General features: G+C 36.3%; 1 protein-coding gene and 2 long non-coding RNA genes across 3 annotated transcripts; all 3 read right to left on the bottom strand.

Moving 5' to 3' along the window:
* Nucleotides 1–552: 552 nt before the first annotated feature.
* Nucleotides 553–1,408, bottom strand: LOC145138466 (uncharacterized). Its single transcript, XR_013721540.1, has 2 exons — nt 1,237–1,408; nt 553–941 (listed from the first exon to the last, which is right to left on the bottom strand). It is a non-coding gene; the product is annotated as an uncharacterized LOC145138466 (long non-coding RNA).
* A 10,059-nt stretch (nt 1,409–11,467) lies between these two features.
* On the bottom strand, nt 11,468–13,976 carry LOC145138550 (uncharacterized). The gene is made up of 3 exons (XR_013721590.1): nt 13,460–13,976; nt 12,365–12,422; nt 11,468–11,633 (listed from the first exon to the last, which is right to left on the bottom strand). It is a non-coding gene; the product is annotated as an uncharacterized LOC145138550 (long non-coding RNA).
* Nucleotides 13,977–39,951: 25,975 nt separating this feature from the next.
* Nucleotides 39,952–48,834, bottom strand: LOC145136933 (DNA glycosylase/AP lyase ROS1-like). The gene is made up of 20 exons (XM_079071046.1): nt 48,701–48,834; nt 47,137–48,224; nt 45,439–46,944; nt 45,010–45,360; nt 44,729–44,819; nt 43,687–44,452; nt 43,497–43,576; nt 43,149–43,233; nt 42,958–43,049; nt 42,805–42,873; nt 42,643–42,679; nt 42,487–42,569; nt 41,889–42,335; nt 41,753–41,789; nt 41,623–41,680; nt 41,377–41,516; nt 41,227–41,292; nt 41,022–41,136; nt 40,527–40,565; nt 39,952–40,446 (listed from the first exon to the last, which is right to left on the bottom strand). Exons 2-20 carry the CDS (start codon nt 48,029–48,031, stop codon nt 40,334–40,336), a joined length of 5,070 nt encoding a protein of 1,689 aa, XP_078927172.1. The 5' UTR covers nt 48,032–48,224; nt 48,701–48,834; the 3' UTR covers nt 39,952–40,333.
* Between the last annotated feature and the right edge of the window lie 23,255 nt (nt 48,835–72,089).

Here is a 72,089-nt window from a genome sequence, read left to right as displayed (position 1 = left end):
AGTGATGGTGGAGGAGACCGGCGGTGGTGGTAGTGGAGGAGATTGACGGTGGTGATGATGTTGCAGATACCGACGATTACCAAGTGGTGTGAGTATTTAGATGGTGGGACCATGGTCCCTTTTATTAATGTTTTTTAAATTTATTTTAATAATAAAAAATAATTAAAAATATCAAGAAGGGTAATGTCGTCATTTCAAGTCAACAATCGACTAAATCCGAAATTTCATGATCAATGATATATACTAAAATTAAATCTATATAACAGTTAATTAACATTCTATATATTATACTCTGGGTGTCAATTTTAAATGCACCCAAAAAAGTGTCGATTTTAAATGCACCCAAAAAAACTGCTATATTCGTTGTCAATATAAGCTTAAATTAAGTAAATTTATAAAGGAAAAAAACATCTAATTAGAATGTTTATATAACAATATTAATATGGTGGCATCTTTAAATAATTGAAAAACATAAAATAATAACAAGTGGAAAATAGAAAATTCAAAAAATCTTAGAAAATACCATATGTCCAAATGAAATAGAGAATGATGTGTCAAAAAGATTTTGATTTATTAGAACGGATTTCTCTTTATTAATACATTCATTAACATTGACTTGTTTGGTATTTTATTTATCAAACCACAAATAATTTATTAATACATCCATTAATATTGACTTGTTTGGTATTTTATTTATCAAACCACAAATAAACAAACGGTTGTTTGATTTGGTGCTGACCGGGGTTGTTTGATTTGGTGCTGACCGGGTCCGATCAGACCTTTTTGTCTGACTTGGGTTAGAGTGTTTGATATGTATCTGACCCACCATGTAGCTCTGACTCACTTCATGAAAATGGCTGACTCGTTCCACCCAAAAAAAATAGCTGACCCACTAAATGAAGAAAAAAAGACATCCTTTGCCCCCATTCTACCCATCAACACTGCAGACAAAAATCAAAATCAAAAGGTATCTCGCATAATTACGAACATGAGGAACACCAAATTTATGGAAAAACTGTGAATGCTTGGACCCATCTAAAGGAAAAATACAATTGTTGACATATCTAAAAATCGAAGAACACCATATTTCCGTCTTGAGATCCTGGACTCAGGTCGATGTAATCGAGAGTTTCAACAATTGGAGAAGTTTAGATTCTGGTCTTCCTTGATGATAATACATATCAAGAATCCCCAAATCTCGAAATAAAAAATATTTGGATCTTCCTCAAATCAAACCTGTAAGGTTGAAACTCAAATCCAAATTTGTTCTTTGTTTCAGTCGATGATATACACACCACGATGAGAGTATGGGTAGGAGAGGAAAGGATATAATGGTGTATATTATTGGCAGATGAGTTTTATGGTTGAGGTTCCCTTTAAAATAAGAAGAGAAAATATAGAGATAGAGATGTAGTTTAGGTGGGATGAGATTTGAAGTGCACGTGTTTTTCTTTTCTTTTATAATTAATTATTAATAAATAAATTTAAAAAATTGTAAGAGTGACAACTATAATAATTAATTGGTAAAAGATAAATGAGAAATTAATCAAAATAGAAATATAAAAATTAATATGATAAAATAATATTTCGTAAATTTAAAGGTAAAATGGTCATTTTTATCATTCAGCACAACCAGTCAGACATATAATCAAACAACATAGTTTTAGTCAGATATAAACTCAGTCAGCTTTAGACTCGGTCAGACTTCTGACTTAGTCAGATCTGACTCAATCAGTAACTATCAAACAGCCCCTTAACCTATAATGGGTTGATAGGCACTCATTTAAACAAAGAAAAAACTCCATATAAAAACTAGCTATACATTGTAGTCTGTACACTTTATCATAATATTTATACAATAGTGAGGAGTACCTTACATGAAGTTACATGAATCGGTCTTTTATGGTTTATTCTAATATGTCGTTTTATAGTCGTCTTTTTTTTTTAAAAAAAAAAAAATTGTCTATGTGATATTATTTTGTTTCAGTTTTAATCTCCGTCAAATATAAAATGAATATTACTGTTTTTGTTGAATATTATCAAGGCTGGCCCAATAGTTTTTTAAAGCCCACAATGAAACGATATGATATGTTAATAATGTCAGTTTTTAAGGCGTTACCAACTTCATACCGCTAGGAGACATAAATTTTAGGGTAAATTACACGAATAGTCTATGTGGTTTAGGGTTATTTGTGTGTTTGATCCTAACATATTTTTTTAATTCGAACCGTCCCTATTATTTGATTTTGTTGCGTCGTAGGTCCCTAAGTGTTGTAAAAAGACTATTATATCCTTATTCATTTCTTTTTTAATTTATGTTATCTATTAATAATTTTAATTTTTATAAAAAAAAAACAAAAGAAAAACACAATAATCTCACCCATCCCCAATCCCCCAGATGACGCCACCCTCCTGTACCAAGATGTCGTCACCGGAAATCGCAATCGCCGGACGTCTCTGCCATGACTTCTGATGAGATTTCCATCAAGAAAAAAGTTGCAGGTAGGCGAACTGATTTTTGAAGAGAACAAAGTTACAGGTGGGTATCCGAAAAGGGAGATATGATAGTTGCTTTTTCCGATGGTGCAAGAGACGTGGAGGTTGCAACCTACTCCATACACCATCTTTAACCTTTCACTGGTAACACATTAAGGTCACTAAGTTAGCCATAGTAGACCTTCAAACCCAGCATCTGATTTCTCTGTTCTCTGGCCAGCATCCCACTCATAAATCAAAATCAAAAAATTGAAACTCATAACAATCTAGATCAAATACAAAAATCAAACTTAAAATTAGAAATCATAGCAATCTAGAACAAACTCAAAAAATCGAACTCGTCATACTCATAGCAATCTAGATCAAATACAAAAATCGATCTCCATATCTTTGCTTAAATCACATAACTTTAAATCCAAAATTGAACTCCAAATTTCTTGATTAAATCGCTAAAAATCGAACTCCAAATTAGTTGCTTAGTCTTCCAAAAATCTAAAACCATGAGGAGCTTAATTTTCCATAGATCTGAAACCATGAGAAGCTTGAACCTTAAACCCAAATGTCGAACTTGCAGAAGATATCAGAAATACATAAAGGCGTTGGTGTTTCTGTCACCACCGTGAACGCGACATATTCGATCAGTGGTGGTCGTCGGATGTTACAGAAGCAACCACATAACCGACGGAAACACTAGAGAAAATGATGAAGCTGGAGGGAAAGAAGACAGTGGCATGTGAGGTGATGCCCTATGGATTCGGCCGGCATCGATGGACTTGCAGATGAGGTGGCAGAAGTACTCACTTCGACGTTTGATCGTCGAAGGAAGAACAAGCTGGGAAAGATGTTTGATCGCCGACAGTTGTGTTTCCCTACTACTCCAATGATTAGGGTTTAAGAATTTTTTTCTTATTTTTAGTTTTTTTATTTGAAAGATGATAAACAATTAATAGAAAATTTATATATATATATATATATATATATATATATATATATATATATATATATATATATTAAGGGAAAAATCGTCATTTAAGGTCTAAAGGAGACTCGACGTGAAACAACACTCTATTCATTGCTTGCGAATGTTGAGCACTAGGATTACTAGTGTATCTACTTAACTTGCCCACAACAAAAGCAATATCAGGCATGGTACTTGTCATGGCATACATCAAGCTACCAATAGCCTTAGAGTATTCCAATTGTGAAATGGGAACTCCATTATTTGGCATTAGTTTCACACTTGGATCCATAGGAGTACTCACATGAGAACAATCGGTAAAATTAAACTGTTTGAGAATTTTCTCAATATAATGACTTTGAGTCATTACCAAACATTTGTTCATCCTTTTAATTCTTATTCCAATAATTACATCAGCCTCTCCTAAATATTTCATGGAAAACTTAGATGATAACAATTTCTTTGTTTCATCTACTTGATTTTGGTCGGTACCAAAAATCAACATGTCAATACATATAAGCAAATGATCACTCCAGCTCTAGTAGCATCATCAAATCTAATATAAACACATTTGTCACATTGGTTTGTCTTGAAACTAGAAGACAAAATAATCCCATCAAACTTTTGATGCCATTGTTTAGGCGCTTGTTTTAGCCCATACAAAGATTTGACAAGTTTACAAACCATATGCTCTTTACCGGGCATAATGAAACCTTCTGGTTGTTTCATGTAAACTTCTCCGTCAATATCACCATTTAAAAAAGGCTATTTTCACATCCATTTGGTGACTAACCATATTGTGGATACTTGCCAAGGCAATCAACAATCTAATAGTAGAAATACGTGCAACCGGAGCATACGTATCAAAATAGTCAACACCGGGTTTTTGTCTAAAACCTTGAATGACTAACCGGACGTTGAATTTGTCAATAGTCTCATTAACATTTATTTTCTTTTTGAAAATCCATTTGCAACCAAATGGTTTAGAACCTGGAGGAAAATTAGACAACATCTATATGTTGTTCTCAAGGATTGATGACATTTCATCATCAATTGCTTCCTTCCAAAAGGCACTATCTCGAGACTCCATGGCCTCTTGATATGTATTAAGATCATCTTCAATGTTATAGCAATAAGAGTATTCAATATTAATTTCATCCCTTGAACCTTCCACCAAATATAGTTGGAAGTCGGATCCGAAATTTTTCGCAATTTGGCATCTTTTGCTTCTACGAAGCTCTTGTGGTTCTTGCACATTACCACCATCTTGACTTTCTGAACTTTTCACTTTGTTAGTACCAAAAGTCAGATCCTTCGGCCTTTGAATCCATGAAAAACGCATCTTATCAAAAATTGCATCTCGTGATTCGATAACGGGGTTAATCGAAACCGAATCATTAGGTTCTATTACATAAAACCTATATGCCTTGGAATGTTAAAGATATCCAATGAATATAAAATCAATTCCACGTTCTCCTAAATTTTTCTTTTTGGGCTCGGTGAGTTTTACAACTGCCCGACATTCCAAACCCGAAAATAACTCAGTGCGGCTTTTTCTTGAACCAAAGTTCATATGGGACGGTTTTGTTCCTTTTATTTGGAACCCTATTTAATAAATAGCAGGCCGTTGACATAGCCTCTCCCCATAATCCATCACTCAATCCCGAGTATGGCAACATCGAGTTTACCGTTTCCTTTAAAACTTGATTTTTACGCTCAACAATACCATTTTTTCGAGGTGTGTAAGGTGTTATGGTCTCATGAATGATACCCACTGATTGGAAGTATATGAGATCCATATATTCACCTCCCCTATCAGTCTTAAGACATTTAACCGGATTGCCCAATTACAATTCCACCTCAGTTTTGTATATTTTGAATTTGTCTAAGGCTTCATCCTTAGAATGTAACAAATACACATAGCAAAACCGAGTGCAGACATCAATGAAGGTGACTACATACTTTTTATTTCCTAAAGAAGGAGTGGAGTGAAAACCACACAGGTCACTGTGTACAAGTTCCAAAACAGTTGAATTTCTAGTGACACTAGGAAAGGGTTGTTTTGTCACTTTTGTAAGCATGCATGTTTTACATTTATCAGAAGTCATATCAAATGCTGGAATTAATCCATCTTTTGACATCTCATGCATCCTTATAAAGTTGACATGACCTAATTTTACATGCCAAAGCATAGATTTATCAACATTAGAAGCAGAAGATACAAATGCAGAATTTTGAACAGGTAATAATTTGTCAACAATATTCAAACGAAACATTCTATTATTTAAATATACAAAGCCAAAAAACATTCCACCCTTAGATAATGTAAACTTATCCGACTCAATAACTTGTTTAAAACCATTAGAATTCAAACAACTAGAACTAACAAGATTCTTGCGAATTTTGGGAACAAACAAAACATCAAAAAGCCTAATTGTCTTTCCATAAGTAAATTCAAGAAACACAACACCGACACCACAAATAGGAATAAAAGAATCATCTCCCATTTTCAGCACCAATCCATCTTCAAGCGGAGTTAATATTTCAAACATTCGTTTATCCCTACATACATGGTTCGTTTCCCCGGAGTCGATCCCCCAAGCAACATCATCATCCTATACATAGAATGATTCAGGAATGAGTGAAACATAATAAACATAATTCTTATTAGAATTATCAAAGTTAGTCAAAAATGGCCTTATTTAACTTGGGTCGAAGACCCGTTCACCTTTCCATTGGCTCATTTGTTTCCAACACCATTGTTTCCTAAGTTCACACGACAATCACGCTTGCAATGCCCAACCTGGTTACACCTCCAACAAACCAGATCCTTTTTCTTTTTGTTGGAGTTGTTTGGGACATATTTCTGCTTACGTTTGCCATGTCCTTTGTGGTTTTGATTTCTTGGTTTGTTGTCTACCATATTAAACGAGGGCTATCCAGATTCAACTTTCCCTTTGGGTTTATCATATTTTTCACTTTCCTTCACACGAAGAGATTCTTCGATACGAATATGACTAGCAAGTTGAACCAAAGACAGTTCCTCCTTTTGATGTTTTAAGTTATGTTTGAAATCTTTCCAGGATGGAGGAAGTTTATCAATGATGCTTGACACAACAATGGATTCATCCATATTCATACGGTGCAGTTTAAATTGACCATATATGTCAAGGAGTTCATTGTATTGTTCAGTGATAGACCTTGAATCGTCCATCTTAAAATTATTAAAATCACTGACCAGAAACTTCTTGTTAGAAGCGTCCTAAGTGATGTATTTCAATTCAAGGGTGTCCCACAACTCTTTGTCACACAAGGCTTCACTATGCATATCATATAGATCATCATACATACCGTTCGGAATGTGACCTTTGCAGATGTAGTCATTGTTGTCCCACTTCTGTCTCCTCCATATCTCTTCAATTGTCTCAGTAGCACCTTCCTCAACCTTCGGTGGTCTTGGAGTGGCCAGCACGTATGCTGCCTTCAGAGTAGTCAGCATGAAGTGCATCTTCTTCTTCCAACGCCTGAAGTCGACACCTTCAAACTTCTCCAACTTTGTAAACTTTGTGGTAATCTCGCGGATTGATTCTCCCATCTCCAGAACCAAGAAATATCAATTCGATTGTTGGAGGAATTAGGGTTTATGTTGGAGATCTGGATACCTCTTGGATCGTGTGAACACTTTCCGAACTGATATTTCTACCCTATGACTGGGTTGCAAGAAATTCAACCTAAGATAATCCAAGAGAACACTTACGAATCTAGGCACAGAAATCGTAAGCCAAACTGCTATAAGGATTTTATGTTCGTCTGAAGAAAGAGAGAGCTAATGGTTTTCGTGTGTCTCTTCTCAAAGAGAAGAGTCGTTTATATAATAAATGAGATTAGGGTTTGCCTCTTAGGGTTAGCCGTTATGGGTTGCTTTAGAAGCAAGTCGGGGAAATCCAAAATTTAATGAGGATTTAGGGTTACCAAAACTAACGAATTTCGTTAGTTTTACCATAATCACCCTCAGGAATTCGAATTTCCCACTATGTTCCCAGCCAGGGGATCTGACTTTTGGACCTCGCTAGGGGCGCTGCAACTTTGGAAACCCCGGACCCAGGGGCGTTGCCCCCAGACCCCCGACTTGTCGCCGAACCGGCTTCTAATCCGATCTTATACATGCGTGCACTCTGCATAAACTCGTCATATACTAGAGTACAAATTATGAAGCCCCTTAGCTCACATGTTACTACCAATTACATAAAATGACATGACGACACTAAAATCACCAACATTAACATTCAAAACACATTTACAAATAAACCGTAACAACTATAATCAACAAAATCTTATATTCAAGCAAACATTTAGAAAACATATATATATATATATATATATATAGAGAGAGAGAGAGCTAGGTTCATTTGTTTAAACTAATTATTGTGTTATTGTATGCAAAAATGTGGCCAATCATAATTTAATAGAAAAAACAATAATTAAATAAATCAATAAGGGTAACTAGGTAATTTGATAAATAACTTCCACAAATACTCCCTATAATTTTGCTAGTTACGTTGATTTTAACCTAATTCCCCCATTTTATAGACTGATCTGATGAATTCATCACCGGTGTAGGATCAATCATTCATCACCGGTTGAAGACTTCTTCACGCCGACCATCCAATCGGCTACTGACCACCACCATCATCTTTATTGTCGACGACCACCACCATCATCTTTATTGTCGACGACCACAACCATCCCCGTCCTTCCGTTTTTTTATTCCAGAACTGAGAAATAGAGATAGTGATTGATAAATAGCGAGATCGAGGTGTGAGGGATGTCCGACGATTGCAGACCCATTGCACCCGAATGACGTGCTCCGATGGTCGTTTAGATCGAAGAAGGACGTGGGGCGAAGCAGCGGGGCTGCTTTCGTCCTCTATGGCTTTGAAGTGCGAAGCAGGGAGGGTTAGATGAAGAAGTCAGAAAAGTTCTCGGTTAGAACAAGGAATCAAATGGGGGTCTCAGTAGTGTTTGCTCGACAATCCCGGTGTTTCCCCCTTGTTTTGGCAGTCCCGATCAACGACAGGTAAAAATACCAAAGCTTGATCATTTTCTTGCACTGTTAACCAACCTCAGGTCATGATTCTTTAGTCCAAATAAAACCCTAAATTTCCCTGTTTTTTTTTATTCATTCGCAATTTGATCTTGCAGACAGTTTCATCCCAAAAGAAAGTTGTTTCTTTGTACCCGTTTAACTTCTGTTTACTACTGCAAATTGGAAGTGGGTTTTTCTTGGATTCAAAATGATGATTCTTGGTGAAAATGTGAATACCCTTAAAGTTATAGATTCCTCGTTAAGGTTGTTTGTGGTTCTTCTAAGTCTTGGTTCTATGTGGTTGACTTTGACCAATCATCAAAATAACGAAATGTATGGCAAAATAGAGTTCAGTAATATCAAGGGTCTCAAGTAATTATCCATCTCTTTCACATGTTTCAAATGACACCCATCAAGATTTCTTGAAATATTTTGTTTATTTTATGAGATTTTGTGTTTTTTTGACAGATTCTTGGTCAACATTAGTGCAATTTATGATGGGTATGTTGTGGTTGCTGTTATTTCTTCATGGGTCAAGAACTTGATGAACAAAGCTTGGATCTTTTTTGTTTGCGATCAGGTTATATCTACTTTTAGTCTTTTATTTAAAATTTTGAATTACCCAATCGAGTTTGTCCAAGTGGTTAAAAGTTATCTAATAGAAGTAATAGAAGTTCTAGATCAATATATTATATTCATAAAAGGTAAAATCTCTAAAATTAAAGAGAAAGTTATCAATATATTTTATCCATTTCTAGATGCCCTTCTGATGTTCTAGAAGCATTAAATCGGTTTGTGTATTTTATACCATTCCAATTCTATCGGAATAGAATCACGAATTCAAATTCTATCGGAATGGAAACACGAATTCTAATTATGTTGGAATGGAATATGGATTTTTTTTCTCATTGATTATACATGTTCTACAATTTTTGGTTATTGGTTTTGGTGCAGTTAACAAGTCCGCATATTTTTCCAAAGGAATATAGTTTTTTATTTATCATTTGCTAATGCGTTATTGGATTCTAAACTACAATTGGATTTGTTTTCACAGAAGTTGATGCTTGAAGAAGTTGATGCTTGAAGAACGGACAACAAAATTAAAAGTGTTTCTTAGCAACATTATTCTTTTAGAATGAATTAGTGTATTTGTTAGATTTTGATGTTTTTTTTCCCGATTTGAAAGTTTTTTAGTTTTATTCTTTAACAATAAATGTAATTCTTAACAATTGTTACATGTATTCTATAAGAACTAATGTAATTTTTGTTTTAATTCTTCAATTGCTGGTTCGAGAATTTGTTATTCTACAAGAAATTTTTAAAGTCATGATCAAAAAATATGTTCAAGAATATTTTTATTATTTTATTGTTATAGAATATTGTTATTTTTTAATATACTCAATCATATTCTGCCAGAATGTCCGAATTAAAAACCTTATAATTAGTAAAAATCGGATTTTTAAAATTAATAGAATCTATGATCCCTTAAAATATGCAAATTTCATTTATTAAATATATATTAATTGACTAAAATACCCTTCTAGTTAAATTGGATGATATTTTTCAATTATATTTAATTCAATAATATGTATTAATCATTTTTTTAAAATAAGTAAAATGATTGGCCCACATTTATGCATACAATAACACAATAATTACTTTGAATAGAATAACTTAAGCTTTTATATATATATATATATATATATATATATATATATATATATATATATATATATATATATATGTGTGTGTGTGTGTGTGTGTGTGTGTGTGTGTGTGTGTGTGTGTGTGTGTGTGTGTGCAATCCATGAATTGAATGGATTTTCAAGCAATAGAATCCTCATTCATAAAAAAAAACGTAAACAAGCTCGAGTATGTTATCTCAACAACGATGCTTGCCACTACATGACCGGTGAAAAATCAAAGTTTCAGAAACTAGACGAAAACGTGACAAGACACACTCGGTGGAGATGGGTCGAAAATTGACATTAAATACAAAAGTTCGATCATGCTTTATTACAAAAATGGATGGTCAACGATGTATATTATATGTTGGCCTTAAAAATAATATCATAGGTATTAGGCACTAACGAAACATGGGAATCACATTGACCTATACAGTGATATTTTACATGTAATCATTTTTCTCTTTAAAAAAAGATTTCCTCTAACTGAGATTATAATACATTTTTTAGTACATGACGACCAATGTGTCTTTTATCAACCAAAGAAGATCACACGTCTGGTTGTGTCATGCAAGATATCGGCATGCCAAATTTTAGGACGTGAAAGATTTGGTGGAGAAAAAATGATTTTGAATTTTTTTAAAAGGTTACATACCTAAAACAAAACAGTTATATAATATAAGTGAGCCAATCATTTACTTTGCAGTCGAAAAAAGTGAAACAGTACACCAATTTTTTGACTCATAAAAAAGGAAGCTATAGATAAGTTGATACATGTTTTCTTATTATGAAAAGATGGACTTGTTGGTTATTTTGATAACCAAGACATAAAACGCGGAAACATAATTTTAGATCTTGAATCTCGAATCTATCAAAATAAAACTTTAAACCTGAAAGAACGATTAAATACATGTTTCATTATGATCTTCAGATCTGAAGAACTGGGTTGGATTTCCAGTTTATCTCAGGAACTCTCTCAGGAACTCTCTCTAAAATCCATATGCAACCCCTAAATGATTTACATGTGTATTTCATGTGTATTCATTTTCTCCTCATCACATGTATATATAGATGGAGATATACCGTAATGTGAGAGATGGAAGGAATATAGAAGATCTTGATTCAAACCAGGAACTCAACCCACAAAAGGTAAGTGCATATCCTATAAATCAGTCCATCAACAATTTATATTCTTACCATATTAACCATATTTAATGATAACATATTGTAACATCCCAAAAATTCAAGTCAATTTAAAACTTTTTAAAACATTTAAAACCATTAAATTATTACAATTTGTTTTCAAATAGTTTAATCATCAGAGTATCCTCAGAATCAAATCATAAAATCATGAGATATGAGGAGCTGTACGATCACGCCTTCGCCTTCCCGCGATCCTCTGAAATACCTGAAAACATAATCAACAACTGTAAGCCCGAAGCTTAGTGAGTTTCCCCAAGATACCAACGCCATACAAATAAAGCCATATCATATAACAAATACATAACAACATGCATACTGAGCCATCAACCTGACTGGACCGCCTCACAGGCCTTCAGTCTATCTAGACCGCTCGCCGGGCCTTCGGTCTGACTGAATCCCCTTGCAGGGCCTTCAATTTATCCGGACCGCCCTGGGTATGTTGGCCTACGGCACAAAGCAGGACCGCCTCAACCCAACCCCCAACCAAACAAACATGTGCACATAAATATCATACGCTAGCTCATTTCATATAACAGTCAAACCGATCTAACAGATCACCAATCATAGCAACATCCCAATAATCGGGATACAGACCTAACCGGTCACTAACATAGCATCATCCTATAACCAGGACAATCATGTACACATAGATATCATATAACACTAGCATGTATATATATAACAGTCAAACCGATCTAACAGATCACCAATCATAGCAACAATCCTATAACCAGTATATCGACCTAACATGTCACTAACATAGCATCATCCTATATACCAGGATACCGACCCAACCGGGTCACTAAAGCATAGCATATCACCACCCTAACTACCAGGATGTAAATCAGTAAGCATAACATGCAATAATCCGAATACAATCCATAAAGGGCCGGCCTTGGTGCCTTAGACCCTGTTGATATAGTGAGGAGAACTCACCTGGCACTGCTGAAGTCCCGCCGATAAAACTCCAGATGCTGGTTGACAGATTCCCGAACTGTCAACATCAAACAACACCCAATTAATAATTGGGTTCCAACCCCAAAGTCCAACTCACACACCAAAGGCCCAATAGTCAAGCAATGGGCCAAAGCCCAACATATGGCCCAATTTTCCAAATTGGGCCCATACCCTCATATGGGCCTTACTTTAAGCTCATCAACATATTCTAGTCCATATGATTATTCTAGGATGACGCATTAATAATCCAATTACCAAACCCCAATAGATAGGCCCAACAATAAACCCAAGTCCAAGTAAAATTAGGGTTTTCACATGAAATGACGATTAGGGTTAAGTGTTTCTCACTTAATCCATTAGTCCATCATTCTAAATAAGTCATATGATGTGATTGGGCTTAATCACACAATTCCATTCCAATGGCCCAAAAGTGGGTCCCAATAAGTCAAAGCCCATAAATCCAATATTAGGGTTTTCTAAACCCTAATTAGGGTTTTCAACCCCATCTTAGCCCAATAGGCCCAATTGATATGTCTTTTGATCAATTAAGGTTCATTAGACTCATTAAGGTTTCACCAGGCCCATTAGTCATCTGTTTGGGCTTTTAGGTCCATTAAGCTTCATTGGGCCCATTAGGGTTTATTAAGCCCATTAAGCCTCATTGGGCACATTAGGGTTTCTTAGTCCCTTGACCAAGCATCCAAACGAGTCAAAAGACCATCTAAGCACACCGGCACCCCACACGGCGGCCGGTGGAGGCAGGTGGCGGCAGCCACCACCTCACGGTGGTGGTTATGGATTTTCTATTATTATTCCGGGCACCTTTTACAATTTACAACTCAATCCAAATAAAACACACACACATACTAATAATACACACACACACTAATAACACACACACACACAACCACCCTTGTGGTGGCAGAAGAGCAATATCCGGCCGACAACCACCATGGTTGGCTGCCATGGTGGCTCCAAACGTTTTCCGGCCACAAAACCCCGTACCCGACCTTGACTGGATCATTCCCGAAGGTACACACACACAAACCCCGAAACAGATTCACCACCACCCACCTAGTGGTTCACGGTGACAACAGCCACAGCTCTAATGGCGGCAGGTGACGTTGGCAGTAGCTTCACGGAGGAACAGCCGCATGGCGGCGACAGCAACGACGAATCCAACAGCCGCAATCGCGACCGGTCCTCCCACCACCACAGCATCGATCTTCTTCTTCAGCCACCATGGAAACGGCGACATTTGATGGCAGCGTCGGTTTGGTGATTCCCAGCTTCACAACGGATCGGAGGGGCGGTGGTCCGGTGACTTCGTTGCAACAGAAGAACGGGTAGAAGGGGTTACGACCCCGACTTTGCGAACAGCGGCGGCAGTCGGCGACTCTTCATCTTCTGTTGCGGTGGTTTAGCATCCATCGGAAAACGACCACAGCGGCTATGGTTCTCGGTTCTCCCGTGATTCCCCCGTCGGTCTTCGGTATTTCCGGTCGTGGTGGGTGTCGTCGGTGCTCCTGGTTGATCGGAACAACAGGGTGAGGAATGGAGGTGGCGGCTGACAATGGAAAAGAAGGAAGTGGTGGCTGCAAAGGGTTTGTTAGGGTTAGGGTTACGCTTCCTTTAATACCCGACTCCATCTCAACAGTTTGCCATAATGACAACAATAGCCCCTCCCCATAACATTTCCTTTCAAACTTAATCCAATATTTACCATTTAAACCCTGCCCCCTGAAAACCTTTACTAATTAAGTCCATAGTTTACCAAACAACCCCTTACTTGACAATTCTTTTCAACTAAGTCCAGAATTTACTCTTTAGCCCCTAACTTCTAAAATTCTTCTCTAATCAACTCCGATTTACTAAACGGTCCTCAACCTTCAAACTTCTATACAATTTAATCCGAAAATTTCATTTTACCCCCAACTTCTATAATTATGACTTTTAACTCCTCGAAACCAACACCTCGCTATAATCATTGATTTTAGGGCTATTAAACATTCATTAATTATTTATTTCTTTAATAAATAAACGTGGTGGTACAACTCTCCCCCACTTAAATTAGATTTCGTCCTCGAAATCATTCCTTACCATTCCTTACACGCCAAACAACTTGAACTACTTGGCTACAATATCGAGCAAAACTCTCTCCTTTCCAAGGCAACCGTAACCAACCCTAACAGGGTTTTAAAACCTGAAAATGGACGAATTCCCCGCATTAGGATCACATTACCCAAGCCGAAATCTGTAGTCTCGAGATAGTCTGGCACCCTGACAGGCCTCTCATACCAAATCATTATTGTTGAGCCCAATCCACTTGTCTCTCATCTAACTATTCAACTTCTGATACATGGGGGTTCCATCATCTAGATACTTCTCATACACCTGAAGACCCAATTCTCAATACCGCCCTGAACATGGAAACTGTCTGAACACTGCTTTGCCTGAAGCAGTATACTGCCACATGGCTGCATTTCCAAAATCTACCGAGACCTCCCTGGTCTCAATTCATTCACCAATTATCTGACATACCGGGTTCCGGCCCGGTCGTAAAGCTAAAGGAATCCCACATAGTTGCCTACCACGACTTCCGAACGAAATCCTTCCCTGTAACTAGTCGCCACTAGTTATCATGCCACTGCGACTCTAACATCCTCCTGATCCAACCGATCGGATCCATGCGTTGAATCCCGTCGTTACCAAATCCACGGCTAAAAGCGAGTGCTACATGACCAATGGTATCCTTACATCATAAGCAACCTTAAGCATTCCATTGCTTCCTTGGTCTCATATCTGTAGTGGCGTGCCTACAGTCTTATCACTGGCTTAACCAGGTCTAATCCCTCTGGAGAAACCCATAAACCAATCTGTGGATTTCCATATCCTCACTGCTACGCCCGAACTGGTGATTACTACTACCCCTTCTGCGTCCTTGCAATGCGCTCATACTATCTACCAACCTAGCGAATGTTGCGGCTACACCCACAGACTTACATCACTCTAGCATTATTTTCTAACCTTGTGAATGTTACGTCTACCCTCGCAATCTTACAACACTTTCCATACTACCTGATCGCTAGTGAATGCTACGGCTACCCCCGCAGTCTTACAACACTTTCCATACCACCTGGTCGCCAGTGAATGCTACGGCTACCCCCGCAGTCTTACAACACTTTCCATACTGGTCGAACAACACTCGACCTAACACACAACTGAACTTATTTCATGGTTAAAATCCCAACCTGATTTCCCAAATTCTGCTATCAAGCACCAAGAAGACACGATTCACATGCTGGGGAGTTTTACCGAACTCCCCAACTCACACAACTCTTAAACCAAACAACCACTTGGGTTGTCTTCTTTCCTGACAACGATGCGAAACTTATCCAAATTTCAAAACCGATCCTTCTTCTGCATTCCGGGACGATTCTCCCCCACTTAGATTCAACTAAGTCTTCATAATACATGAAAATTGGAGAATTCCCAATCGTCCTCACTTTCCAACGATCGATCCGATGACAACCAACTCTTTCCAACTAGTACTCCTTTACTAGCCAATCCCAAAGGATCACATGCTTTTAATAACTAGATAAACACTTCCTGAATCCCAGTAAAATCGACAATCCCTAATGTTTGAATGATCCCACACTCAAATCTTGAAGACCAAAAGACAGATACTCCCACTAATACCTCGGCAACGAGCTACTTCCTTTGGCGCTTTCATCCGCCAATCAATAACGGTTACTAAAACCACTAAATTCTAACAATGCTGAATAACCATCCTGTGGGACCCTGTCCGCAGACCTCCCATATAATACCCTTCTTTCCAAAATGCCCCAACAAATCTCTCGCTCTCGGCTCTAGAAATCATATCATTCACGGTCTCGCACCCTGACTCACTCACCAGCTCGATCATCCACAGCTGAACTACAGTAGCTAAAACAACCTCTGCCCTAAACCGGGCTACAACTGCTCCCAAGACATAGTCTCCAATCCCGAAGGTGCAATGAATCGCACAATCGATCCTTACCTTCCGATGCAAGAGATCCAAGGTGAATCGGATCTCACAAGATACTTATGCCATATCAACACATCCGCGCTCACCAACGCCGAAATACTGTCGCCAACCCCTACGACTAGCTGACCCCGAGCTGGAATACAACCTGATCCTGGGGTCACAAGCCTGCTCAATCCTTCGGGCTCGTAAACTGAAAGGGCATAATCCTTACCCTATAAAACGATATTCCAATCCACCAATTAATCATTCTACTTCCAACTGCGAAACCCCAGCTGAACATAGTCATCACTCATTTCCGGAGTCCCCGCGACTCTCATTCCGGCCTCGAGCAAACCCCCGAGCCTAAAATCTAGAAACTCATGTACTGCCCTCTCCTGCTCAACCCGCGGAAATATAACGAATACCGAATATCTCCCTGGTCCCAAGTAACTGTAGCCCTCTGCTCATCAGAATATGTCCCAGTAACGAGTCCCGGTACTGGAAAGCTCGACCAGCTCCTCCTCCTGTCGTCGTTACAGCTGCTAAAGCTGCTGCGACAGCCGTCTCAGCAATGGTTGCGTAGCGCTCGTCGAAATACTCAACCATGGCGGTCTAAATAGACCCAAACATCTCCGGTAATTGTCCCTGGACAAAACTCGATCACCTCCTCCCGGATGATCTCACTGACACGGTCCTCTGACAATGTTGGCCTATCCTGGCTGCCAGCTCCCGATCCTAACCTGGATCCGGTCAAGACGTCTCGTAGCCACCATTCTGGTAAGACACCAGAAAGATCTCTGATAACCCATATAATGACAAAGAGCCAATTCCCAACCAAACCCTAGGGGTTGTGACTTCCTTGCTACGCGTATGGGTCCTGTGCTTTCAGTAGTACGGGCCCATACTACCTTCCACACCTACCCATATTTGTCTCAAGTATCATCACAACGCCCTAACAATATACGTAAACATAACGAGCGCTCAATCCTCACTCCTAGAGGAATGCTAAATATCACATAACTGGCCTCCCGGCCTCACACAACCCACCCATCCATGAAACTTCCACCAACCCTGCAGCACTAGTGTATGCTAGCCATACATAACGCTGGACCCCATAGACTTTCGAATATCCAATCCTACCCTAAGCTCCCAATCAAACAAGAACAGAACATAAGGCCAAATCAAACATTCTCAGGCTATAAGATCTTAATTATGTACGGTCGTGATGCATACACTAAGCAACTACAGTAATGATGTCAATTTCATATAAGGAAAACCCCTAGGCTATCAGGCATCATATAATCAGGCAATTCTATCATGCAATTCCTGAAGATCCCTAGTCTAGTACTAGCATGCTGTTCTAACATATTACATAATAAAATATTGTATGGTATTTTGGGGTCACTTACTGGCTCCGGCTGATCGTACACTTCGCATCCTCCTTTACTTATTTTGAAAACCATTTAAATTTATTTTGAAAATATTTCCTTGATTTGAGACTGGATTCACACGAGTGTTCCTCCAATTCACTCAAACCAAGGCTCTGATACCAACTTGTAACATCCCAAAAATTCAAGCCAATTTAAAACTTTTTAAAACGTTTAAAACCATTAAGTTATTACAGTTTGTTTTCAAATAGTTTAATCATCAGAGTATCCCCAGAATCAAATCATAAAATCATGAGATATGAGGAGTTGTACGATCACGCCTTCGCCTTCTCGCGATCCTCTGAAGTACCTGAAACATAATCAACAACTGTAAGCCCGAAGCTTAGTGAGTTTCCTCAAGATACCAACGCCATACAAATAAAGCCATATCATATAACAAATACATAACAGCATGCATACTGAGCCTTCAACCTGACTGGACCGCCTCGCAGGCCTTCAGTCTATCTGGACCGCTCGTCGAGCCTTCTGTCTGACTGAATCCCCTTGCAGGGCCTTCAGTTTATCCGGACCGCCCTGGGTATGTTGGCCTACGGCACAAGCAGGACCGCCTCAACCCAACCCCCAACCAAACAAACATGTGCACATAAATATCATACACTAGCTCATTTCATATAACAGTCAAACCGATCTAACAGATCACCAATCATAGCAACATCCCAATAACCGGGATACAGACCTAACCAGTCAATAACATAGCATCATCCTATAACCAGGACAATCATGTACACATAGATATCATATAACACTAGCATGTATATATATAACAGTCAAACCGATCTAACAGATCACCAATCATCGCAACAATCCTATAACCAGGATATCGACCTAACAGGTCACTAACAGAGCATCATCCTATATACCAGGATACCGACCCAACCGGGTCACTAAAGCATAGCATATCACCACCCTAACTACCAGGATGTAAATCAGTAAGCATAACATGCAATAATCCGAATACAATCCATAAAGGGTCGGCCTTGGTGCCTTAGACCCTGTTGATATAGTGAGGAGAACTCACCTGACACTGCTGAAGTCCCGCCGATAAAACTCCAGCTGTTGGTTGACAGATTCCCGAACTGTCAACATCAAACAACACCCAATTAATAATTGGGTTCCAAGCCCAAAGTTCAACTCACACACTAAAGGCCCAATAGTCAAGTAATGGGCCAAAGCCCAACATATGGCCTAATTTTCCAAATTAGGCCCACACCCTCATATGGGCCTTACCCTAAGCCCATCAACATATTCTAGTCCATATGATCATTCTTGGATGGCCCATTAATAATCCAATTACCAAACCCCAATAGAAAGGCCCAATAATAAACCCAAGTGAAATTAGGGTTTTCACATGAAATGACGATTAGGGTTAAGTGTTTCTCACTTAATCCATTAAAGACTTAATCTATTAGTCCATCATTCTAAATAAGTCATATGGTGTGATTGGGCTTAATCACACAATTCCATTCCAATGGCCCAAAAGTGGGTCCCAATAAGTCCAAGCCCATAGATCTAATATTAGGGTTTTCTAAACCCTAATTAGGGTTTCCAACCCCATCTTAGCCCAATAGGCCCAATTGATATGTCTTTTGATCAATTAAGGTTCATTAGACTCATTAAGGTTTCACTAGGCCCATTAGTCATATGTTTGGGCTTTTAGGTCCATTAAGCTTCATTGGGCCCATTAGGGTTTATTAAGCCCACTAAGCCTCATTGGGCCCATTAGGGTTTCTTAGTCCCTTGACTTCTAAAATCCTTCTCAAATCATCTCCGTAATTTACTAAACGGTCCTCAACCTTCAAACTTCTATACAATTTAATCCGAAAATTTCATTTTACCCCCAACTTCTATAATTGTGACTTTTAACTCCTCGAAACCAACACCTCGCTATAATCATTGATTTTAGGGCTATTAAACATTCATTAATTTATTTATTTCTTTAATAAATAAACGGGGTGTTACACATATACATATTTATGAAGTGGTCCCATAATTATCAAACAATCTCCCACTGACCACGAATATATAAATGTATATATATAACTGTATAAGCGCTTTAATGAATGTTATCATAGTATTGATATCCTTAAACAATCTCGTCCATTACTCATAATAGTATAGGATCAAAGCGGTCTTCATTACAAGTTACATAACTAAATCCATCAATGGTCGCATATACATGTATAATTAAATGACATAGATTAAACATGAATGTGTGGTTTTGAAATAAAAATAGATTTCCTATGTATTCCTCATTAGCTTGAAGTGAGATGAAACTTCAAATAAGTGAAACTAATAATGGAATTAACTGAATCCTTAGTCTGTACAGAAAAACATAATTGTTCTTAAATAAAACATAAAACACCAACAAAACTCCCACTAAAATAAATTATCACACAACGTGTTTAGTATGCTCATTAAAGACCTTGGAAAGTAATCCCTTCATGAGCGGATCCACGATATGGAGTTTGTCTATATGTGCTTTACAAATATTTTTCCATTTGCATTATTTTGTTAACAACCAGAAAATTAATGTCAATATGCTTTGACTTAGTAGAACTTCTGATGTTGTTAGTAGTCTTTCAATACTAAGAACATTTTTTGGTCCCTTAAAATGTCCCTTTAGGAATGGACTTGGTATTTTTTGTGTTGGCTCACAAAAAATGTCATTAGTTGATTATGTTTATGCACATATAATTTTATGCATGTTTGTGTTGTTTATTTTATGCAATTATTATGTGTGCTTGATAAATTAGTTTTTCACATGCTAAAATAATTTTGGAAAAAATAAACATCACATGGAGTTTGGTTTTCAAAATTTAAAATGTGGGCATAAGATGTAACAAGTTATAGTTTTAGAATAAAATATGGTTTTATAAAAACATTAATAACGTCAAATTTTGAAATACTTAAATATAAGTTTTAAAATGGTGATTTCTATAACTTATACAAACTCCAAATATATAAGTAATAAAATGAAGTTTTATTAAAGATATAAAAAGGTTCAAATGCACTCAAACTTAATACCGATTATTATAATTTAATCGCGTTAAAATTGTATAAAAACTAGCTTTTTATATAAAACCTTTAAAAGTGATTTTCTTTTGAAAAATTGGTATCATGGTTTATTATATGCATGTAATAACCATGATATCATATGTTTTTAAAACTATAATTATAAAACATATAACGACCTTTTTTACAAACCTCGAATCTATGCAATTCGTTTTGAAGAGCACTCACACGTCTCTTGTATGCACTAGTGGGATAAATGATACCTAACCGCTTAGTGTCATCTTTTGATGGTCATGGTGTCTTCGCGATTTCTATAACCAAGTTATAGGCCGATTACACATGTTTTTCAAATTGGACGATTTGATCGGAAATCTTTTGTGATAAAGGATACCTAAGCAAGAGAATTTTAAGGCTTATATGAGATCAAATATGTCTAATTAAATTTGTTATTAGCGATCCCATAAATCTATGAATTATATAATAAGATATAATTGATAATCGATATCTATCGGGTTGAATTCAAATGGATGGGATAAATGATACCTAACAATTTATTTGTTATGCAACTTGGATCCTAGACTTTGATAATTAATGTTTTTGGAAACTAAAAGGGTATTAATTATTAAAGAGTTTAAATATTGAAAATACTAATTGAATTTTGTTAAAATCTTGTAGTTAAATAATCCATTATCATTACCATGAAATTATCATTTTCTTTAATGACTTAGTGAAAAAATAACTTTCACTAGATACAACTTCAATGAATGAGTTCATGTATTAAGAGACAATCTCGTGAGAGATATGAAGTTGTATACTCTTAAAGGTACTAGTCCTAAACTATTTGCTTCGAGCAGTAAGCCTGAATATGATACCTAGTAAAGACATCACTTTGATGCTAAAGATGTTTCTAACATAAAACTAGGAATAGTACAAGGCCCAAAATAGTCGCCTTGTGTGATCTAGGAGGCCCATGTTTTATGGACTGGACATTTTTAAGCCCAAGAAATTCAATAAGGCCCACACAGATGGATCTTGTTTCTTTTGTGGAGAAACCGGACACTGGAAGAGGATCTGCTCCTCTTATCTGGAAAAAAAGTCTGAAAGAGACTAGTATTTCAGGTATCTACTAGATAGAACTCATACTTTTCATATAACACTTAGGCACTTGGTACTTGGTACTTAAATGTTAATATAATATTTGTAATTGGCTTGCAGATATTTATAGAAGAGTAACCAGCTGAGCACAATCAAGTTAGAACTACATTCTCGGAGTTTAGTTTATTAATTATGTTGGGAACATAATGTACTTGTAATATGAAACAATATTTGTTTTGGAAAAATGCATGTTTTAATTTAGCTTGTCTAAATATATGTCTCAACTATCTTAATTTATGAATGATTGGCTATTTACGTAAATCGTTTTTCATAACGATCACCTTCATATTCGGAAATGATTAAAATTCTTTTTATGAGACTAGATCTCTTAATAAGAATTATAAAGCAAATATCAATGTTTTATAAATAACAAGTTCTATATGCAAAATACTTTTTACTTAAGCTTGTTTTAAATCAAACTCATCTTTGACATTGTTATCTTTATTATATAAATGACATTCACATATTCCAACTTCAAGAAATGGATATTTGAAGACAAATAATGTAGTTTATTTGACGTATGTAAATATTATTTTTATATAAAAGATTCCTAATGTTATTTTCACTAAGTAATAGAGAAAATAATTATTAAGGAACGATACACTATGATGTATGACTTCCTTTCTAATGAATGTCTAAGATTTAGCACAAGATACCAACTCAACTTTATTAATAACTATAGTAATTTTAATTATATTTTACATGGTAAAACATAATTGTGAAACCTTTGTTTAAGTTTTCAAATATAAAGTTGAAATATATGCCGGTAAGAACTATCTAAGGCCTTAATGATAATAAATGATGAATTAAATCTTACTTGGTATGATTTACTTTCTAATCAGTAGAAATGTCATCCTTTTACTTTCTTGGGATAACACATAGAACACTATCAATTGTAACTTGAGTACAAACACCAACTAACTAGTAGATATAACATTTTCTTCATAAGATTTTGTATGGAAAGGATCCATCCCTATATTACTTAAATGTTTTATGTATTTATAGCCTATGTTGGACTAAAGCTTTTAAACCCAAAATCTACTAAATACATATTTGTATATAATACTCTAAATGTGGCTTAGATTATTATAAGCAAACCCACCAAGAATAAAATTTTCTTATTCCTCTGATAGTTGAGTTAGCAGAAAGCAAGCTTCTAATGAGAAAGAAAGTGGGAGGTACATGGAACTTGAAGCATCTCAAGAACCATAATCTGATGTGGTTACATTTGGCACTAGATTTAACAAGGATTGTTAAACTTGAATAATAGTTATTCACAAACACAAATTGTTCGCATTAGTGGTAGAAATCATATATAACTTGAGAAATATGGAATCTCTCACATATGAGCTTTTCTTGATGATTTCTGGAAAATCCATCAAATACCAATACGCTATGTTAGATCTCAAATCCGATTAATGACTTAGAGTCATGAACATGAGATGTAATTCATGTATGATAATCAAGTATGGTCTTGATTAAACCTCCTTTCTATAGCAAGGCTAGAAGGAATAAATGATTCTTCTAGATAGAATACATTACATGGATAACCATACATATTTAAAGCAAGACTTGTTATAAAGGGATTTTCTTATACCCATGTCATTGACTATGGTCTTTATCATACTCATGACATTGACTTTGATCAAACATTTTTCACAAGTAGCTATGATTAGATAAACAAAGATATTGTTTACTATATATTCATATTCTCAATATGAGATATATAAAATAGATTTCAAGAAAGACTACTTTTCTTAATAGAAATCTACTAAAATATATCTATATAGATTAGCCTGGAGGTTTTCTTAATCCATGTTATCCTAACAAAATGTGTAGAGCTTGATATTCACTTGTGGATATAAAGCAAACATCTTAATGTTGCAATCATCATTTGTAACACCCCGGATCCCAGGTATAAGTTTTAAAGCATTATATACACATTCATGGACCTACTCAACAAGTTGGTTGCCCCCAACTCGTCGTGTAGAGGCGGGATGACCCGCATGGATTATTGGATCTACTCGACAAGTCAGAGGACCTGGACTCGACGAGTAGGAGCTGGGAAATGAAACACTAATTTTTAGGGTTTACACCCTATTTAAAGGACCTTAAGTCCTTTCCTCCAGTCCCTTATCACCCTCTTGATGGCTAGAAGAAACCCCAATCGCTATTAACCTTGTTCTTGAGTGTTATGAGGCTTAAAGAGTGATTTGTGGTGCATTTTGTGAAGAAGGTGTGGAGTATAAGAAGCTTGGAGCAGAGAGGAGCTTTTGGATCTGACTTTACTGCTTCTTGACATCATTTTGAAGGTAACAAGTTGTTACCTTGGCTTATCTTTAGCTAGATCTCTTAATGTTTAGGTTTAGGGTCATCTTTGGCACATTTGGGAGTCATTTCGGGTATTGGGGCAAGATCTGAAGTTGCGACTTCAGATTTGGACTCCCCTTGGTCCCTTTAGCCATAAAGTTATGAGATTTGGCAAGCTTGGGTCCTTCCCTTTGAGTTAATCTTTCCCTTAGTCTAGTTTTGGCATTTAGGACCATGCATGTACGTAAAGTTTGCAACTTTACGTGGAAAACATGCCCTAGGAGGTTGGATCTGCAATATGGAGCTTTGGGGTGGCTTAAAAACATTTGTATAAGAAATGGATTGCATGAACTCGACGATTCATATAGACGACTCGGCGAGTCCGAGGAAGATTGGTCGTGGTTGGTTTCTACATAAACTCGGCGAGTCAGTAAGAGGACTCGACGAGTCAGTAAGGGTTTCCTCGACTTATGGATACGCATGGACTCGACGAGTTGGTTGGAAACTCGGCAAATTAGTAAGGGTTTTATGACTTTCTGAGTTCTTAAGGAACTCGACGAGTTACTATCTGCACTCGACGGGTTGGGTCAACATGGACTATTGACTTTGACCGTTGACTTTGACTTTGACCAAGGGTTGACCAGTTAGACTTTTGAGGGTATTTTGGTAAATTGGGATTCTGATGGACTTATTCCTATGGTGGTTATAGGTGGTGGGGTTCGTGATAGTGATTCAGGAGTTGATCTTATAGCTACAGTTCGACACTTGTGAGGTGAGTTCTCCTCACTATATCAACAGGGTCTAAGGCACCAATGTCGGCCCTTATCGGATTTGCATATGGGTTTAATACATGATATGATTATTGATTTACATCCTGGTAGTTAGGATGGTGATATGCTTAGTGACCTGGTAGGTCGGTATCCTGGTTTATAGGATGGTTGCTATGTTAGTGATCTGTTAGATCGATATCATGGTTTATTGGATGGTCGCTATGTTAGTGATCGGTTAGATCTGTATCCTGGTTATAGGATGGTTGCCATGTTAGTGATCTGTTAGATCCGTATGATTATTTGTACTTGCATGCTAGCATATGATATTTATGTGCACATGTTTGTTGGTTTGGGGGATTGGGTTGAGGCAAATCCTGCTTTGTGCTGTAGGCCAAGATACCCAGGGCAGACCGGATAGACTGCAGACCCGGGAGGGCATATAGTCAGTTCGAAGGCCCGACGAGCGGTCCGGATAGGCTAAAGGCTCTGAGAGGCGATCCAGACATACCGAAGGCTCAGAGAGCGGTCCAGATAGACCGATGGCCTGTGAGGCGATCAAGTTAGACTAATGGCTCATTATGCATGCTGTGTTTGTTTATATGTTATGATTATGATCGTATGTTGTTGGTATTTTGGGGGTAACTCACTAAGCCTTCGAGCTTACATTTATCGATTATTGTTTCAGGTACTTCTGATGATCGCGGGAAGGCGAAGGCGTGATCGTTCACCTCCTTATGTTTTATGATTTGATTCTGGGAAAATCTGACATTGAACTATTTTGAAAACAAGTTTTGTAATAATCATTGGTTTTTAAATGTTTTAAAAAGTTCAAATTTGGCATGATTTTTATGGATGTTACATCATTTTAATGTAAAACCACAAGGTATGCTTTTATATCAAAATGAATAGAACATGTGTGTTTACTAAGAATTAGTGGGAGCATAGTGACATTCCTAATCTTGTATGAGTGAGACATACTAAATCATGAGAAATTACATTCTGACCATGACATGCCTTTTCACCTTGACTCAGAATTTATTTCTAAAATGAAAGACTTATGAAGAACAAAATACATTAGTGGAATGTAAAATCCATAGAGATAGATAAAATGAATGTTAAAAGTTTTATATCCTTATGAATATATTGACGATATCTTGTAAGAGATCAAGATAGAAGATTCCCTTGGAGGAACCTTAACATTGTCACATGGCACTAATTTTGATCCAGCCTCAAAAGGACCTAGCTCATAGGGTTGAACTAATTGAAATGATTTATATTCGATTTTCTTGGCAAATGAATCCATAATTTATGTCATATTATGCATAAGACCTATTATATGATCATGCAATTAGCATATAATAATACATCAATTGAAAACATGGTTAAGGTACCAGATGACTACATACACATTCTAAGAGTACTTTGGAGGAACTAAGAGAATGTATATGAGACATATAGTTTAAAATAAAAATCTTCATGTAAAGAGATACATAAGATTCTGATTCTAAACAAATGTATATAATTATGAATTATAACTAGATTATGACTTCATTGTGGGATGAAGAGTAAGTTTAGTTGGAATGAGGTCCAACCAAAACAAAATGACACAATATACTACAAAAAAAGAATACACTACTTTAGAAGTTGAAATCTAATATGATTGGATGAATGAGTTCATTGAAAATCTATGTTGATCTCTGCCATTCAAGGATCACATAGAAATCTTTGTGGCTTAGAGAGTATACTTAGTCGAGCTAAGAGACTCTATATCATGAAAGAACGCCAATCATATACTCCAAGATATTTAACTATAATTAGAGTAAAGTCAAATATGGAGATGATAGTATTCGCAGAATTCACACAAATTAAGTTTAGTCGAACACATTAATAAAGTCATTCTTTTGAGCTAAGTATGAATGGTCACACTTCAGTTGTGAGACTTTATTATTCTATAAATGGGATTTTGATTTGGATTTATTATTTGGATATTGGAACATTGTAATGACAACTAGTATATAATGTTTTAATATACTGGGATATGATCATAACGTCAATACTTGTTGTGTTCTATATTAACATGTTTAATCCATTAATAATCTCATTATTCTAAAGGTTCATAGTCGATTATAATTGTGGGAGCAATTATAAAGTAAGACTAATATGAATTGGATTGGTTGAATTTCACCGGATGAAGGTAGGCAATGGGTTGTAACCAAGTTTCATAGGTACTTGTCAGATAACTAGTATTGAACTGACCCGCATCAAGATCATCTCATGGATCGTTATCATGAATGATACTTGATTAAAAGGTATTATCTTTGTATCCTTAACACCTGGGATACATAGTAGGACTTAAGTGTAAGGAGTATTGTGCTTAGATATGTTCAAATGCTGGTCCTTAACCGGTGTGACATCCCCAAATTCACGGTCATTTTAAAAATTTTATTTATGCTTATTTAAAAACCAGAGTATCCATTTTAAAAAGTAGTATTGCGGAATTTGTTCCCAGAAAAACATGATAATAATATTATCAAAGCATTTATGAAGAAATGTATTTTGTTTATATTAAAACTTTGGGATGTCATTTTCAATACAGGAACATACGTATAAATAGACATTACATTCGTTTACACTAATGATTTACATCTCCTTTCATCTCTCAGTGTAATGTAGCTTCAAATCGACACATGTGATATAAATAAACTGAGTGGGTCAGGTTGGGAAACCTGGTGAGTACATAGGGTTTTCAACCCACAATAATATAGATAATTTGTTTCATCACATAATTCATGTCAAACAATTAACCCGATTACCCATCCCCATTTTCTTCATTTAATCTTCCCTAAAGATTTATCCTTAGGCTCATTTCTTTACATCACATTTCCTTATATGTTTGTTCCTAAGGACTTTCCTAAGAATCATCACCTACATCGCATAGATAATACTGATTCGGGGATTACTCCCCCAATACGTGTCCAGTAAGGGTTAGGGTATCATCACATGAATACATAGTTACAACATCGCCTGAATTCGTAATTCAAAGTAAGGGTTAGAGTATCATCGCATGAATACATAGTTACGACATCGCCTGAAGTCGTAATTCATCACCTACAGGTTATGAGCCTGCTGGTGTTTCCACATGACTGTCTAGAATAGTTCGTGGTCGCCATCTATACTCTGGTAGATGACTATATCGCTACATCGCAACATCGCAGGTCAAGATTATGACATCTCCTCACATCTCACATCACCTATTTATCATCGCATATCTATCATCACCTAGTTATCATCACCTTTCTCTTATCACCTTTCTCTTATCACCTTTCTCTCATCACCCATCGCTACCTAATATATATTTATAAGTATAAAAATACATATACATTTTAAATCACGTAAACATGTATAAATCGTTCATTTAGCAAAGATATTAGGAACACAGATAATATGCACACATAACACGTAATTTATATTAAATACTTCATATCTATGTGTAAGATGAAAGTAACTATGCACTCATTTGTTAAAGTGATGATTCCAAACTCGGGCAGCGCTTCACTTCTAACAATTCTATTTTCCTTCGGCGAAACCTAGTATCATTACCGCTAGATTTTAGTCTAATATTTATAGCGACTATTTACGAGCGGCATTGTTTTATAAGTGTTAAACAATACTTTTCAACAACTATGTACAGACAGGGCCCAGACATGAAACACCGGAGGGCAAGACCATTTTGGCATTATAGCACTTTTGAAATCCAACAACCCTATGTGGCCCTTCAAACCAGATTCCTCGTACCGCGAGTAGTTAAAAGATATTATAATAACACTTTGTATATTATATTTTATAATATATTTATTGTTTATAAGTTCATAGTAACGATATTGAACTTAAACATAAGCTACACTTAAAGTAGGGTAAGCATAACTCACTTACCGGGAGGTTTGGCTAGGAACCAGGCTCTGCGGGGGAAGAACTTCCGATCCAAAAGCTCTTCTTCTCGGAGCCTTCTGGCGCTCCGAGACTCGCCTCTAACACTTTGAAAGTGTTAGGGAAAAGGGACGAGGGGTTTGGGAGTATTGAGAGAGAAAGGATAAGAAAGGTGTGAAGAAAATGAGAGAATTGTGCCTCTATTTATAGGCTGTCTGGAGGCGATTCACGTCGTGACCTTGCGTAGGCACCAAGGTGAAGCCTGGTGCTGACACGTGGCACCAGACACACATAAAACAGTCGATTTTAAAAAAAAATTTATAAATTTCGCATACGAGCTCCATTTTTTACGTTCTTATATCCAAGTGTAGGTATTGACAAGATCTACACCTTTCCTTTTGATCCAATTGGCTAATTCTCAACCGATTCTAAATTTAACAGTATGAGAATATTACATTGTTAACGACCGTGTAAAATTCATAACTTCTATATACGGATTCCGTTTTCGACTGTCTTTTTATCGTTGAACTCCTATTAATGAGATCTTCAATTCTCATTTAGATCACGTTGGCTAAAAATTGACCAATCTAAAATTCGATTTCTGGGTTGTGCACTGTTATGCTAAATCTTAGAAAAATCAGAACTTCTTCATACGAAGTCATATTTGGACGTTCTTTTTATGTACGTTCTCGGTTTAACGTACACTACGACTTTCGTTTAGATCTCTAAGGCTAAAAAGTAATTTATCAAAAATTCACTTTTTATGTTATGCGGTGCCGTGCCGGTTTAGCCGTAAAACTTCGACAGGTCATTACTTCTTCGTTATAACTCGGATTTTAGCGTTCTTTATATGTACGGAACCCTTGTGACATATACTATAACTTGGTTAAGATTATTTACTCTAAATAATCTTCTATCAAAAAGTCACTTTTGATACTTATTGTTTCTAAATTGACTAGCCTGAATCTACGGGCGTTACAACCGAGCAGTTTTAAAAGCCATTTTCAGGTATGGTATGAACTTATGCAAGAGGCTTATGTAGTAAAGATGGGATTTGTTCCTCTTATATGTTGAGAGTTACACATCTAAGGCGCCTTACCAAAAGTTGAACACTATGAGATTGATTGTGATCTGTATCTCATGTTTAACATGATGTCTGTAGCAAATGGATAATTGATAAACTTACCTTATACACCAATTGTAGCTTGGAGCTTTTTGGGAATTGGGAATTGATAGAATGACACAAAGTCGTATGTTGATGGGGACAGTGAAATGTTGATAGACATTCACCACTGTCTATATCAATCTAATATGAATCTTGCGCAAGAGGGAGATTGAAAGATCTAGTATGCTCAAGAATCATATTAAAGTGATATTGCTAATTAACATATGATACTAAAGGGTCACACTAACAACAACTTGATACAATTGATTATTTCTTAGAAAATGATTTTAATAAATATTCAATCAACTCTTATAATTAAATTGGAAATTATTTATTTCATGGAAATAATAATTTTAATTAGCAAGTAAAATTACATAATTCATATGGTATGAATTAATAAGTCATGCACAACATTTTGGACTAGATAAATTCTTTTGTCTTTTACCAAAAAGTTAAAGTTTATATTTTATAAACTTGGTTTATAAAATATAGAGGTTTTGTATTATTCCTTTTATTGTTTTTTTTATAAAATAAGAGTCAAAAGACAAGAGTATGACTTTCATGTTAATTTAATGAAAAGTAATGTATTACCATACAAGCATGGGGACATGGTGGTTTAGTGACACGAGAGGGCTTAAATGGTTAAGAACTTGTGTATAAAAGAACTACTTTATGAAGGCTTTCACTAGTTGATTCTTTGACACACTAAAACCGTAAGATGATAAGGGGGTGCCTCACTCTCCCATCTTTTGTTCATGCATGAAGATCACACTCTTGTTTATGCTCTCTTTATGTTCTTATTTCGATAAGAACATAACGCTTAAGAGTCTTAATAGTTTTATACAAAAGAAATAGCATTCTACATCAAGTTGATATATTGTTGGTGTCTCTAAAGTTCATCATTCTTCATTAAATTCCAAGCCTCCCGAGAGGATCTAAAGAACTACAAAGGTTGTGATTTCTTCATCTTCTTCTTTGGTGTTTGTTTTCTTTCCAAACTTTGCAAGAAGATCTTTGGTGGGTTATAAACTTGTTTTATGTTATTCAAATCATCAAGTCTTCCGTTACCAAATATCATATTTTTGAAACAAATTTTTGAATAAAAACCAACATTAATGTATTCTTCAATTTTCTCAAGTCCAACCTTGTAAGAATCACTCACAGATTCATTTGATGATACCATTGTTTCGCACCTATAACATTCAACGTCAATTTCATCTTTTTTTTAATTCTAAGAAATGTAAAATCATTTTATGCAAACTTGTTCCTATTTCACAATCAAGATGCAACTGTGTGATGTTAGTGTAAAGACATCTCGCAATGAGACAAAAAATATTTCTTTGTTCCAGTACAATTCTATTATCCTTTTTAAGATTCATTACATCATCTTTAGACCTAACAAGATCTAATTCCAAAGCTTCTATTTGCATATGTATGTCTTCATTCTTAGATGTAATCCTGCTAAGAGTATCCTCAAGATTAGAATTTCTTATGCGAGTTCTCTTTAAACTATCACTAAGATCGGAAACAGTTTCACGTAAACCAATTTATTCAAAATCAAAACGAGAAGTAGGAATTTCAAGAGATTTAAGAATTGAATGTACCTTATCAATTACCTTTTCGCACTCTGTTACATGCTCCTTCACTTTCTTTGCTAAAAAACATGTATCTGAAACAATTCCTTCATATGTAAAGTAGCTTTGATTTTCTGAACTTACGTTTTTGACCATGAAACATCTGTCTCCTCTCATATTTTCATCCTTCACCATCAAGAAATCTCCATGAGTTGGTCTACGGACTTCTTCGTCCTCCGAATCAGTTGACCAAACTTCCACGTTTCCATCATCACTATTGTCTTCTGTCACCACCAAAGCTGGTTTGCTTGAATTCTTGCGAAGTTCTTCGACTTTCTTCATGTATTAAGCTTCATCCATATCCATTTCTTTCTTCTCATTATGCTTTTGCAACATGCATTCCTTTGCGAAATTATTCTTTCCATTACAGTAGTTGCAATCAAATCTTGAATCACCAAGAAGCTTCTTCTCATTATTTTCATCATTTATTTGAAAGTTTTTGAAACTTTCATTTATGGATCTTTTTCTGAATTTAAACTTCCTTGCTTGTGATTGTTTTCAGCATATTCGTTTTTGTTATTTTTGAAGCATGAAAAATTCTTTTTAAAGAATTTCTTTGAATTTGTCACCATCAGGACTTTGTCTTCTTTTGTAGGTTTTTCATATGAAATATCAAATTCAGAATCTTCCACAATAAATTTTGCCTTCTTTTGATTTGAACTATCACTTTTGTCACCAAGGCCAAAGAACCAAGACTTGTAACCAACTTTGCTTATTTCATTACTTCATCTTCATGAGACTGCAATATATGAACAATTTGTGTAAGAGAGTAATTCTTAAATTGTTCATGTTCTTTGACAATAGAAACAATTGACTTCCATTATGATCTAAGACTATTCATGAATCTGACCTCTTGCTCAATGGGATTCCTCTCTAAACTATGTCTCAACATACGACTTAAAACATGATTAAATCGATTGACAATTTGTTCAATAGTTTCGTCAGACTTTTGTTTAAAAGATCCAAATTCAGACAGAAGTGACGTCTGCAGAGAATGAGTGAGATCGACATCTTCGAAATATAATTCTTTCAATCTACCACATATCTTATTTGCAGATTTATAAGAACTAACCAAATGAAAAGTATCAGGAGGAAGAGCAAACCTAATGATTCTCAAAGCTTTCAAGTTGCTAATCAATTTGTCTTTCTCCACGAAATCAATTTGTTTATCATCAACAATGATAGATTCAAAATCTTCTTGAGTTAAGACTAGGGGTGAGCATTTGGACCGAACCGGTTATGGAGAATATTGTGGACCGTGGAACGGACCGGATTAGTCGTGTCTGTGTCCGGGTCCAGGTCCAGGTCCAGGTCCGGGTTTTCCGGTTCTTGGACCCGTTTGGACCGGTACAACTTTAATTGCATAGAGTACATGTCGTTAAAATAAGTTTTTGGGGTTGATAGAACTCGTTAAAACAAATATGTAGTTGGGTTTGATACGATACAACTTGTAAAAATGGTTACGTTTCCGTTTCATGCATAACTAATCCACCTTGATGTATAATATTATAACTTGCAAAATTAATTTTCCAAATAAAAGCAACTAACATATAAATCAAGTTCACCAATATCCCTTTCATATGATTTATCTGTCAAAGATACATAAAATTCATAATTATAGTCTAAAATAATAGTTAAAAAGATGAAAATTTTCAGCTTTGATAGCTCAACTTTGAAAGACTGTAAGTCATTGAATATAATACCAAAATCAACAAAATTATAGTCTAAATTCATCTACAAACTGTAAATTAAACGTTGGAAAAAACCGTGTGTCAATCCGACTTAAAACAAACGAGTTATGGTTGTTTAAAATTTTTCACAGATTACAAAATTTTAAAAATGTTGCTGAAAAACTGAAAATTTTCATCTTTTATAGCTTAACTTTGAAAGACTGTAACTCATTGAATATAATACCAAATCAATAAAACTAGAGTCTAAATTCATCTACAAACTGTAAATTAAACGTTGGAAAAAACCGTGTGTCAATCTGACTTAAAACGAATGAGTTATGGTTGTTTAAAAAATTTCACAGATTACCAATTTTTTTTTTAAATCGGGTCCAACCGGTTCTAAACCCAGTAAAACCGGACCGGACAGGGAAAAAACCGGACCGGTTTTGATGGATTCCTAGAACCGAGAACCGGCCCGGGGGTCCAAAAAAACGGTCCGGTCCGGTCTGGTCCACCGGTCCAAATGCTCACCCCTAGTTAAGACTTCCTTCTTCGTCTTGGAGTACTTGTGCATTCCTTTTGTAATTGCTTGCCAACTATTAGATTGTAACGCCCGTAGATCCGGGCTAGTCAATTTAGAGACAATGAGCATCAAAAATGAGTTTTTGATGGAAGATTATTTAGAAGGAATAATCTTAACCAAGAGTTCCGTACATATAAAGAACGCCGAAATCCGAGTTATAACGAAGAAGTTATGGCTCATCGAAGTTTTACGGCAAAACCGGCACGGCACCGGGAGACGTAAATAGTGAAATTACGATAAATGACTTTTTACCCTTAATGATCTAAACAAAAGTTGTAGTATACGTTAAACCGAGAACATACAAAAAAAGAACGCCCAAATCTGACTTTGTATGAGGAAGTTATGAATTTTCTAAGATTTGGCATAGCAGTGCACGGCCCGAAATTCGAATTTGAGATCGATCGATTTTTGGCCAACGCAACCTAAATGAGAATTGAAGATCTCATTAATAGTAGCGTAACGGTAAAAAGACATATGAAAACGGACGTCGGATGAAGAAGTTATGAATTTTTAACGGACTTTTCCTGTCCCAGCCTGTTAAAAATATAACTTTAAAAATAAAGTCAAAACTAGCCGATGGAGTCTAAATGAAAGTTGTAGAGTACGTCTCCACCTACGCGTGGATATAAATAGCGTCAAAAACGGAGTTCGTATGAACGAGTTACAAATTATAATAGCATATTTACGTATTAAAATAAAGTATAAATCATATATACGTACACATATATATACATATGTATATATCATTAGAAAGGTATCGACGATGCGGTTATTATAAGATTAGTGTCGAATACTTTCGACATTATTTTCGTACAAATATCGTTAAATCTATTTAAAATAGTATTATGAAAGGGTGTTTAGTTGTTTATATAACTATAAGGTCATTAAGTAATTATGGAGGGTAGTTTTTGTAAATTCAATTACTATAAATAAGAGCCTTGTGCTCTCATATTTCTTGCACCATTCTCTTTATTCAAGAGTCTTTCTCTTCTTATCCTCCGAGCATTTCGGTCCCTCGTGATTCGACTTCTCTTTCTGTAGTTTAGTATAGTAAGGTGAGCGCTGAAGCGCTGCACGAATCTTTCCTAGAAAGATTCAGCGACGAAGTTCTGCCCCTACAGAACCCGACTCCTAGCTAAAACCCCCTTGTAAGTAAGTTATACTTACCCTATTTTAATATAGCTTATATTTAAAATTAGTATTGTTATTATGAACTTATAATAAATATTTGGGCTATTATTATGACTTATATAAGTGTCGTTATAATATCTTTTTAACTACTCGCGGTACGGGGAATCTGGTTTAAAGAGCCGCATAGGGTTGTTGGATTTCAGAAGTGTTATATGCCAAAATGGTCCTGCCCTCCGGTGTTTTATGTCTGGCCTCTATCTGTACATAGTGGTTGGAAAATATTGTTTAAACGCTTATATAATAATAATAATAATAATAATAATAATAATAATAATAATAATAACAACAACAACAATAATAATAATAATACTAAGAATAATAATTAGTCACAGTAAATATTAGACTAAAATCTAGTGGTAATAATACTAGGTTTCGTCGAAGGAAATTATTTTTAAGAAGCGAAGCGCTGTCGGAGTTCGGAATCACCACCTTAACAAGTGAGTGCATAGTTACTTTCATCTTACACATAAATATGAAGTATTTTATATAAATTACGTGCTATGTGTGCATATTATTTGAATACTTGCTTTCTATGCTGGATGAACGATTTTATACATGTTTTAAATGATTTAAACTGTATATGTATTTTATATCTACGAATATGTTGGGTAAAACATGGGTAGATGAACAATGAGAGATGAAAGATGGTGTGAGAAAACATTGGCAGCTATAGACTTAGTGCCTAATAAATAACATCAGCAGCTATGGACTTAGTGCCTATTAGATAAACACGGGTAGCTATGGACATAGTACCTGTTAGAGAAACGCTGGTAGCTATGGACTTAATACCTGATAGATAAACGTTGGTAGCTATGGACTTAGTACCTGTTAGATAAACGTTGGTAGCTATGGATTTAGTACCTATTAGATAAACACTGGTAGCTATGGATTTAGTACCCAATGAATGAACTTTAGCAACTATGGAATTAGTGCTTTACGAACGAGCATTGGCAACTATGGACTTAGTGCCTGTCATATGAACCCTGGAAGCGATGGACTTCGGAATGAACGAATGCAGGATAGATGATTCTTAGGGTAGACCCTTAAGAATAACGAAGATAATGGGGATGGGTAATTGGGTTAATTGTTTGACGATTAAACAAAATAATTATATTATTGTGGGTTGAAAACCCTATGTACTCACCAGGTTTCCCAACCTAACCCACTAAAGCTTATTTGTATCACAGGTGTCGATATAAAGTTACATTACACTAAGAGATTAAAGAGATGTAGATCACTAGTGTAAATGAATGTGAGTTCTGTTTATGCTTATGTTTCTGTATTGACAATGACATCCCAAATGTTTTAAAATGAATAAAAAATACATTTCTTCGGAAATGCTATTGATAACGTATTTATCATGTTTTACTGGGAACAAATTCCGCAACATTTTTTTATCAAAAGAAGTACTCTGATTTTTATAAAGCATAAACAAAATCGGTTTTTTCTAGCCGTGAAAATAGGATGTCACATAGATCCATAAGTTTCAATCCCTATAACATAATTTTCAAAATGAATAGCCCAAACTTCATAGTCTTCAGGTGTAATTTTGTTTTTATATTAAATAAACTATCAACCAAACATGTTTGTCAAAACCATAAAGTATTTAGAGAGTAACCATAAACATCCCAAAAGTACACCAGAGTCAAATAAGTGGAAAATCATGGTGTGTGCAATGCATTCATCCCAAGCTCTTCCCCTTCGAACCAGAAGTACCTGGAACATAAACTGAAAACCGTAAGCACAAAGCTTAGTGGGTCCCCCAAAATACCGCATACCATACATATACGTCAACTCAATGTTGTACCGTGTCTATTTCACCTTCGAGTCTATTTAAACTCATATGCCAGCCTAAGGCTGTATCGGGTCTATTTCACCCCCGAGTTTATTTCAACTCATAGTCGTGACCTAAACTCAATGGCACAAAAAGCCCAATAATGGCCTAATTCCTAAAAGAGACTCAAGGCCCAATATGGGCTCAAGTCCATGAAGGCCCAAGGCCTAACAGTGGCCCAATCTCAGAAAGTCTTGTGGCCCAACAAGGGCCTAAAACCCTAAAGTCTAATAGCGACCCAAGAGTCAAAAGCCCATTCTGGTCGAGTACGCTAAGCGTACCCCTAATACGCCCGACGTACTAGGTTGCTACACATAGTCGGGGATCCAGACGCGTACGCTTGTGTACGCCCTCATTCAGCCTTTTTGTCCATTAAGCACTTAATGCTTAAGATCAATTGTCTATATTTCAGATCCAAACCTTGGGGAACGTCTTAACCCATAAAGTCACTAACTTGATGCCTTTGCATGGCTCAAATGGACTCAAACCTTAAATTTAGCATCCTACTTTCACCAAATGGGCATGTACTCATGCATGGTTGATCCTCAACCATCAATATGCTAACTTTGTAGACTAGGGATCTCAGAAACATCAAGAGCAGAAACTCATAACTTCCGGAGTGGTAAATTCTCACTACATCTCATTTATGGGAACAAAAAGTGACAAAAACTCTACTAGATCTAGATTTAAGCATAGAATGAGCAAGATCAAATCTTTATACCTTTATGAAGCTGAAAATGATGAATGGAATTTGGATCTACAAGCTCCTCCTTGACCAATGCTCCTCAACCAAGCTTCTTCTTCTTAGAGATACACCAAACACACACCAAAACACACACAAATGCCAACTCTCTTTTGAAATGGTTTAGAGTTTCTAAATGGGACTCAAAAGAGGCTAAGGAGGCTGGTAAGGAGAAAACCTTGGGCATAAGGTTGCTTAAATAGGGTCCAAACCCTAAAATTAGGGTTTGTCCCCTGATTACGTATGCCCCGCGTACAAGAGGTATGTCCAACATACGCTCCCCTTTCCCAAAAATTACAATAATGCCCATAGGGACCAAATTTGAAAACTAATTGCACACCAACGGTCAAAATGAAAAATACCTTGAATCGGGTGTTACATCAGGAAACAAAACAAAAATTCTCGATGTGGAACCGATACTGCTTGGAAGGTTGAATGTGACGAAGTGTGAATCCTGTTTTGACATTTTGAGTGAAATTTGGTGTGAATCAGATCAATGAACTTGAAAAAGAGAAGATTAAACAACTCAAAAAAAAGAATTAAAGATCAATTTGCAAAGCAATTTGCAAAATGAAGAACAAATCTAGAATTCGATGAACATGATGAACACGATGAACATATCTGAAAAAAGTTCAAATGATCTCCCGCTCTGATACCAATTGAAGGAACATTTAGATTCACGATTCAAACAAATATAAAATTCACAAGAACACACGATGTAAATAAGATTTCAATTTCATTAACGGGTAAGTCAGTACAATTCGATAAGACGTAAATAACTATTCTATATGTAAAACTCTTACCCGTTATTCTATCTAATATTCCTATATATATATGCATCATAAGAATATAAGAAAGACATCTCAAGTCAACAACTAAGCTGCGAACTTAAGGCAACAAAAAGTGCGAGATCGCAACTTGACTCACACACAAAGTAAAGACATTACGAACAAACCAATACAAGTTTACACAACAAAAACTATGAACTCTAAAAAAAGACAATAATGTAACTAACATGCTTACATTATAACAAAACTTGTATTGGTGTCCATTTTTATTAAAATATAATTAAACTTTTTTGAAAATACATTAACATTAAAGGAAACTTGTCACTATACCATAATCAATGGGTGTTAATGTAAATATCTAAAGACTATATAAACCTGCGCGGAAACAGGGAGGAAACCTAAAAGGCGGCAACCCAAAATCCAAATACATACTAAATCCAACTTTTTCTCTCGTGTCCAGATTTGGATCTTTCTGCAGAATTTAGTTCTTCTTTGTGATGCTTATAAGGTAAATTCTCCATATTCTGTGATTACTTAATTATAAATTATTGTATAGTTTATATTTGAATCGATTTGATTGATCGCAATCGCTATGTTGTTGATCATATTCGTGATTCACCGTGTTTAATAGTTCGAAAAGTGACCGTATATCTGTTTTCAGGATCGTATTCTTCATTCTTTGTTTAGCCCTGAAGAATTTTAGTTTTGCGTGTATATATTTAGGCTTTCTAATGATGTGTATTACTTTTATCTTGCACACATTCATTCAAGCATAAGGTGATCGATTGAGGGTGGTGGAACAGTGTGGAGATGGGGTAAACAAAACGTGATGGGATGAATAATAAACAATCAACTTCCATGTGGCAGTTGTCTCATAATGGCGATGAGTAGATTTTATATTGCACAGATCTGATGATCGTAATGGGGAAAGTTGTTTTTTATAAGTTCATTCTTTTTGTTAAACATACAAAAAAAAAAACTATCATTTATGAAAATGACATATTTTAAACAAAACTATCTAGTAGGATGATTCTTTTTGGACTTCAGTTTTCATGATTTGACTTGTTTATTTTCTTTATAACCAAATAGTTTTTTGGTATTTTTTTATGAAAGAAAGTCAAATTCTTGGACCACATGAGTTGCAAGAATAATAATAGTAGAAAGTACTTCCCCCCTTTTTTAATGGTCCTACAACTTTAAGTCTTTTAGTGAATGATATCATCTTTAATGAATTGATGACCTAACAAAAAATTGAAAAACTATCTATTCTGTAATTCAACCAAAAATATGTCAAATTAAGAAGCTTTTCTTTCATTTCCAAAACATGTATATGGTGACTAATGTTTGAAGCAATGGCTTCTGATATAGATCATCATATTATTTCAAAGCTGTTTGAAAATACATAACTTAATCAGAAAAAGAAAAATAACTACTGCTCAACTAATCTCTTTCTTCTTTCTTCTGTAATGTTCTAACTGATAAAAAATGGCTCGTTTTGGAGCATAAGAAAAACGAAAATTTTATGATACTAGAAATCTTGTATCAACTAATTGCAGGTGGTTTGTGGATGATACCACTATCACTCAACTTTTTTCTCTCTTTCTCTCCTGTCTAAGTTACATGCAAAATGCATGATGCCATGGGTCATGTTAAATGATGGATAGATGAATGTACAACAGTTTGTTAGTCATTGACCTCTTTGCCCTTGAGAACCTATTTGTCTTCATTCTTTTTATTGACTAGTCTACTTGCTGGAAAATGCAATCTTGCCATTAGAGGCCTTGGGGCCCGCGTTTTCTGATCAAAACCTCTCACACAAACAAACCCTGCAAATGTTTCCATGTCATATCATTAAGCTAATAATTGATATTATTTGAAAAGCATTAAGAATTGAAATACTACATACCTCTCCAAAAGCATTGTTGAATTTCTTGAGTAGTCAGCCCTACAAGAACCAGTTTTCATAGTTTAATTAATTGCTTGTATTAAAATGTATGGAGACCTAAGCATTACTTTTTGTTATTTTTAGAAAATAACTAAAAGTGCTTTTTTCCTTTATAGTTCTATTCTAAGATTTCATGGTATCTAAATTTCTAGTTTTGTATACAATTTTTTCAAAGTGGTGAATACATTTTTTTTGACTTTTTGAAATATATACATATTATATTTCAAATGAGATGGAATATATTGATATCTAATTTCTTTTTACTTTCTAAAATAATTTTTTAATTACAAACATCCTTGAATGATCTATTCTATTCTTTCAAATTTCAAGTCAACCAAACATGATAATGGAATGTAATGATCCATTCCATTCCTTTGTAATTCCATTCCATGATTCCAATATACCAATCAAACCCTAATAGATATGCAATAAAAAGTATATCCCAATTACTGATACCTTTGAAGATTGTTGATACAGAAGTCCCAAAGTACACTGTTCGTCTTGGCAAATTCCAAATCCATGCCCTTGGAACATCAATTGGATTCAAACTTGATGCATGATCAGCAAACATCTGCACATAGATCGATGACATGGCGCTGACTAATCTCATGATCTGGACTTATTACATGTGTAAAAACTAAGTTTCAAAACTCTAACATACCTCATTAACTTGAAAGTATGTGCCATTGAGTGGAAAACTCCCTCGTGTTGCTGTCCTACATGGCATCTGAAAGTAGCCACATATGTAAAACATAAGTTGATTAAATATTTAGTTATTTACAGTTTCTTGAAAGTAAAAAAATGTTCTCACCAAAATAGTCCCTCTAACCCTTTGTGCATTTGCTTCTTTGATACAGTTGCATGAAAAACACGTTGTCCTATCACACAATACACCTGTTTCTTGCGCCTGACACCCTCTTTCAGGAGGTTGCATGGAATTTGCAGTTTCACCTGGAAGTTGATGTTCAATTATCAGATTACAAGGGTAAATTTGGAATTTACCAAGGTTATAATGTAAATAGTGGGTTGTAAATGATAATTAGTAAAACATGCTGACCTGGCGTCCATATTGCAAGGAGGTAAGGGCTTGGATCATCCGGTTCTCTTCTATCCAACTGAAAAAAATGAAATATTTTTTTAGTTTATGTAACATAATGACACGTGTACAAGAAAGTCGTAATACTAACCCCTTCTAAAATTGGATGAGAGTCTGGAAGCTCATACCTGCACCATAGTTATAGAGTAAATTAAATTGAATCTATTTATTTATTTATGCATGTTGTTAATTTTCACAATCTTTTAATGGGAATATAAAAGGCTTACACTTGATGCTCAGTTCGAAGCCGACTAACGTTTTTAAGCTTTGGTGTAGGTATAGAAGCAGCTTGTGGATTCAAAGCAACTAAAGCTTTTGACATATCACCTTGAATGTCCATACTTTCTTGCATTTTCTGTAAGTTCATTGTGAATTCATTCATGTCAAGTTTGATAGTTGGGATTTCATCTCCATCTCCATCATCATCATCATAGTATTGATCTTCAATGTCACTTAATGATAATTCTGCGGTTTCTGGCTCTGGAGTTGTTGGTTCTTCAATGATTGGTTCACACTGTCTCCCAAAAGATTGTGTATTTGAAGTGTAGTTGTTTTCAGATGAAGGTAATGACATGGGTGTAGTGAATAGAGGGGGGATTGGATTTGATTCTGTTGCATTTGGTACAGAAGGTACTATTTTCTTTTCTTCAGGTCCTGGTAGAGCAAGCCTTGCACTGCATCATTTAGATATCACTTATGTTATTATAATATTTGAAACAATTTCACTATGCTCATTGCTTAATACAAGTGTGGCACTATAGTTAAATGTCCTTTTTATCATCTGAACACATTCAGAGCACCTGAATATATGTTTATATACTTTACCTTGTGAAAGCACTTGCAAAGTGACGACACTCTGCTCTCATTGGACATGCATTACAGTTTGGCTTACTCTTCGTGCAAAAAACCTGCAATTTTTTTAATTAATTAAGACATCAAAAACTTCATATCTCTTTTTAATGAAGTTAGAATGGTTCTTACCTTTCCGAATGTGATCATTTGGTAGTGTAGCTCGTATCTGTTATTTAAGCATACGTTAATTAGCTTAAAGTTTTCATAAAATGATATTTACATAAAACTAATGTTTTAAATGTTGTTTTGTTGATAATTTGATATGAATGATTTTAGGGTAAGGTTGGTTACAATGTCAACTGATCCAGCTTGCAAAGTCTAGGCCAGAGATATTTCTGAATCGACTCCAACACGGGATACCTGTGTGAAAAAGTAAGTTTAGAAGTTTTTTTTTTTTAACAAAAACAATATATCTTTATTTGTTTATTTATATGTATTACTTACATCTCCAAGAGATGAAGCTGGAGAGATTCTGGTAGTGGTTGGAGTGGGACCCACCCCAGTCTCACTGCTATCCTTCCAACATTTGTGTCAACCTGAAAAAAAGATATATTTTTTAATAAAGTCTCTTCCAATACCTAAAGTTCCTTTATTTATTTATTTATTTTATATTCATTGCTTTACTGATGACATACCGGAAAGGCAAGATGGTGAAGTGTTAATAGACGCACACACTCCACACTTTTCAGCCCCAATCCACGAATACTTAGCAAATAATCCCTGCATTTTTATATAATACTATATTAGTATAGATAACAGAACACATAATATATAAGATTTAATTTATGAATACTTTTATAACTCATCTGTCATAATTCTTGCAATTAGAGGGCTTAGGAGTTGTTTCTTTTTGACTTAATGATTTAATTGGGTTAAGCACTTTGTTCAGACAGACAGCTATAAATGGTTGTTTCTTTTCAATATTGTGAAATATGTTTGTTGGCATGTAAGGGTAAAATGGTCATTTACTCTCTACCACTTACTTTGCTTTATCTGGTGGTACATCCCGCAACCATTCAAGGTCAATACTCTCATGGTCTCTCACCAGCCGGTCAAGAAAATCCTGCATAGTTTATTATATTATATTAATATTAATAATAACTTACAGCAATTGTAATGCTATCTATTATTTAGTTCATATGTGAAATTAATAAAATATTAATTTATTATCACCTTTATTCTATCAGCCAGCAAGTTATTCATGCCACGCTCCCTAATAGCATCTGAAATCTGATTCACATGTGCACGTCTCAACGCTTCATAATCAAGTGAATCTTTGGCATCTTTACTTCTTTCTCCCTTTTCACACTTCAATAACACATCTCTTCTCAAACTATCCCAATCAAACGACTTCTTCTTTTCATCTTCAATTGCTCCCTTTCTTTCCCTTGAGATTTTTGTGGCTGCTGTATTTAAACGTTCAGGAGAAGTGTAATTCACCTCCTTTGAATTCGCTTCATTTTGTTGTTGAAAACTTATATTACTTGTATTATGGTATCCTGACTTAATCGAAGGCAATGAAGATATGCTTTCTCCTCCTAACAACCCAAAACCAAGGGACCCACTCAGGGGTGTTTTTGGTATTTCAACATCATGTATGTATTGTGACCTGGCGGTGTTCATGTTGTCATGACTGAATAGTTTATTGAACATGTTAACTTTCTCTGGTTGAATCGGATTTTTACTGGTTTCGAATCCGCTTATTTGATCTTCTGCTTCCGAATTTGATCCCGAACTCGATCTAATTTCATCAACAGCTTGAATTGTACAAGAATCAAGGGAATCTTGAGATAGAATCACTGATTCCGATGTTCTGTTGTGTTTTTCTACTATGGATTCAATCGGCTCTTCAACCAGTATGCGGGTCCCATTTTGGCAGCGTGTCTCATTTGTGCTTGTTTTAAATGGGAATTTTGCTGCAAGAGACATGAACGCCGAACTGCAGACATTGAAAATCAACAAAATAATTAATTTAATTATTACTTTCAAGGTATTTAGGGCTGTTTCTTTTTTGACTTAATGGGTTAAGCAAAAAACATGCCTTAATGTATTAAGACATCTGTTTTTTTTTTCTCCTAACTTATCTAACGTTAATTTCAATAAATATTGTGAAATTTGTTTCCCTTGAGATGTGAAGGGTAAATTGGTCATTTAGTTTCATTCAGATGGTTTATTTAATCTAGAAAAAAACACCTCATACAGACTTTGAGTATACCTTGAAAGATGATCTGAAACATTTTGTGTTAGGAACACACCAATTACTGAGTCAACCACAGATCCTTTCCATCGCGAGAATCGTCTATCCCCTGAAAGTTATACAAAGCAGTTAGGCAGTTACAAAGCGGTTGGGCAGTTACAAATCTTGGCCATCAGATTAATTTCATCCAAGGGCTGAGATTGAGTTTTCCAATAAACATGATCCTATAGTTATTTACATGCTTATAATTCAGGTTTTATACTATAGAAAGATACGTTTTTTTTTATTATTTTTTATACCTTGAACGAGATGCATACGGGCAATAAAGGAGTCTGCTCTACCACAAAACACTCGCCTTTCATTTTCCCACCATTTTTCTTTATCTTTATCCAAAGTCTCATTGGCCTCACTCCCTTCTTTACCCATCAAAAGTCTCCAAAGTCTATCCGACTCTGGATCAAGATCCACCTTTGGTCGTGGCTTTCTCTTCTTAATAGGCTCAAATGGAACAATGACATTACTACCCCTGAATGGAACAATTGCATTCTGCATTTTCTTATTCTCATCATATATACATAGTGCTTCTAACATACCCGTTACATCCTCAACCGAAACCGAAACCGCAACTGCAACCTTCTGTTTTCTCCCGCCTGCACAAATAATAACAAATTTTGTTTAACTTTTTAATCATTAGTTTTTTATTTAAACATTTTTAAAAACTCGTTTACCTTTTGGCTTTGTTGATTGCTGATGAACTTCCAAATTTGACCTTTGAATTTGATTGGACGATTTTTGTGTTGTGGTCTTCTTTTTATCTATCATAGTACCAGGGTAAGTTACAACTGCAGATCTAAGGGGATCTTTCGGTGGAGTAGCAGGCGGTCGATTCCAGCTAACCATTGCGGTTACAGGATTAACTCTACCCCCCTGAATCGATCTTTGAGTTATTCCAGAAGCTTCCGGATGCTTCTGTAAATTTTGCGAAACAGCCGCCACGGGTGGCCGGAAATGGCCACCGGTAATATTCCCACCACCACCATTCATCGTGTGATAAGGCGGGTTGACTACTCTTTGACTGCAAGAATTTAGTAACTGCAAAGCCGGGACACTTGGATAGGCTCTTGAGTTATCTTCAGGGGCGAAACCGTCATTTTGTGTCTTGGTTTTCTTATGACTTTCCAAGTGATTAATACTAGCTAAATCTTGACCACGGTCAACACGAACATCACCCCCTAACAATAGTTTCTGGTACATTACAAGAGAATCCATTGCATTTAGAATACGAGGATTTACTTGCTCATAAAACTGTCTTTTTATCCCTCTTCTTTCATCCAAGTTGACCATTTGACCCACCTGGTTATTATATCCATTCTTCATTGTCAAATTTCTTGCAAGAACATTCAAAGCATGGTCTCTTGCTTTAGCCATATGAATAGCTGGATCATTAACATTGTTTTGTGCTACTTTCATTGCTGATCTCTCGAGTACACTGTTAATCCTTCTTTCTTGTTCTATATCCTGTGGATTCACATTCAAGTTAATACCACCACCGTGTTCTCCCTCTCTCATTTGACTTTCCTCCAAGTCAAAATTCAATTTTTTCTTGACCGATTTGACCGGGGTCATGACAACGGTCCCCGTAACTTCTTCCACATCGGTTTTTTTACTGTCTGTGTTTTCGACTCCCTTCTTCCTCACATACTTTCTTTTAACACGAACCTCATTTCCTTGTGGACTTTCCAAAACATCCACAGCTTTTTTCCTCACATACTTCCTTTTAACCGGGGTCTCGGTGGGATCTTTGGGCGTTTTAGTCTTTTTAGGCTTTGCTTCTCTAATGACCTTCGGGCGGTGCTTTTTCCGCCTTGCTGGCGTCTTTTGGTTGGGTGTTTTGTTTAAGTCGATACCCAATTCGCCCCTTTCCTCGAAAAGTAATGGATCTTTTTGTGTTGTTGAAACCGCAGATGATGTGGATTCCACAATGTTATGTAACAGCTCGCTATCATGGTTATCTGTGTTTTCATTTCTTTGACTTTGACTTCGACTTCGACTCTGACTTTGACTTTCTCGCGTATTATTCGCGGGTACCCATTGATTTTCAATTTGTTTTCTCCCGGTATCTGGAGTAATTGGAGCAAATGGAAGCGGGCCCGTGACACCAGAGGCGGCATCTAGTTCTGATCTTGGTGGTGAGTTTAGGTTGTAAGAGGGCCTGTAAGGGACTGGAAATCCATCTGTTGAAAAAATGGTTTAATGCAAGAAATAGCAATGTACTTTCAAATTATTTTTTTATTATTGTTGAATAATATACTCGTTACAATAATACGTAACCTGCTGCCTGATTTAAATTATGATGACATGACAAATTTTTTTATTATTTAATTAATAAAATACTAAAAACTTAAGAAAATAGAAGGATAGATCACCTGAAGGCAATTGCTTTGAGTTGTAACCATTGATCATGTCCAAAGCAAATGTGGGGGATTGCTGATTTTTTAGCAGAAAGTTACTTTGAACTTGAGTAGTTGAATCTGAAACGGGAATTATATTCAGATCATGAACACCATTGTTTTGTGGTGTGTTTATAAAAGGAAAATATTCCGAGCTTTTCTTGGGTCTCACTATAGCTGACAAAAGATTATTGTCCCAATTCCGGTCTTCGTAAGGGAAGTATGAGACTGGATTGGAATCATGGTTTTGGTTTGGGTTTGGGGTTGGAATCGGGGTTGAATTTAGAATTGGGATCAAGTTCCTTTGTTCAACACGGTTTTGATTTTGATTTCCATTGTTTTGAATCGGGTAAATTTCTTGAGCAACTTCATTCAAATTTAGTGTTTCTTTTCGCAATAAATCTTTGTACATTCCAACCAAATCCCTCCAATTCTCATTTTGTTCAATTTGATTTGTGGGTTTGTTGACAGTAATCAAATTTGATCTTTGAGAGATCGGTTTTCCTGGAGTCACCGGAGACCAAGAACTTCCACCGGGTATAACCGGATTCCAATTCTGCCCATTTGGCACAAAGCCGTTCTTTTGATGGATAGTTGTCAACAAATCCCTATGACCCATAATCCCATTTCCCCTTGGAATCGCCATCCATGATTCCGATTCCTTACCACAAATAACCTCATCATCCACAGGATTTGCTCTTTCTTGAGTCTCACCTAAGCCACCAACCCCTGGAATCGGTCCTCCAAGCATGGCTGCAGTCCAAGAGCCCCTACGAGGCCCAATTCCGTTTTCCGGTGGAATTCCTGTTGCCAGAGTCCATGAATTACTGTTTTCATAATGAGGGAGTGGAAAACCTCTCTCATAGTTCATGCCTGATCTCACACGATCACTGAAAAATTTGGCAACTTTAACTCGTTTCTGCCTGTATAAACCCTAATTGAAGAATTATTGAGACCTGAAGAGAAGTGTGGATTCCGATTTCAATTGAAGAACCCTAATTCTCATTCCTTGCTAACCTGCCAAAAACCCCCAAATGCATTTTCTCATAGAAATGATCCTTCACCTATTATGTACAATTGAATAACAATTACAGATAGTCATGGTTAATAGTCATGAGAATCAAAACAGAAATAGCATGCAAGCAATTAATGCCAACAAAAACTGATAAAATTAATTTATGAAAATCCCAGGTAGCTTTGCTTATCAGCAAACAATTTGCCATAAAAAATCCAAGAAAAAACATGAGAGAGAAAGAAGATGTAAGTCAATCGAAACAACCAAATCGAAAACAGCATAATTGGTAAATCTGAGTAAATTTAGAGGATTTAATTCCAAATATTGTAAAATGGGGGTTTCAATTTTGATTACAGAAATCGGATTAAAACCCCACAAAATCCGAGTAGAATCCCGTTGGTGGAAAATGTGAATCACACCTACTTCTTTGGGGTTTTCGTTGCAAAAAACATTAAATTGAGAGAAAAAAATGCAACGTATCAGAAAGAATCGGTAAAATCATGTATCAGGTGAAGCTCAGCTCACCGATCTCTGGGTCCGCCATCTCCGGTGGTGTAATTCGCCGGAGAACAAGTCAATGTCCGAGAGCCAAGTCAGCCTTTCCTCTTTCTCTCTCTATTTATTTTTTTTGTTTAACCAAACAAGAGAGTGCTCACAAGATAAACAGTGCATATATATACAAGATAAACAGTGCATATATATATATATATATATATATATATATATATATATAATAGTAATAATAATAATAATACAAATAAAAATATATTAATCTTAATGTATATGAAACACAGTGGGCAAGTCTTGCTGTTCATAGGGGCATACTCTTCATGGTCAAACACCTTTCGGACCTCAAAGGTCCATAAGTTAAAAGTGAAAATTACTTTACTACCCTTAATCGAACTTACTATGTTTTTATTGCTAAAACAGACAAAATGTTACTGTATTTACCCGTGTATTAATGATTATAATGAGTAAATCTCTATTTACAGAATCATATTAAATACAATATATTTTAGTTTATTTAAATCTGGAGCAAATTATTTTGCATAAGTTTAATAGTTGGAATGTGACATTTTTGTCATTGATTATTTTATTTTGGCCATCCATGTTAACTTAATTTAGGTTGGCAAATTTGGTGCGGTTGATACGACTAAAAGATATGGGATTGGTAAATAGTGTTTATTACGTTATGTAAGTAGAAAGAAATTACTAAAAAGTTGGTAAATCTCCTTTATTACATTATCTATGGGTAAAAATATATACATATATAAAAGAGTATTTTCGACATTTTACCTTCATTTAATCTTTGCGTAGGTGTTATGTGTAGAATGAGTTTGTTGCAGGTGATTATTATTATTAGTTTTTATTTTTTATTATTTTTTTTGTATATAAGCTAAATCTTGTAAAACCGGTGAGAATAAATAAAAGTTGTTGGGAGTTTTCCATTGATGTCATAGATACCGTGCATTGAAAACTGTGGATTGAAAACCGCAGATGACGAAAATAAAGTAAATGAAACTGGCTAGAAAGCGGTGTGTACCAGAACACTTCTTTTGTAACATATTATTGTCATGTAAACATAACTGTAAATTACATGACACGTGATATCATTTATCTCAAGCTAGTTGCTAAAAATCATACCCATAAATTACAAGACACGTGATATTGTGCGAGCATCGAAGTGTCTTATCTAAAAATAATTGAAATACACATAGAACTTAAAGTTACTGTATACATGTTGCATTTACGATTGCGTATCGACACAAATTGAGATTTAAACACTCTCTTAATGTATGTGTGCTACCCTGGCCAGCCACCTACTATGATCCCAAAACCAACCTTTACACATATGTTTGCCAATGACACATTAAGGAAGCAATGATAAACTACCGACAAGTCGTGCTTAGCCTATTATGGTCCTCTTCAGAGGACTTGTACAACTTGATCATAACATTGTCTAAACAAATGACATCTTACGACTAATGCGTTTTCTTTGATCCCTAGTCCAAACAAATGACATTTCCCACACCCTACTTGCAACTAGTCATCATGTTCGAGGAGAAAAATTGCTCGACTTTTTTATATTATGAAAAAGTTTGAAATGCTTGCAGATTAAATACTGCCTTCACACATTAAGCCTTTGGAAAGAGAATCCTGACATCACATTTTTTTTTGAACACTTGGAATTTTGTCTTTTGTCATACCACTTCTTTCACTATAACTTTATCCCCCCCCCCCCCCCCCCCCCCCCCCCCCCCCCCACCACCACCACCACCACCTCCCCTCTATCTTTCTCACACCTTGCTATGTCTTCTTTCTATTTGCACTTTCGAACTAAACTTTCAAACTATTATATTGTGAAAAAGTTTGAAATGCTTGCAGATCAAATTTCGGGCCTTTGGAAAGAGAATCTTGACATCATACTTTTTTTTGAACACTTGTAATTTTGTCTTTTGACATATCACTTTTGAGCACTACACCTTTATCCCCTGCCACCATGCAATGTCTTCTTTCTGTTTGCACTTTCGAATTAAACTTTGAAACAACGTGTTACATATTGAGTGTTTATGGTCATCATGCTAGTGCGGCATCCCTATGCTCCCTTTTGACACCAAGACCAACATTCCAAAATACACATGCCAAATGGTTTTGCTTTGTCATGGGCTCATAAAGGACTTGACAATAGCTCCCAATCAGGTTGTGCCTAACCTGTTATGTTCCCCTTCACAATCATGTCCTCCAACTATATGACTTAACCATACAACAATGCTCGATGACCGTTGTGTTCCCCTTTCATCAAACAGTATTCTATCTTTTTGGTCAACATTATCACATAATTTTTTGTCGTAGGAATATGCTGAAAATCGAGTTTTAGAAACTACAAACACACTTGTGGTTAGGGTTTTAAGTGATTGAATAAATCTTTTCTAACATCGATCTTCTATAATATTTTTTCACGTCAATGTTGACCCTATTATGTATAGAAAATTTAAAATCGGCGTACTAAAGTTCCTTAAGTCCTTTAAGTTGTATGTATTTAACATTGAACAAAATTAGATAAATCTAATTTTTACCATCGACTATTATAAGAAAATACAGTAAGTTTATTTTTTGCCCTAGCACTTGAACCAAAAAACAAAACACGATGCAAATGTTTGCGTTATTGAACAAATTTTACCATCTCAAAAAGAAATTTGCATATTGTGGAGTACGTGTTCAAAGGTTAGTTTGGTCATTTTAGTTCATGGTTAGCCCCAACAAAGAGTTGTAAATACACATGCTTTACTGTTTAGGCAACATTCATGTTTGAAAACTTTAGATGTCTACTTATATTTGTTTTCGTAGTTAAAACTAACAAACTGTCAAATTACAAATTTCGTTAGATCCTTTAGACTTCACTTATAATCTAAATACCAATAAAAATCCAATGTTGAAGTGGGCGGTAAGGGGATCTCTCGTATGATTTCTCATATCAAGAGCTTGCACCTCCCTACGGATGAGCGTAGAGCTATGTTGCGAGAGGCTATTTCTATAGACCTTGGATTGTTTATGTTAGTGGCAGCAACATTGAAGGAGTTCGGTCAATGGATATGTGGGGATTTTATGAGTCTACATGCCCTAATCCGCTCGTGTCACCACTCAGATGATTTTGTTAAATTTAATGGCGAGGTTGATGACATGAGCGGACATATTGTTGGTATTCAAAAGCCGCCACCCAATGAACCAGAGGCCGACCTTAATGAGGGGTTGGTGTTGGATGCTTAGCTCCTTGATCTTGTTTTTAAGCTACCTATCACCACAGGAAAAAACATCCCTCATAACTGCCGTATGACTTTCTCTTAGGCTTTGAAAGCAACCCTTTCCAAGGTGGCTGCTCATCTCGGATCCGTTGAAGCGTGGGTTACATTGTTAATTCTTCCTAGGTGTACTCTTCAGATGTCCAGGCCCAATAATAGGCAAAAAAGTAGGTCTGGGAATAGGAAGTCCTTGCAACATCGTAACATCCTAAGCACATTAGCTACTTGGGGTACAAATGACGGTGGTTGACAACATAAGGCTGGAGCAACAAGACAAAAAAATAGTACATTCATGAGGATAGAACACATGGCGACACCAACATCAGGCAATGTCTTCGTAAGGTTGCAAATGAGCATTTCACAACAGCAATGAAAGTATTATGTTCCTCGGGGGTTGCTCCATACGGAGATGCTACCACGGAAGCATTGGAGGATAAACATCCATACAAGCCACCACCATCCATTCCGAGTACCATATGTTTAGTACCTTCCCTTGTGGTGGATATTGACAATGTCCTTGGGGGCATTAAATCATTCCGTAAGGTTGCAGATGAGCATTTCACAGCAGCAGTGAAAGTATTATATTCCTCGGGGGTTGCTCCATACGGAGATGCTACCATGAAGGCATTGGAGGATAAGCATCCATACAAGCCACCACCGTCCATTCCGAGTACCATATGTTTAGTACCTTCCCTTGTGGTGGATATTGACAATGTCCTTGGGGGCATTAAATCATTCCCTAAAGGAACCTCGTGTGGGAGAGATGGGTTAAGAGCTCAACACATTTTAGATGCTCTTTGTGAATAAGGTTCGGCTATAGCCAAAGACCTCCTATGTGCTATTACTTGTGTGGTTAATCTGTGGCTAGGGGGAAGATGCCCTTTGAGTTTAGCAGAATTTGTTGCATCTGCTCCTTTTACACCGCTCTTAAAACCTGACAAGGGAATACGACCTATTGCAGTAGGCACTATATGGAGACGTTTGGTTTCCAAGCTGGCTATGAAAGGTGTTGGTAAAGAAATGGCCAAGTATCTCAATGATTTTCAGTTCGGGGTCGGGGTGTCTGACGGCACTGAAGCCGTATTACATAGCGCCAACAGGGTGTTGAGTGAGCGCCACAATGACGGGTCTCTTTCCATGCTTACTGTGGACTTCTCCAATGCTTTTAACCTTGTTGACAGATCCACATTACTTAATGAAGTCAGATTAAGGTGCCCTTCTATATCTTTGTGGGCAGAATTCCTATATGGTCGAGCAGCAAGGTTGTATCTAAGAGACACACATATTTGGTCTTCTATTGGAGTTCAACAAGGAGACCCCTTAGGACCACTTCTCTATGCCCTTGTGTTGCACCCGCTCTTGCATAATATCAGAGACATTTGCAAGCTTCTTCTCCATGCATGGTATCTTGATGATGGCACACTTATTGGAGATTCTGAGGAGGTGGCCAAAGCGTTAGACATTATTAAGGTTATGGGCCCAAAATTGGGCCTTCAATTGAATATCAAGAAAACCGAGCACTTTTGGCCCTCGTATGATGGTAGGAAGCTGCGTGAGTGTAACACCCCGTGTAGTAAATAAATAAATAGATAAAATTAATATGAATTGTGGCCCTAAAATCCATAATATTTAGTGGGGTGTTGGTTTTGGGAAGCCAGGTGTTATAATTTGGATTATTCGTGGGTTGAAGTGTAAATTCGAGACTTATTTTGTAAAGATTTTTAGAAGACAGGGGGTGTTTGGTATCATTTGGACTTAATATGAAAGGATTTATGGAAGCGGGGGCTGAAGAGTAAATTCTGGACCTAAGTTGAAAAGGTTTTGTAGAGGAGGGGCCATTTGGTAATTATTGGGACTTAAGTTGAAGGGTTTTCGGATGGCTAGGGTCAAAAAGGTAAAATATGGACTGAGTTTTTAAGAAAATAGAGAAGGAAGGGCCGATTCTGCCATTTTCGTTATAAATTGTATGGGAGCGGGATTTAAACCCGATAACCTCTCTACCCTCCTGTTACATAGCCAAACCCTAACCCTAATGTTGAATGCAGCCGTCACCACCTCCTGTGAGCATCTCAGCCGCCATGTGTGAGCATCCCAGCCGCTGTCGCCATTTGTTTACATTTCGCCGACCAGTCACGTCTCCGAACGATCGCCACCTCTCTTCTCTATTTCTTGCTGCCGGCGTTGCTTCGTTTCACAGTGGTCTCTTCTCAGTCACGACCACCGCCGCCGTATGGCTCGGTTCTGTTACTCGAGTCACTGCTCCGGCCATTGCAAACTGCCGCCATTTCGCGCCACCGCCGCTTCTTCTGGTTCACGTTCGTGGGTTCTCCAGCTGCGACCTCCTTCCGACGGTGAGGTTGCTGCTCTGTGGGTGTGTGAGTTCCGTCGTACGGGTGTTAGTATCAACCCATGTCGCGTGTGAGAATGTGTTTAGATGGCCGGAAGACGCGATCAACCACCATGGCAGCCAACCATGGTGGCTGCCGCCCATGATTACTCCTTCTGCCGCCACCAGCCACCGTGAGGGGGGGGGGGGTGGTGTGTGTGTTAGTGTGTTTGTATAGGTTTTGTGGGTATAATCTTGTATGTACGATTTTTGGCCGGAAAACCCGTCACCACGACTGTGAGGCGGTGGCTGCCCCTACGTACCACCACCGGCCACCACAAGGGTGGCTATGTGCGTGTGTTTATTTTAGTGTGTAAGTGTTCATTTGGGATTTGTGTTGTAAACTGTAATCGGTGCTAGTATAATAAAAAGAAAACTCAAAACCACCACCGTAGGTTGGTGGCTGCCGCCTCCTACCGGCCGCCGTTGACCACCACTACCCGAGGTGGTAGTGGGTGGTGCCCGACTTATGAATCCCTAATGGGCCTAAGGACTTAGATTTTGGGCCTAATTGGGTTGTGATGGGTGGGAAACCCTAATTAGGGTTTAGAAAACCCTAATTTTGGATATATGGGCCTTGGACTTATCGGGACCCACATTTGGGCCATTGGAATGGAATTGTGAATTACACCCAATCACACCATATGATTTATCTAGTAGAGTGATGGACTTAATGGATTAAGTCCTTAATGGGTTAAGTGAGAAACACTTAACCCTAATCGTCATTTTATGTGAAAACCCTAATTTCACTCGGGCCTTTCTATTGGGCTTTGTTGATTGGGCCAATAATGGGCCATTCAAGAACAATCATATGGACTAGAATAATTAGATGGGCTTTAGGGTAAGGCCTAAATGAGGGGTTGGGCCCAATTTGGAAAATTGGGCCATAGATGGGCCATAATTTGGGCCTTGATGATTATGAGATATTGGGCTATTTGAATGCCAAATGTTTGGACTGGACTAAATGGTTGGGCCTTAGGGGAAGACCATGTAGAGGTTTGGGCCAAATTTGGAAAATTGGGCCATATGTTGGGCTTTGACTCATAGTTGACTTTTGGGCCTTTGGATTGGGCATTGGGCTTGAATGAAGCTAAGATGGGGGTAAAGTAGCCTTTTACCCCAAGTATGGACTTATGGATATGTGTTGGAACCCAATTATTAATTGGGTGTTATTTTGATGTTGACATTTCGGGAATCTGTCATCCAACAACCAGGGTTTCGTCTGCAGGACTTCAGCAGTGAGAGGTGAGTTACCTTCCAGTAGAAGTGGGTCTACGACCACAATGTCGGCCCACTAGTATGAGTTGTTTGCTAGATGATTGTCTTTGTGATAATTATCTAGGTTTGCTACTACCTGTTATGTTTTATGTGCTAGCATGATATGATGTTATGTGATAGTAGTAGTAGGGGGAATAGTCCCCGTGTCACGGTCGTAAGGACCGAAGGGTAGGTCGGGCACCCCAGAATTGCCTGACAGTATGTTTATGCTATGTTATTATATGGTAGTAGTAGTAGTAGGGGTGAAATAGTCCCCGTAGCTGGTTCAGATAAACCGGAGGGTAGGTCGAGCGCCCCAGAATGGCTTGACATGGGTAGGCCAGACACCCTAGAATTGCCTGGCAGGGTAGGTCGAGCACCCCATAATGGCTTGACATGGGTAGGTTAGGCACCCCATAATTGCCTGGCAGTATGTTTGTTATATGGTATGTGGTATGATGAAGGAACTCACTAATCTTCATGCTTACGGTTTACAGTTTTGGTTTCAGGTACTCGTTTTCAAAGGAAAGGAGCCGGCTTGATCGCAGCGCATCACACTATGATTTTCCGCACATGAGATTTTTGGGATTACACTATGATATTATTTTATGATAACATGTTTTTATTACTGACACTTTGGTCTTGACATGTGATGTTATTATGAATGTTTTTATTAGGGGTGGAATTGGTACGGTACCAATTCATTTTTCTCTAAACCGTGTACCGTACCAACTATAATTGGTAACAAAAAATTACTACCGGTACCGTACCAAGTATACTTGGTACCAATATAGTTGGCTACCAACAAGTTTGGTTGGTATAACTTGGTAATGGTATATACCAACTTCTTTTAATTTTATATTGTAAGATTTAAAAATAAGCAAAGACATTGAGTAATTTTGATGTTTAATACAGAAAATAGTTACGTAGTTCTCTTAGTTTACAAAATAATTCTATTGAAGTAACGTTAAAGTAACGTTTTTAGTTTGTGCTTTAACGTGGTAATAACTATTGACTAATGCGACCAAATGTATTGTATAATTTTCTTAAAAATGTAAACACTAAACAAAATTAGCAGTTGAAATATACGATTTTGTTTATATATATATATATATATATATATATATATATATATATATATATATATATATATATAAATGAATTGGTTGGTACGGTATTACCATGGTATTCTAACTTTTGTACCATTACCGTACCAACATTGCTCAATTGGTACGGTACTACCAACCAAACATGTTGGCTACCAATTATATTGGCTACCAACTTTCTTGGTTCGGTTGGTAACATGTTGGTTGGTTGTTCATGGTACAATTTTGCCAGCCCTAGTTTTTATACTGTTGGTCTTATAACAACTTAATTAAAAACGAAATTTTTGGTCTTGATTTTTGGGATGTTACAGTGAGGGGTCGTTTCCGGTTGGCATCGTGAGGCCGCCATTGGGGGTGAAACTTCTCGGGGGAGCTGTTAGTAGAGATGCTAATTTCATTAGCAGCTTAGCCATAAAGAGAGCTGAAAACGCTGTGAATTTGATGCACATTCTTCCACAATTGTCTGACCCGCAGAGTGAGCTCCTTCTACTTCGGTCTTGTATGGGTATTGCAAAACTTTTCTTTGGGCTGAGGACATGCCAACCCGTTCACATGGAGGAGACAGCTTTGTTCTTCGATAATGGGTTGCGCGGGGTGATTGAGGACATTGTGGTTTGTGGTGGCCCTTTCGTGGGCGACATACAGTGGCGACTTGCTTCCTTACCCATTCGGTTTGGTGGTTTGGGTTTATACTCGGCAGTAGAGGCTATCTCATATGCTTTTGTTGCCTCAATGGCTCAATCTTGGGTATTGCAAGACCACATCTTACGGGATAGCGACATTCATGACATGGATTCTGATTATGCTTGTGCCTTAGCCTCTCTTCGTAACAAGCTTCCGAACATCGACCTTATCAGTTTTACTACTAAGGACACCGCCCCCCCACCCCCCCTAAATCCCAGAATACACTTGTGAGTGCCATTTTTAGTAAAATTGGCCAAGATATGGAAGTGTATTTCAACATGACGGCTCGACAGAAAGCAATTTTCTAGTGTTTACGTGCACCACATGCTCAAGATTTTCTTCTAGCTATCCCTATAGATGGGCTTGGCCAACATATGTCTCCTGTGGAGTATCGTACCATCCTCAAATATCGGCTCATGATTCCAGTATTCCCAACCGACGAGATATGTCCGGTGTGCCGCAAGGTATGTTTGGACTCTTTTGGAGAGCATACAGATCATTGCAAAGAACTCCCGGGGTTCAAATACAGGCACGATATGGTTATGGATGTTTTGGTCGACATATTTAAGCATGCCGGGGTTTCCGCCAAGAAAGAGGCTCCTGTTAATTTCTTGACTGACCCAACAGAAGGAAGGTCAACCCTTAGACCGTCTGATGTTCTGATTTTTGGATAGGTTGGAGGGAAACATGCATGTGTGGACCTTACACGGGTATTCCCTCTCGTAGGCTTGAGAGTCGGGGGTTTCACGGCGGGACAGACTGCATTAAAAGTTGCCACATGCAAGGTCACCAAACATGAGAAATCATGCATGAAAAATCAACACGTGTTCATACCATTTGCATTTGATATGTTTGGTTTCCTTGCGCCGGATGCAGTGAAACTTCTTAGTAGAGTACAACGGATAATGCATAGCAATGTTATATCCCCTAGATCTATGGATGTAGTCTTCAAGAGAATTGACTTTGCCATACAAAAAAACTTAACGGCGCAACTTGTTGCCCGTTTGCATTCTCATTCGTTATACGATTATAACTAAGATGTATTCTCAGTTGGATTATTATTATTATTATCACTTCAAAAAATTTAATATTTTCAAATGTTGAATAATTTACACATAGACCCTCTAATATTGTAAAAATAGAGATCATATGATATGATGCTATCAAGTGCCCCATAAGTTTCACAAATCACACTAACCTCTCAAGTTAGGATTGACCTGTAATACCAATTATACCTCAAAAAATTATGTTGTGGTAATACATTACAATTTGCAAAGTCATTCCATTATCAAAACAACAGGAGATTATTTTGTAATAATGTTTTTAAAGGCACATCTTTACTTTTGGAAAAAAAAAAAGTTTCAAAACGAAACTGTAAATACCACATTTTAGAGGGTATTTACTGATTTAGCGCAAGTCTCCTTTATGCAAGGGGTAATTTATGTAGTTAATGCAAAAACTGAAGGGTTTAAAGAAATATTCTCGCTAAAAACGTGAGATAGAGAAAAAACAGGTAAAGGCATTATTGTCATTTCAAAGGTCTTTGCCCCAAAATAAGGTTCTTCCACTTCTTTAGAGATTCCATCTCGGGACGGATGGCGAGGGGTGGGGTATATTTTATTTATTGGTTATACCGTTATAGTAGTTTTATGCATACAAGTGCACATTTTAACTGACCTTTTAATTAACTTGTTTTTTTATTGCTTTTATTGCCTTTTCCACATCAACCCCCTCCCCCTATACACACATAATCATATATAATTAATCATTCTGTAAAAACAAATGGATATCTAGATTTGATGAGATATCTTGCTATGCCAATAAGCTGTAAATTTTTCTTTGTGATTTTTTTGCACTTGTTGTATATGTATATTTTTTTTTGTGACTTTTTTTGCAAACATGTTTCTATAGGACCAATGTGGTGTTTTGTCATTTTAAAAAAAAAATTATTATACAAAAAAGTTAGCATTTTAAGATTGGTTTGCGGGAAAGTATGGGTTCGCAAAAGATCCTGAATATATATATATATATATATATATATATATATATATATATATATATATATATATATATATATATTCAGGATCTTTTGCGAACCCATACTTTCCCGCAAACCAATCTTAAAATGCTAACTTTTTTGTATAATAATTTTTTTTTAAAATGACAAAACACCACATTGGTCCTATAGAAACATGTTCGCAAAAAAAATCACAAAAAAAAAATATACATATACAACAAGTGCAAAAAAATCACAAAGAAAAATTTACAGCTTATTGGCATATATATATATATATATATATATATATATATATATATATATATATATATATAAAAAGAAAAAACTCAAATATTAGAAGGATTAAATTTGTTTTTCATAGATTTTTCCAACGAAAACAAACATGTATAATAATAATAAGAAGAAAACTAGTAAGCATGTGCATACATATTCATCCACATCAATGCCGGTCTTGAGAATTTAAATATCCTCAAATCGAACCCCAAAAAAATTAAGTTATACAACTGTCCACTTTGCTCTCCCTCAACACCACATGATATGCATATATATACATGTGTATGCAAAGAAAAAACACTTCTAACGGCTACATGCAAAATTTATTCAAAGAAAAAACACTTTTATACACACGAGTGTATGTGCATTTTTTTTCTTAATTATGTGCTTTTGTAAAACGATAGATTGATAGTGCATGTGGTTTGGTTGAAAAATCAATAAGAAAAAAAGTCTAGTTTTATCTAATATTTGAGTTCTTTATTGACCCCTTTACATAGAGAATCAAGTTCAATAGAAAGCAAAATAGATGACTTACATAAAAACACAAAATATTTTTTCGTTTTATTGATTTAAAAGCTTAAATATTTTATGTAATGAATTTTATCATTATGCTTAGTTGATCGCTAAAATAGGTTTTTTAGTTATTCGATTTTAAAGATTTAATCCCTTACATTATTAAGTATATTACTTTACACACTATTATAATATAAAACATAAAAAAGTTATTGTCAAAATCATTATTAATGGAAAAGCATTATTTTGAAAAGAGTTTTGGAGAAAAAAAAAAAGACAATCAACTAAAATAATAAAAATCAACTATTTTACAGGTGGGAACCAACCACTTTTTTTCTCAATAAAAATAGTATTGAAAGCTTCGAGATTTATTTAAAAGTAATGCAACGGTAACAAAAATTTACTCAACAAAAAGATACATACGTAGGTTTTTAAGGTTGAAAGTGGGGCTGCCATTTTTAAGACACATTTTTGTTCGCATGTTAGTTGCCATTTTTATTTTATTATATTTTTATAGTTTCTTGTCATACATAAAAAATGGTTAATATGATATGCATTAATTATTTATTATTTTTTTTAAAACAATTTAGTTTAAATAAAAAATTTAATTGTATTTATTTAAATTAAAAATACGTAACATAAATTAAAAGTCTAAAAACAGAAAAAACAAAACACATCACGAAATTAAAAAACCTAAAAACTTAAAAAAATCAACAACCAAACATGTGCTGAAAAAAAAAAAAAACTTTGGATTATATTTTTTTTTAATTTCAGGTTTTACAGCTAAAGTCAATTCACACTCATCCCGTGACTAGTGTCTTACATTAAAAGTTTCATGTCATTATCTTTTTGTTTCTTAGGCTATCTTTTTGTAGAGAAATCTAAAAATTTGTCTATTATTGCATTTAGATCCTTGATTTTTGGTTCCATCGCTTTCAACTCAACTGAATCTTTGGATGTACCTTTGTCTTGCGTTTTGCATTGTACTCATTGGGCGGGAAGGTGGTGTAATTTGAACGTATCATCATTGTTGAGGTCGATTCCAATACGAAAACAAAGTCAAATCCATCACCAAGAACGATGTTCTTCGGTTGTTTCTATTTATTTGCCATTCTTCACAACAAAGTCAAATCCATCACCAAGAACGATGCAACCGAAAACAACACCATCTCACTCGGTTGCATACACATCCCCACCAAAAGATACAAATAACGACAAAGGAATTGTAACACTCTAAAATTTCAAATAATTTTTTCATTTTAATTCCACACAAAACACAGTTTAATATCTCTCATACTCAATTTATAAATGTTTCAAACACAAGACATGAAAACCGTTTGTCAAATATCCTAGAATCCTCAAAACACAAATCAACCAGTTGGTGTGTACAATCATGCCGGCGCCTTCCCGCGATCCTAAGAGGTACCTGAAACACATATCACACAACACTGTAAGCACGAAGCTTAGTGAGTTACCCAAAATACCACACAAATAATTAGCCTCTCATGGCTATATCTCGATAAGGACCCTCCGCTCATGTGTCTCAGTGAGGACCCTCCGGTCTCACGGCTCGGGTTGGACCCTCCAGTCCTGTATCTCAGTGAAGACCCTCCGATCTCACGATTCAGTTTGGACCCTCTGGTACTATCTCAATAAACACACAAAATAATATACAACATAAATCACAAAGATAGAATGCATAATATCACATATCTCAATATAGGCACATAAGACCCTCCGGTCAATAACACAAATAAGACCCTCCGGTCGCACAGTAACTACCACTCAGGTAAATATAGTGAGAAGACTCACCTCGTAAGTAAGCCAAAGTATGTCTCGTACTCGGACTGCCGGTCTAGACTCCGCCTATCATATATCACAATCATCTCTAATTAATAATTGATATTAACAACCCCCAAAGATGTTAGGCTAATTCCTCTTCTAAATCTCAGAAAGGTAAAAGACCATTTTACCCCTTCATCGTCTCCAAAGTCCACCACTTGACCAAACCCTAAAAGTCAACGGAAGTCAACACTCAAGTCAACAATCCATGTTGACTCAACTCGTCGAGTGCATCTATGCGACTCGTCGAGTTCCTTTTGTTCTCAAAAACTAGGGAAAGTTTGAGTCAACTCACTGAGTTGTCTCGCCAACTCGTCGAGATTGCACAGTGTCTAGAATATCGGGTAAAACCCTAACCAACTCGTCGAGTTGGCTAACCAACTTGTCGAGTTCCTTCATCCCTTTTCTCATTCAGACGCTTTTAAGTGAACCCAAGGCTCCAAACTATAGATCTAGTCTTTTAGGGCTGAGATACCATGTAAAGCTGCAAGCTTTACGTCCATGCATGGCATCTAGGGCTAATCTAGCTAAAACAAGGCTCAACAATGGGTTTAAGGCATGGAAGTTGGCCAAAGCTTGATAAAGCTTGAGTCTTTAGGCCTAAGGGGCCTAGTAGTGTCCAGATCTGAAGTCTTAGCTTCAAAGCATGCTCAAAACCAAGAATGACTCAAGAAGAAGCTAGAAATGGCCATAAACTCTCTAATGGAGAGATCTAACAAACAAGTGATCAAGGTAGTGACTTTTTACCTTCAAAAGGTTGCTACAACTGAATGGATGCCGAATCTATAGACTCCTTATTGTTCCAAGCTCTTGAATCTTCGAGTTTCTCCAAGGAATGCACCAAAACACACACTCTTAGCCTTACACACTCTCAAAATGGAAGGTAGCTCGATTAGGGTTTGTCTCTGGGTGATTAGGTGATAAGGGAGGCTGGGTAGAGGACTTAAGGTCCTTTAAATAGGGTGCAAACCCTAAAAATTAGGGTTTTCACACTCAGCTCCAACTCGTCGAGTTGGTTCTAAAGTTCACGCGACCATCTCAGTCTCTACTCGACGAGTTGGGGCCTCCAACTCGTCGAGTTGCCCTATCAAAATGAATATAAAACAATTTAAATTTATACCTGAGATTCGGGATGTTACAGGAATGAATACTCAGCTTTCGACAGAAAAAAGAAAGATGAGGCAAGCAAACTCAGCCATAGTCGAAATGGAAAGCAACTTCACCACAAGTCACAGGGCAATCGAACATGTCAAAGCAACCTTCAAAATCACCCTCTAAGCATAATAAACTAGTTATGCAAGTTTTACCACCTATCATGCAATAACATTTGGCAGTAACAAGTATGCCAATGAATCATAACATACAACCTTATGTACTGATGTCATCTTCACTTCCATATGCACAATATCAAGCATATTGGTCTCAACCAGGCCCGTAAGCATACATACCATCAAACATCTTTGGAGGCCCAACTGTGCAGCAAATCTGATGGCCACAACCAGTTGTGAACAACAATACACCAGGAGACAAGAACGCAAATGTTAATCATTGTTGTGTACTTTGGACCTATAACTCACCACTGTTAAGGAGTATTCCCGAATACTAAATACCAATTTATTTGTTCTTTATGACCATTGGTAGAAGTGATATCCTTGAGGCCTTCATTGATTGTGTGCTGATAGTAAATTTATAGCTACACTCAAACATGATTGACAGTCAATCATGCAGTATGTCCTTGGGTCACCATGAATCTCAATTAACACAATTTTGGATGTAAGATCTAGACGAGAATTCCATGTCTCACGTTCATACAAATATCCAGAACACATGATGTTTTCTTACTTAGTTGGGGCTAGATCGAACCCAAAAGTTATAAAGATCTAAGCAGTTGTTAGGAATACATTAACGATGTAATGTCATGGGTTTGAACATAGAGATGATGTGATGTATGCAAGTGAGAATCTATTGGATATATGCCCACTATACAACATCTTGTTGACACAATTGATTACATGTGCTTGTATGAGTTACAACTTAACCTAAATTCAAAATCTCCATAGTCGATTATACTTTAAGGAGGTAAGTGATGAATGAAGATTGGCACATGGTGTTAGTAGATTATCTATAGTGTTGGATATGCCATAGTAATGCGCTACTACGTATATATACTTGATACTGATTAAGTATTGGAATAACCCAGACTTAGAGTATCACTTCATGGACATTAGTCACTGGTAATTCTAAGATGGTAATATATTATTTCTCCGAAATGGAGATATATGGAACTTGACCTTCACCTGTTATGCATTGACGTCCTCCAACGCTATTCGTAACTTACAACCATGTTGAGTACGCTCAAGTGTGGCATGTTAGTTAAAGTTGATTCGTTCTTTATGACCATTGGTAGAAATGATGTCCTTGAGGCCTTCATTGATTTTGTGTTGATAGTAAATGTGTAGCTACACTCAAACACGATTGACAATCAATCATGAAATCTTTCCTTAGGTCACCATGAATCTCAATTGAGAAACATAATTTTGAACGTAAGAGCTAGAAGCGAATTCCATGTCTCACGTTTATACAAATATCCAGAACAAATGATGTTTTCTTACTTACATGGGGCTAGATCGAACCCAAAGGTTCTGAAGATCTAAGTTATTGTGAGGAATACATAACCTATGTAATGTTGTTGACACAATTGAGTTCATGAGCCTGTATGAGTTACAACTTGACCCAATATGAAATTCAAGAATAAACAAAATAAAATGGAATTAGTTTATTATTTATTGAGATGTTAGTAAATAATTAAAAAATAATATGATTAGTTTATTATTTATTAAATGTTATTAAACAATTAACAATTAATGGATTACTTATCTAATAAGAGTTAATAAATAATTAAGTGGGATAAATAAGGAAATGATAACAAAAGGTTATTATACTATTATTTGGATTTTTGGAGGCATTAAAATAATAATATTTTCATTAACCTCTACACCTATAAATAGTGACAAGAAAAAGAAAATTAGATGCTCCAAAAATCCTAAAGGAAATCGTCACATTGCTGACTTATCCCTTGTGTTTAAGAAACCAAAGAAACTAACAAATACGTTTGGTCAAAATTCTCCAAGCTCGGAGCTAGGGTTTCTTGCTAGGATGTTGGTCAAGGGGTGCGATACTATTAAATATATTTTGGTTTGGATTCTATTCCATTTCTTTATTTATGAAATTCGAAAATATGCATTATGATTAACAATGAAATGGGGTACATTTTTGGGATAGCCAAAGCTGAGGGGTTTGTTAGTTCAAGTCAAGTGATCCTTAGACAATTCTAGACAACCCAGATTTTGAGATGGTTGATAATCCGAAGTTACTACATTATGACGTGATAGAGATTCTGGTATTAAAGGCGATTGAATGATCCGAGATTAGTAATGTTTTGTCAGTTTGTATTTTGTCTTGTTTGATGTAACGTCCGTAGGAGACAAGGTCTACCACAACGATACGTCAACTGGTTGATCTGTAATTTACTTTTAGTATAAGTGTCTCCTTTTGTGATTGGTTCTAGGTTAGTATAAATAGGACCATCACCCTATGTACTTCCACACCTTTACACACCCTTTTGAATCATCATTCAAAGAATCATTTAGTCAATCATTCCCTTTGTTCTTATTCCTGTTCATACTTTTAATATTGTTATTATTTACTATCTTGAATACTTTGTTGTTTTATTTCTTCAAGGCTTGACTGGTATCATCCAGATTTGACTGGAAAAAATTATTTGCCTATATTGTTGTGTTTATATCAAGGTTTAAGTTATTGAAACTTGTCCTAGATATCTTTGGATATCCCCTGTTCTCACAATTGGTATCAAAGATATTTGCATCATCGGAGGGAAAATCAAAGAAGATCGCATCATCATCATTGTTCAGAATGGGATTCATTTTTGGCAAATTGGTTTGCTGCATCTTCAAAACCTTCAATGTTTGATTCAGATATCCCATGTGTTTAGCTGGAAACCGGGCTTGGAATTTCAACTCCGAGATGAAACCTCTAAAGAAGAACAAGATGATGAGTTAAATGTGAATGATAAAGTCATCTTAGCAATCCAGTTCGAGAAAGAGACACCTTCTTTCGGAAAAGTCATTTCTGATGAAGAGAAAGCGAACTGGTCTTCCTGGCCATCAAATCTAGCTTATTCTTTCAAATACAACATGGAGCGAGCAAAGGTTAAGACCAAACTGTCTATTGACGCCTTCCAGGCAACTCAACTTGTGCTGCCTCCAATCCCCACTCTAAACTTTGTCGAAATCAATGAAGGATCCCCAATGCAAGTTGATGATGGTCTTCCTGCTCCTAAATTGGTCTTACCAATTTTAGAAGTGATTGTGACTCCAACTACTCAACAAGTTATACAAGTCACTCCTGGAGCTCCAATCAAGGATAGAGGCAAGGGAATTACATTTGATTAGATCATCCCAATGAAGCCGTTGTGAATGTTCGAGGGTTGGTAGCAAGATGAAATCTACAAGGCAATAAAAGAAATTCTATATGTTCAAGCTTTGAAGTATTCTCCCAATCCTCTATCCGGAATTTTGCCATATTTTTCTAAAGGAAGATTATATGAACATCACATGGTCCCATTTGTGAGCTATAAACTTATGAATTCAGACTCGGAACAACTCGATCCGCCAATCTCTCTATATGGCAAATACTACGTGAAATTGTCTCCATTGCATCCATCTGATGAACATGAAATTCTTTTTCGTAGTAAAAGAGAACGACTTAGCTCATCCTACACCATCAATGCTCTTCTAGTGAAAGAAGCATGGTTGAAACGAAGAACTACTTAAATCAATGGTTGCGGAATGAAGGTGCTAAGAAAACTCAGTTTGGGCTGCATTCTCTATAGATATTTCATCACTCGGAATACTCAGAAGAGTATCAAGATCTCAGAAGCAGACTTTTCGACTATCAATACTAATGATGTCTTATTCGTTGTTGCTCACCTCAAGGACAATCAAACTTCTAAACTCTGTATCGGAGCTTACAATGGTACTCTCAACTTCTTGAAGGATTATATTGCTGAATTCGGCCGATCAGATGTTGAGTTTGCTCTGGTATTTGAAACTGAGAAGCTCCTTGCTCCCATCAACATGAAGCTAGAAGGAATGGATATGCTTGATGAAGGTCCTATTGGAGATCCAAATAGGATTGGCAACGGGGCGGGTTCGGGGCGGGGCATGGTTTCCCAAACCCGCCCCGATATCTTTCGGGTTTCTTATCGGGGCGCCCCATTGGGTTTCGGGTTTTCCCGTCGGGTTTCGGGTATCTTATCGGGTTTACAACAATTCATAACGAAATCTTTATTCCATTTTAGGGTATCCCGATGTCTTATAAAAAATACATTTTCTAGCATCTCTTCAAAATTAAAAATATGATGCATCACTTTAATAAAATAAAATGGACATTATATTAAAAAATATTTGATTTAAGTTTAGTGTAGTTCATCAAAACATAAAAAAATGATCATTCACATCAGATTTTTAATAACTAAAAAGATTGTCCTCAATAAATATTTTATTTTTGAACGCGTGTAATTAACATCAAAAGGTTTCGAATATTATATATATATATATATATATATATATATATATATATATATATATATATATATATATATATATATATATATATATATATATATATATATATATATATATATATAATCGGGGCGGGGCGGGTCGGGGCGAGGATAACCCACTCCCTGCCCCGAACCCGATAAAAAACCCGTTACCCGACCCGAAATGATCGGGTTTCGGGTTTCCCCATCGGGTTCGGGTTTTTTTTCCATCCCTAGATCCAAATCTTGGATATATGTACAAGAAGAAGAACTCATCCAAGAAGGAATTCTTCCGAGTTAGGCACGAGCACCTGGTTCACACCAATGTGCTTCAAAAATTCATTTCAAAATTGGCCAAATCTCAAACATCCAAATAAGTAAAGAAATAGCTTATCGAGCAACTCACATGGTGGATTGAAGTCAGAAGCTGGCTGCAGAAGGCATACTTGTTCACCTTGGGAGAAAAGATGAAGTCATACGACCTTATTTAGAGGTTAGATCTGAGTTTGGACATTTTGGTTTTAAGCATTAAGTTCTTAATGAGAGTTTTGGCCATCTGATGAGTACGCTGGGTGTACGTATGCGTACACTCATCGTAATGCATGGAGTCCCCGTATGTAAGATTCGGTGAGTTGTACCTTGTGCAGTATCAGGCAGTACGTGGGGCGTACTCCTGGGAAGCTCATTTTGGGCCTTGGGTCTTTTGGGAGTTGGGCAATGAGATGTTGGGTTAGATATGGGAAGGGTAAAATGGTCTTTTACCCATTGGAAGGATATGATATGGATTTGGACCTTGGATTTTGGAAATTACCTTAATTATTTATTAAGGATAATTTTTTTATGTTCGGTGTGAGGATTCCGGTAGCAACAACGTGTGTGTTTGGTTATCTCGGATTGAGGTGAGTCTCCTCACTGTACCTGTGGATCTAAGCCACCAATGTTGGCCCACTAGGGTTTGTTATGCTAGCTGTCTTTGTGACTATTGCATGGTATGTTGGGCTAGGCCCATTGTATGACGGGTTAGGCCCATTTGTATGCTGGGTTGGGCCCATGAAACAGGAAGGGCTTGGCCCAATTTATGTTATGTAGGATACTAGTTGTCTCTACGACTCTTACTTTTGTATGCTGGGCTGGGCCCATTAGTTTGGAAGGGCTAGTCCTATTATGGTGAGCTGAGCCCAATGTGAGGGCTACTCCCAATGGTATGTATGGTATGTGGTATTTGGGGGAACTCACTAAGCTTTGTGCTTACGGTTTTATGGTTATGGTTTCAGGTACTTCCGGTTTGAATGGGAAGTGCCTGGCTTGATCGCAACGCATCCACCAATGTTTCCACAACTTTATGATTTTGGGATTGTACTCTGATAACTATTTTTACTTTGATATACTTTTGAATGATTAAAAAGGATAAATGGTGTTTATGGTTGATTTAAAAATGAATTTTTTACCTTATAATTTTTAGAGCGTTACACTTTCATCCTTAAGGAAACCCTAGCGTCCATTTTGTCATTTGAGAGCTTTTGGTGGTGCTTTTAGCGTTTTGAAGAAGAAGAAGGAGCTCTTGGTGCATAGATCTAGCAAGATAACCTCCTCACCTCATCCTTGCTCATATTCTGGACTTTTGTAAGCCCTCAAGTTCCAAACTTGATGTTTAATGCTTCTAGATCTAGGCTTTTTGTCCCTTTTCTCCATGATTGTGAGAGTTTGAATGGTTAGGTTCCATAAAATTGGAAACTTTATGGATCCTTGGGGTCCCTTTGGAGTTATATGTTCCATATTTATAGTTCTATGGTGTTTTTGGTCTCATGCATAAGTTGGAGCTCATTTCTTCCATGTTTTTGACCTAGATTAGAAGAGACATGCATTGGACATGCATGTCCATAAATCACTAATTTTTATGATGCATTAGGTGTAGGAAATTCTTCTAGAAAGTATGGATGAGTGGCCTTAGTGATTAAGAGCTCAATACATTAAGAAGGCTAGAACAGTTCCCCCGACATGAAGGATTAGCCTCCGCGACTTGACGGAAGGCAGTATTCGTGACTGTTTTGTCCTGAGGCCACCATGACGTGACAAAAGCTTTTTCACTAAGAGGCGGCCGATTGTAATACTTTTTGACTGTTGAGTTTGACTATGACCGTTGAATTTTCGACCAAGTTTGACTTTAGGTCAAATTGAGGGTTTTGGGATGTAGTTTAAGGATTGGTCCCTGATAATTGTTTAGCTGACATGTAGTACCAATTTTTGGATTGCGAAAGCTGAGCTGTTATCTGCTAGACTGCGAGGTGAGTTTTCCACTATACTTTGTACTGCAATATATATCCTTGTGTGTAGGATGTTGGTATGATGTAGTGGTCGATTAGATTGGTAGATCTATATGATTACACATGTTTGATGGTTATTGTTTATTTGTTTGCATATGTCAACATATTGGGGTTGGTTGGGTTAAGACGGTCATGCTTTGTGCTGTATGCCAAGATACCTGGGCGGTCTAGTGTACTTTAGGCCTTGCGAGACGGTTCAGTCAGATTATAGGCCTTGCAAGGCGGGCCAGCAGACTGTATGCTCGGTAGAGCGGTCCATGTATAATAATGAGATTAAATTGTCAACTGTGAAATTTAAAATGAAATTCCAATTACGATATTAAATTGAAAAAAATGAAAATGTCAAAGAAAACTTGATTTCTTTTTTCCAAATACTACTTTTTAATAGTAAAGTTTTAAAGAAAATGTTAAGTGTAAAACCTAAATCAAAATACTAAATTAATAAATAATTTGACCAAAACCTATTTTTCATAATAATGATTTCAAAAGAGGTATTTTTATTATAAAACTAAATATTCGTTTGAAACTCCAACCCTTTCAACTTATGCTAATTAATTGTTTGGTTAGTTGAAATGTTTAGCCTATATAAGAATATTATTTTCATGTTTGGTTACACATATTTCTTCTTTTCTCTTTTCTCTTTTCTCTTTTCACTATTATTCTCTATATTGGATGAAAGTGAATAAGAAGATGCACATGTATGATTTCTAAAAGAAAGAGTTGAATGGTGAAGTATATCGGGGATAACTCAAAGCATTTATCATAATCAAGGTTTTGAAAAGCTAAAATATATGGTGTTTTTTTTCTCTTTTTTCTAATTTATAACCATATATTTTTCCTTTTACTCTCTTTACATTTCAAGAAAAAAAATTATGGTTGTGTATTTAGATAAAAAATGACTACGTTTCAGTTTAATTGTTCTAATTTCTTGAAGATGTAGACTCTTAGCTTGCAATGCCTTATATTGTTTGATTGAGTTTTGTTGTTTAGTATGCAACTAATATAATTACAAGAGTATAGTTATATTACTAATAAAGAAATCGTTGTTATCTTATCATTGTGGATTGCTATGATGTGACATCCCCAATTTTCACGGTCCGAAAAGACCTTTTTATTTATGCTTATTTTAAATCAGAGTAATATTTATAAATGCGGAATTTGTCCCATAAAAGTATTTCCGAAAAAAATGTTTTTCATTGATTATTAAAAACTTGGGATGTCATAAACGATACAAAACATAAGCATAAACGTTATCATTACAGGCTTTACATTAACTAATGGCCTAAACTCCTTGAATTTCTCAGTGGATTGTACCTTCGTAGCGCTACCTGTGATACAAAGAAATTGATAGGTTAGGCTTGGAAACCTGGTGAGTACATAGGGATTTCAATCCCATAATGTTAATATATATATATATATATATATATATATATATATATACATATAAAATCTTTGAAATGTATTTTAATACTTTAATTGATACTTATATTAAAATCATGTTTATGAAAGAGACTATTCACTCACTTGATAAAAGTGGATGCCTAAGAATTTGAGCATAATTTCGCCTTGGTATTTCAGCTTCTACTCTGACGTGGCCTAGGTTTATATTATTAAGTCTTAGTCTTATATTGCTGACGACGAATGATAGTCTAGATTCCTCACTAATTCCAATGTCTACATCAAGATCTATCAAGTAAGGAACAACCAGGTAGGATCATATCGGAGGTGGGGTCCGTTTGGTATACATAATATACTGTTTGGAAATCCCACTTTAAACACCTCAATAAATCCAGCCTAGACATCATCCCCGTAAGTAGATCAATCAGTATAATGACTTGGAATCAATGATAAATCTTAATTTTAGGTTCATAATAACGACTATGACTATAATCATAAGTTACACTGAAGGCGATATAACTGTAGCTTAACTTACAGAGATTTTCCTGTCAGAAGTCCGAAAATTGCACTGGCAGAGCTTCTACTCGAAAGCTACTACCGGCCGGGCCTCAGGGACCTCAGGGCTTCGTCGGAATATTAAAAACTAATGGAAAATAGGGCCAAGGTAGAGAAAAATCGAGAGAGAAAGGCT

The sequence above is a fragment of the Lactuca virosa genome, chromosome 9 (genome assembly GCF_052849685.1).
Source record: "Lactuca virosa cultivar CGN04683 chromosome 9, Lactuca_virosa_CGN04683_v6, whole genome shotgun sequence".
In the NCBI taxonomy this organism is placed as follows: domain Eukaryota; kingdom Viridiplantae; phylum Streptophyta; class Magnoliopsida; order Asterales; family Asteraceae; genus Lactuca; species Lactuca virosa.
The sequence above is the reverse complement of the archived record's forward strand: the minus strand, read 5'-3'. Positions and strand labels throughout refer to the sequence as shown.

Excerpts from the sequence above, each read along its gene's own strand:
- LOC145136933 (XM_079071046.1), bottom strand. The coding sequence starts at position 48,031 with ATGAACTATGAGAGAGGTTTTCCACTCCCTCATTATGAAAACAGTAAT. Across the intron at positions 44,820-45,009 it reads CCGTATGCATCTCGTTCAAG|GGGATAGACGATTCTCGCGA; the intron begins GTATAAAAAATA and ends TATAACTTTCAG. Across the intron at positions 40,566-41,021 it reads TGTATCAACAATCTTCAAAG|GGCTGACTACTCAAGAAATT; the intron begins GTATCAGTAATT and ends TGGTTCTTGTAG.